The following is a 70,537-nucleotide window of genomic DNA, read 5'->3' as shown; positions in this document are numbered from 1 at the left end:
CTAATTTCTCTGAAATCATTTCTTTGCCCATTACGAAATGGATGCTCCAAGGAACGTACCGGACCAAAATAGTGAAGATCAGCAGCCGACTGGACTGCCAATTCAAGTTGATAAAGGCTACCCAAAGGACGCTTCTGATCCCAAACCACGACAGGTGAGTTAGGTGCATCCCATACAGTGTCAGATCTTGTGGCTGACTACTGACATTCCCCCTCCCGTAGCTGGAAACCAACCAGAAAGAAACCCTGACGATCGAGCACTTTCAACCCATCTTGGCGACACTAGCAAATCTCGATCGCGACGATCCGAAACTAGCATTTCAAGCGGCTCGGTCCGTGGGGCTCTATCGACGTCTATGCGCATCATGTACGCCTAGGCACCTCAGTGGCGAGGATGTCGACCAGAAGAGTCAATTCTCGAATGAGGCTAGCAATAACCCGAGCAAAGAGAGGAATGGACCTCAGCTTCCTCATGATGAGCAGCGATTACGACTGCTTTCCTTTGAGCAGGCTTTGGAATCATCGTGGGAACGAATGACTGTCGTGCTCAATGGCTGGAATCAATGCTCGAAAAGTAGTCTGGGCATGTTGGTGGATCTCAAAAGAACCGAATGAGAGGGTTGCCAATGGGAGTGTGCCATGTATTTCTTTACTGTCATGTAATGAACCAAACGGAGAACAAGACCCCGTACTCAAACGTAGTGTCAATCCTTTGACGAGGCTTTGTTTTATTTACAGAACGTCGTACAAAGCACATTGCCATTACGTGACTATTGACGACCTTGCGGACGTTCTTCAGAAAACAATGGAAACACAAATACAGTCACATGCGTACGTCACATTCATTTGTAGTTTTCCAGGAGATTATGTACAAAGAACGATGGATCCAGGGATGGCGTCGTGGGTAGTGTCGCTAGCGGGGACAGAGTAGAGTGACCGGAAAACGGTAGAGGTTCTGTGCGCGGCCACAAAGACAATCGGAAGGAAGGAGGTATCGCTCCTACAGTGACTAGTGATATGATGTCCAGGATCTGCCCACGCACCCGGCATAGATTCCCCATGGCCGTTTCAACACGGGGCAGGAAGAACAGATGCTCACCCACTGTCTCGCCGGTTAAGTGATCAAATCTTGCAAGCCTCAACTCCACCCAGTAGACCTCTTCAAAAAGAAAGAAAGCTGACATGTAAAGGAAAAGGTCATCAGCTTGAGTGGCGAACGACAGAGGATCTGGACCCGTCCACTTGAAGCCCGACTGGTTATCGTTGTTGGGGTGGAAGAAGCATTCCACCAAGGGGGATCCTTGTCCCTCGTGTGCTACAGACTTTAATCTATTCGGAAAGTCTAGCCCAATATCTCCGTGATCTGCGCAAAGACAAGGAGGCGGCGCCGGTATACAAGAGGATTCTCGCCAGATTGCGTGAAGGTCGAGATCGAAGTCGATATCTAGTCTGTTGTGAGCACAGGCACGCGGTGAAATAAAGTTATACGAACCATCTTGACCGAATTTGTCCATCTGTTTCAAAACTTTCCTGGTATAGTCGTCGTGGGGGAAGTGGCAGCAGCGTTTGAACTGGCAGTGAAGGGTTGCTGGAGGTTTAATATAATGGCAGAGGCCAATTATTCTTTCAATGTGGCAGACAGTGGACCAGTAAATCAGATGTCAACTTTTAAAGAAAATAGAAACGGCTAATTTACTAAGTCTTCGTGAAGCGTTGATCTTTCACCAGGATGAACGAAACGTCACCGTCGGCCGTATGGCCGCTTCACCGGGTATTCATCAACGTCGAGATATCCTCGGTGAGATATACCCGTCTACCGTCCCACAACACCGGCACTTATATGCACTGCAGGGAGAGATCTCTTTCATCTAACAGCCATCTCTTCACTCTTGAAGCTGTCGACACAGCGACGTGGTGTTGTACTGTAGAACTGGCCCTAGCTACATCAGAAGGAGACCAGCCGGGATGAAGGGGATCTACTCAGGCTACTTAGTTCGTTCGTTTGTTGTCTGAAAGAATCAGGCATTGATTTTCAATCTTGCGCAAAGTTATGGTTGCTGAGGCTTAGGCAAGTAGGTGCTGGAAATCCGAGTGGGCGCCCGTCAAACGACAGCTGGCCACGGAAATCTGGATCGTAGTCGGGGCTCGTCTCGTCGAGGGTGGCAACATAACGGTTGCGACCACCCGGTCTCGCATGTGTCTTCGTACAATGGACTTTGAGGTTGTCGCGGCGTGAAAAGGCACGGTGGCATCCAGGCACCCAGCAGACATAGGGCTTTTCCTTTGAGTGACTCCTTGTATGGCGCTCGAGGTGGTCCTGACGCTTGAACCCCATTCTGCAGCCAATGATGTTGCACTTGAATTTTCGCTTGTGCGTATCAAATTCCTGGTCCTTAACATCCGGCTTATGATCAGGCTGCTTGTCATAATCATGGCAGTCAGGCAGTGAAAGATCGTTTACGCACGCGCTCTTGTCATGGACTATCCGGGAATTCCCTGGTGGTTGATCAAGAAACCAAGGGGAGATACCGGTATCAGCGGGGATAGGACAGACTTCAGCAGCGGCGCCAAGATTTGCTGTAAATCTCAAGGGCTCAGGAGTAGTTGTCGAAGTACTTGGAAAAACCAGCGCAGGGTCGATATTCTGCATTGTCGAGAAATCAGCCCCCGGCAGCCGGTCAGCTACATTGGACATTGGGATCGAGTCAATCCGTCGCAAATGACAAAGCCTCAATGGCGGCGGGCAAAGTATGGAGGTCGGATCAAGGGAGTGGTCTGCTTCCTGAGGAAGATAGACGCTGGGAATGCCATGGTCCCCGAGCATGATTGGCGTATGATGATGAGAACCCGGGGAATAGTAGTAGACCTGGATGACTCCATGCTCTGCCCGATTGTCACATTGCAGCGAAGCAGCGTCAGTGCGGTTAGCCTTCCATATGCTATCATCGAGGTTGGACCAGTTTGGCAGGACCTGTGAGTCCAGATAATAGAAAGGATCGGTCGCTACGGTCGGCGGCTTGACGGTTGAGAATATTATATCATCATGCTGAACATGTAGCTCATGAAAAGGCTGAGCCGGCAACAATGGGGGAAGAGGTTTTCTATGTTTCCGAGACATATTACCGGCTGAGATTGGTTATGGTCGATGTATTTTCAAGGAGCTCGTAGAGAACCGGCGCTGCGTAGAAATTTATTGAGAACGACAGAATCTCCTAGGCTCAATTTGAACTGAAAGTAGACCATAATTAACCATGGACTACTAAATAAAGCCAATTGCGCATGTGTACTTTGGCATTGGCCATGATCTTGGCATGATCAAGATGCAAGTAAGACGCAGAAAGCTGCGTCAATACAGACTACCTTTATGATGCCTCTAACGCAAACGCTGTCAACAGCATCTCAGATATTCCTACAACAAGCGTTGGTTCCAAGATTTCTAGAGTCCCATACGCAGTAGATTCGAACTCTGTGATCATTATACTAGTGTGTGGTCTGATTTCACGTTTCCCTCCAGCTTCGTTAACTCCGGTGAATTACAATTGAGCCCTCCAATATCGTTAATTGACTCACCAGTACACTGTCAGTCCACCTCATAGGAGCGAAAAGTGCCGGCGCCAAATTGGAATTTGCATTCCTAATGTGCTCAATTTCATCATGCGTTGATATGTACCTGGAGCAGACTACGAACAAAGCCGCACCATCAGGTTAACACACCCACTTGCCAATATTGACTAAAGCGTCAGATATGTGGTGAGTTTTCGCTTTCAACCCACTCGTCTGTCCTACTCATGAGCTTCGAATAAGCCCTTATATGTGGCATCACTATTCTGAGCAAACCTTTAATTGGCTCACATCAGCTTTCTTTTCATATTGATTTCAATGAACTAACAGTGTTGGTGTTGTGTTTTGCTCTATATCTTTTATAAATCAATTGTCTCCCCGGCATCCATATTCTTAGACCTCTACAAGGGATTCAGTTCGTCAAGTGGTGCTCCAATATAGCGAAGATCAACCGAGCCTTCCACAATTATGATGCTCATTAGATATATGCTACTGTTGGAGGCAATCGTCTTACAGGCGGTCAGCGGACATCTGATCATGATGTCCCCTGAGCCCTACAGCAAGGAAACCCTCAACAACTCTCCTCTCGCTGAACATGGTAGCGATTTTCCCTGTAAACTACGCACAGATGCATTCTTGGCTCCTTCAACAGAAACTGTCTACCAGATCGGCATGGAAAACATAATCAAGTTCAAAGGAAGTGCGACACACGGTGGCGGCTCATGCCAATTGAGCCTGACCGAAGACCGTGAGCCAACCAAAGATTCTGAATGGAAGGTCATCAAGTCCTATGAAGGAGGCTGCCCCACAAAGGCAGAGAAACTCGCCGGAGACGCCACTGCCGACAATGCCCTTCACCTCGATTTCGCAATCCCCGAAGGCATTAACCCCGGAAAATATACGTTAGCCTGGACGTGGTTCAATCGTATTGGGAATCGTGAAATGTATATGAACTGTGCCCCAGTCACTGTGTCTGGTGCCTCGTCGCAACAGTGCCACAAGAGCATACAAAAGCAAACGCCTAATTTCCCACCCATGTTCATCGCCAACATAAATGGCTGCGTCACCAAAGAGAACGTGGACATTCGGTTTCCTCAGCCAGGAAGCATTGTGGAGCACAATGGCCAAATGGATCATCTTCTTCGCGAAGGTGAGCCACCATGCACTGGAACACCTACATTCAGTGCCTTGGCAGCCATCAAGTCAACTATTCCTGATCTTACCAAGGGTGTGCTTGGAGAGGCTGTTTCATCTACCACGTCTACCGCTCTTGCCCGCATTCCAACTTCGGTTTCCTCTTGTCGTGCTCCTAGCCGTAATTAGGACTATAGATGATACGTATCGAGCGCTCAGGGCGCATATGTATAGGCTGACGTAAAATCAAAGGAGGAAGACCATGGCAAGATGCCTAATCAAATTCAGTGAGAACTTCAGTGTCGTCGTTCTCTTATTCTAATTTGAAAGAATTTAGTCCGAGGTTGAAGATTTGTGATTCGCTCTATTATACAGTACTTAGAATGACTGGATGAGATTGAAAATCTGGGTATCATATATAAGATCGCTAATTCAACAGATCAAAAGAAAATCCCGTTGTCAAGAGATACGAAAACGTTTTGCGTCTCCTGCCTCGGTTTGACATAGTCGTCGTCGTTTGGCTGCCCCCGACCGTTGTAAAGCCGGTCGACATTTCAAAGTAGAGCGATGGAAGTCAATGATCAAAGCACGGCCAAGCTCTTCACTCCAAAGGACATTGTCTCGCCGCAGGTCGTCGTGTGTTATACCAAGGGCTCTAATTTCCTTGTTCGATTTGTGTATCTCGCGGCGAAGCCACTGCGTCAGCTCCATCGTCGCTGTGCATTCGCCTCCCCAACCCATTACGAGCATGTGACAAATTTCTCCAGCGCCATGAAGAAAATAGATTTTTGCCAAGTCAATCGTACCCAAGAATACAGGTACAGCGGATCCTTGGGCCTTGCGCAGCACTCGATAAACCTGCGCTTCGCGGGAAACTTCTTCCCATAATCCTGACGTGGTGCCTTTACCGATGACCGTGTAACCATATTCCATGCAGGTAAGTTTGAATGGGGCACCGTATGAGCCGCAACCCCCAGGGGGATGCAACGATCTATATTCTCGTCCAACTCATTTTTCAGTAAAAGTATCATGTCCCTGGCCGAGATTAAATGCTGAGCCGCGAGGTTCCTGCCCCGGCGATGATGGCCTACATTGGGACACGACTCATCAAGAACATCCCCGTTCTGCAAACCGAGCAGACATCGTTGCGTGCAGAATTGCGCGGCACGGCGTCGATGATGGTCGTCTTGGTTAGGCCCAGTCGTTTGCTGGCGACTTGATCGTCGAGCGGACGGTGAAGGCGTGACTTGGCTGATCCTCCGCTTATGGCCAGCTGCTTGATCGGCGTCAGAGCCGGACGAGTCCGGTGATTGCGAGCGCGGTCGAATCTCTGAGGGTGCACAAGTGGTTTGAGATCGTGTATGCACTCGACGGCCCTCCGAGGGAGACGGCAGCGGAGACGACGATGGTAGTCCATAGGATGTACCAGACTCCGGACTTGGAAAATCAGGGTTCGTGCTATCGGAGTGGGAGATTTGCTGTAGCTCGCTTCTCGGAATCTGCGAACGCGTGTGATCGAAGTTTGTCTTCCATTTGTGAAGATTTGGGCGCACTCGATTTCTCCATTCTTGCTCACGGATGGGGGAGCGAAATGCCATCAAACAAAGACACAACACCCTCGCAACAGAGGACTTCCATAGCTGGACAACCGTATCGCTTTCCGGGTTTACTTCGCTGTGAGGATCACAGAAAAAGTAATAGACCGTGCTAGGCTGGTCACGCGGAATACGGAGGAGAACACGCGTAAGCCCATTTGTCACATATGAATATTCGAGTCCTTCCTGAATCATCACATGGTATTCTTGCACAATGGCGGAGCAGACGAGCCGCTCTGCACTGTGCTTCAACTTTGCTTCCTGGTCGGTAGGTATTTTATTGGATCTGACCATATCATTCCATAGGTCCATTGGTCGCAGTCCCATGCGAAAGGTTGCAACAGACAACTTGTGAGGTGGCTTGTACTCCACCGTCGTCAGGACGGTGGTGGAGTTACCGTCGACACGATTTATGCAAAACTGGTCAGGTCGTGGGTGACTTGTACTCGGCAGTTGGCTTGCGTCAGCTTCAACGGGGTCGTTCTCGTTCAAGGAATTCGTATGATTGCTGAACTGGATTCCATCACCGAGCCCGAACTCCTCACGAGCAGCTGGCAGTTTGCACAGCTCGACGATTATATCGTGGACATGTTCCTCCACGCCAAACCGCTCGTAGGCCTCAAGTTCTTGCTCGCTACTAAGTGGTTTGCGAGCAAATCGACGACCGAGCCCTTCTATTTCAGCCACAGACGAAAATAGACGTGGTGCCTCTCCCGGCTCGGGCTGAAGATATTGACAGACGGACCTGTAGACCTCTGAGAGCTGTTCTGGGCAGTCGGTCCAATGTTCCAATCGAGTCGGGCAGTGTTTTCCGGTGGGAAGAGGTATTTTCCCAGTTGTTGAGCGGGATGGTGAATCGATTCTCAGCGATCGGGAGAGAAGGACATGGCAGTGCTGAATGAGCTCCGTGAAAGTGGTCGGTCGATTGTGTTCTTCTGCCTGCCGCCTCCCTTCTGCTTCTCGCTTCTCGCGCTCTTCCGCCTGCCGCCTCCTTTCTGCTTCTCGCTTCTCGCGCTCTTCTGCCTGCCGTCTCCCTTCTGCTTCTCGCTTCTCGCGCTCTTCCGCCTGCCGCCTTCTTTCTGCTTCCTGCCGCCTCCCTTCTGCTTCCTGACACCGTCTCTCTTCCGCCTGCAGATAAAGAGTTCTGTAATCTGGGAAGCTGGGGTCAGCCATTGATGTGTAGTAAAGAAGAGAGTGATATCCTGCGACAGGCGTGGATGGGTTACCTCAGTTACCTCAGCCGCCCCCAAAAAGGCGGTGAATTTGGCCATCCACCGCCTGCTGTTTCCAGCGATGCTGACACACCTTTTTTGGGGAACGTCTGAGCTGGGAATTTGGTGGTACCATACAAGTTTCCGGGGTTTTTGCCCGTGTTTATATGGCGAAGTTTCCAGGCGCGTCTTTCAATATTTCCAAGTTTCTCGCGCACCCACGCGAATATTAAGAATCGGGCGACGATGTCTTCTGCATCTTTCTGAGCTGAACCCATTGACACCAAAATTGTATGTATAACTGGAAAGGTGGGTGAGAAATATGTCCTTAAAATACCCGAAGGAACCCTTTCTTAAGCTGTCAAAGCCATTATATGCCCCAAGTATTCCGCCAAAACCTCCATGAAGCATATATTGACATATTTTAATGTATAGTGGCTACATCTGATCCACAATATTAACTCTATCGCGTGAGAATTGACTCCAAACCCGCCTCACGATGCCAGATCGACGCCCATCACGACGGAAGCCTCCTCGGAAATATAACGCGAAACTGAACGACCCCGGAAATGGACAGACACAGTTGGATAACTGGTTGGCCTCTGAGAATAATCGACCTTCTTCAAAGGCTGGAGAGCCTATTGAATTGGGAGTGGAGTACGAGAATGAGGGCGCAACTGTCTTGCTGGAGAAACAACAAGTTGAGAAGAATTCAGTTCTTCAAGCGCAGAAGCTGATTCGCGATGCGTCTGAGAAGCGTAAGGATGAACAGGACCAAGCCATCAGACAAGCAATTCGAGAGCTGTATCCCTATTATCCACGTGCGGGTCAGTTGCAAGCATTGAGACAATTGATCTACCTGAGAAAGGACCTTATCCTGATTGCGAAGACGTCATTTGGGAAGAGTATGATATTGCAAGCAGTGTCACTCTTGCTTGATAAGTCTATCACCCTTGTTGTGCTTCCATTGAATCAAATTGGCGTTGAGCAGACCAATTACATCGAGAACATTGGAGGGCGACCTTGTTTCCTAAACAGGGAAACATTCTCATCCGAACTTCTTGACAGGGTACAAGCGGGCAAGTTCACACATGTCCTCGTGAGTCCAGAGCTTGCAATCAGTGACAAGTTCCGTTCAACTGCTATGCATCCAGGTTTCCGAGACCGGCTGGCTCTGGTTGTTGTAGACGAAGCTCATCTTGTGGCTCAATGGGGCAAAGATTTTCGAACGGACTATGCGCGATTGCATCAATTGCGAAGTCTATTCGGCAGTGGCGTCCCCTGGTTTGCATGCTCTGCTACGCTTGATATGAATACATTGCGCGTTGTTATTGAGGGACTTGGGTTTCCAAAGGATGTTGAAATCTTGCGGACATCCGTCAATCGTCCAGAGTTGCTCATTCAAACAGCTTGGATCCCACAAGGCGCGCATAAGAAGGCAACGGCCTTGCGTTTCCTGTTTGACAATGGTCCTTGTCAGCCCATTTTACGACCGTCACGAATCCCAAAGACATTGGTATTCTTTGACTCGAAGAATGATGCATATACTGCCATGGAAAATTGTCGGTATTGGCTGCAGCATAACAAGCAACCAGATGGGGCAAGTGTTCAACATTGCAACTATACCCTCAAAGAGGCAATGGATACGGTGAAGGTCTACCATAGCGACACCGCAAAGGGAGACAAGGAAGCAATGATCAAAGAGCTTCAGAAACCCGGACCGCAATCCAAGCTTCGTGTCCTCATGACCACCGAGGCACTAGCGCTCGGAGTGGACCTCCAGGATATTGATCAAGTTGTCATGTATCGGTTCCCCAAAAACCTACAACCAGCAACGCTCTGGCAACGCGGTGGTCGGGCATCTCGCCTTGGACAGGATGGAAAGATCGTTATTCTCGTTGATCAGTGGATACAGGGGCGTATCAAGAAACGTGCCGTGAAACGCAAGATTCATACAGAAAATGATGATCTAGCGGAAGACAACCCACTGGCCGATTCAGATGATGAAGTCAAAGAAGCAAACCCTGAGAGACCACAGAAAGGTGGACGCTTAAGTCATGAAGAGCGACGTGCTGTGTTGCCTGAATTTTGGTATCTCCTTGCCAATGAGCCTACAGAATGCCTCCGGAAACGGTTCCTGGACTACTTCAATGAACCTGAAGAGTTCAGATGTAATCCTCGGCGTGACCGGTGCTGCAGCAACTGCAATCCTGAGTATCAGCTCAATGATCCAACTCGTTATCTGTATACTGAGCACGGTCCGAGGTCAGGACAGATGGACGAGATAATCATCAACCAGTTAAAATATTGGTCCAAGGAGGTCCTTTCAAGCGCTTTGAACGGAGTGAAGTTCATACCTGATTGCTCAAGCATACTGGCAGAAGAACAATATGTCCATCTTGCGATATATATTGAAAATGCCACCTATTCGGAGCGGGAATATTTCCAGGCAAAGGATCTTCAGACAATATTGGGAATATGGGCTTTGTCGAATCAGCTTGCTGAGGGTCTTGTGGATGTCTTGAAGAATGCATATCAAGCAGCCTTTATGGCCACTATTCAAACCCCTGCAAAGAGGAAGCGTGTGTCGAATGACTCTAGTCAAATGAGTGAATGCAGCAACCTCACATGGTCTTCTGCAGTCACGCCAGAAAGCACCAGTCAACCAACTCCATCTCGGAATATCTCTCCGTGGGTTGATATTAACACGCCATCCCAAGCTTTTATGGACATGCCTCCTCCTTCGGCAACTCCAGTTCCCAAACGCAAGGCCCTCGGTGTGGTATCAGGAAATGGGCGTCGCGTGATGAAGGGTGGAGAAGACCTAGGTTCTAAGGTCTGGTAGAGAATGATGAACAATCCATCTGATGCATTCCATCAATGTGTGTCAGTCACCTTATAATATAGCGTGGGAGTATTATCAATGGAATGAAGAGAAGTATAGCTAAAGCTGTCCCGGCAGCAACCTGCTATTCAGTGTCATGTGTCATTCTCTTCAATCTCATCTAGAACAGCAATAGGAGTCGATGTCATCTTGCTAAAATCAACTTCTTGTGCCCACTGTCCGTTGACGACGAGGCTATTGAAGTTCTGTACGGCTTTGAAGAGCTTTTCGCCAATTGTTTCTGTGAGTATATCACATGGTTGAAAGCCTCTTGTCCGACCATTTGGTTGCTTTTGGATGCACTTCGAGATCTGATAAGCTAGATGACGAACATCCTGGCTAGCATCCTTATTTTGGTGTCGCCCATTGCTATATTCTCCAAAGGTAGCCTCCAGAAGCTCCTTTAGATCAGTACAGTAGCTGGCTGTGAGAGCAGTTCGACGGAACATGGTAGTGATGTCCAGATTTGAGGTCCGTCGAGTCGACATGAGTGTCTTCATATGAAGATTGAAGAACTCATTCAGTCGATCAATTTCGAACCAACCGTCCTCCGCACCCCGTAGATTCACAAGTCCGTTGGCAAGAATGGCAGTCTGCAGCTCGGGATCAGCTGCTTTGGTTTGAGTGAGCCATGTCATATACAAGGAGAGGAAAGAATATCGGGTTTTCTTTGTGCCAGGGAAGAGGAGACAACATTGTGCAAAGATCCGCTGGATAATTCCAATGTCACCAAGTTTGATGGCAAGCTTCAAGGACTTGTAAGTCTCCATCTGCTGAAGGAATTTCGCATGTGCTGAGAACTCATAGTCGACTGGTTCTCCTTCTCGTTCACGAACCTTAGACTGCTGCTCTTTAAAATGGAACAGAGACTGGCGTATCTGATCCACAACGTCCAGGAATTGACCCCTTCCGAGGCTTTGAATCCAATCATCCACATCTTTAGCATCCGCGAAATTGACTGTTAATGGGACAAACTGATAGAACATGGCCGTGACGCGAGCGTCAAATGAGCGAGTAGCCACCTCTTCTTTATGGTGGAATGGACTTTTGTGTCCCTGTACGCAACCGAGACAGACCTTATTATGATGGATCGTCGATTCAACGGTAGGGTGGTCTGTCCCAGCATAGAGCTCAAAGATCATATCCAAGTAGTTCATACGCCAGTGGAACAGTCCGGGGATTGGCAATATCCAGCTGAAACGATCGAAAAGACGAGAAGCCTCCGCACGTTCTTTTTTGACGGCACGAAGGAGTGACACTGTTTTCTGATCTCCATAAACCAGTTGTAAAAGCCCATCAAGGTCTGTATCATCATCATCCCCCAGTTGCTCCAGAAAGACATTCTGAATGACCTTGTATGTCCCCTCTGTCGTGCCTTCGTTGTATAACATTGGCCCAAGGCTGTAGTGAATTGTCTTCTGCGCTTGCAGTCGTTTAACTGCTGGGAATTCAGGCCAGTCAATAAGATGGGCTCGCGGTTTCATCTGGCCTGGTTTGACGCACGCTTCCGCAGTAAATAGTTTCTCTACTGCCTCCCGATGAGTATAGCGAATGGCCTCTGCAATCCAATGGCGCTGACATTGATGGAAGATCTCATCATCCTGATTGCCTGGTGCCATGTAGATATCATGAGGACTCAGTGCAACCTCTGGATGGAACATAGATCGGAGAAGCCCTCCTGCAGGGATGGACTGACCGATACAAAGCTTGCCAGTGGTGGCGGAGATATGCTCTGATGGATCACGAATAGTTTGATGTCGAACAGTCTGGCTGTAGTCAAAGTTATCCCATGCCACAATGAGATTCCTGCGAGAAGCCTGGGCATTCTGTTTCAATTGTTTCTGTACACATCTTGGGGTAAGAAGTCAGCCAGAACATGTTATTCTCCGGTAAATGCGGTTATAGTACCTGTCCTAGTTCTGCAAGTTCCTTCCGTCTGTCCATGATAGTCTGGTATGCTGAGTTTATCCCCAGGCCAGCCAGAAAGCTAATCACACGTCGCTTGACACCCATTGCATGTAAATACAAGCCGATCAACATCGGGAAGTTGTTGCTTTTCCGTGGTGCAAAAGCGCAAGCCAGAATTGAACAGACCATCACAATGCTGCCCTGGTGGATCTTGGGTGTATCGCGATGGTTTCCTGGAGGTGTCATGATGCTAACGAGCAGTCCACAGAGCTCTGGAGCTTTCCTCTGCATCTGCGTAGCCAAGCTAGAGATGTCCATATCTTTAGGGTCCACATTGGACTGGAACTCGCCGAGTATATCTCCGTTAATCAGCCCTCGAATCTCGGTCTGTATCCGAGACACGAGATCGGATGCACCAGTGGCATATATGTCTTTTGAGACACTACCTAGCCGCTCAATAATTTCAGGTTGCCCATATATAGCGTCAGACAATTTCTGTGCTCGATACGATGTCGAATATCCATTTTTTTTGACTGGTTGTGCATGCACCATGTGGTAAAGAAGATCCTTGATTGTCCACCGGTGCTTATCATTAAGCTCAGCCAGTACCATATCGACACGTTCGCGTGGCTGCAATCCTGAGATATAACGAGATCGCTGAGTAGACGCAGGTGGTTCTTGTAATGGTGAACTGGAAGAAGGCCACTCGAGGGAGGATTGTCGAGCACGCTTTCGCGATCTAGAGATCATATTGGGCAAATCCGGTGATGCCATTCTTTCTAACAATGTCAGAAATACTCTCAGAGAGCTTGAGAAAACACACCTTGACCAAATGGTGGGGTTGCTGGCGAGAACCGGAAACTTGTATGTACGGAAGGGGTTCCCGGCTCAGACCACGGGCTGATGAAGCAACCCAATCGGGTTAGCGTGGCAGAATCGGCAGAATTCTGTCTCATCATTGGCTGTGGTCTGAGGGAACTGAGGTAATGGATGGGCTGTCTCCACTTCGCTGATGTCAGCTGATCCCGCCCCGGCAAAACTATTACCCGGAATCAAACACGACTTGCCGATTTTCGGAGAACGAGACGCGGTCCCAATAACGCTTCCTGTAGCCCACAAATGCTGACATGAATTAGTAGGAGATACCATTTCTTCCATTAAAAAAGCATTCCGTGTCAAGACTTTTTTGCTTTCACGTACTCGGTCGTTCGCTATGGATAGGACCAGCAAGTGTTTTTTATCTTGGTCGCTCGCCTCCAATTCGTGCCCAGACAGAGGCAGTCCCATTACTGCCTCCAGAAGTAAGTGGGAAACCATACTTATTAGGCCTGATTAATGATACCAGTTTTATTCGCGTAGTTTCTGTCGCTGTCCGTATGAATAGCAAAGAGGTATCGCAGTATCCAGATACAAAGATGCACATCTTCATCATCACTATTAAGGAACTGTTCACGCTCTGCAGACGGTTCCATCCGTACTAGGAACTAATCTCTGGGCCCTGGGAGTTCTCTTGCTCCTGGGAGCCTCTGAAACGTTTGTGGGAGCCAAGAAGCAGCTCTCAAGGAGCCCCTAGCCCTACGAAGCATACGGACGGAGATGTGGTCTGCGCGGGACCCACATGGGTGCATACGATGTTGGTGGGACACCTGAATGGTGCTGCACCTCACATTGCTGCTAACCGTGGCTATGACTCGGTGCGCCCCCAGTTTTGTTCCACATATGTGTCTCCCTAAACGCGAGGAAGCTTCTCTCTATTGCTTCCTTGAGCCACGACTTGTCTAGCGTCAGATATAGTTGTCCTTGATGTTGATTGCTGATCCGCGACCCTATCAACCTCTGTATCCGTGAGACCATCACATACAAGACCATTCCTCCTGGGAGCCCGATCGGCTGCTCCAGGAGGTAGCAACTCCTCGCATTAATGACCAGGCCGTACGCCGGGAAGTCTAGAGCATTGCCATCTATTGACGACTAAGAATCTTTCTTTCCACCCGAGATCCACCACATTTGATTGTGAGAAGAATACTTATATGGTAGATCCTGCCTCCCGGGAGCTTAAATCGTTCCTGATTCCCACCTATCAATTTCCTAAAGCGTACAACAAGTCATCCTGCATTCCGAGCTCAGACAGATTGCCACAAGATATATCTTATGATACATATAAGACAGTCGAGCGTTCTCTTCCATCTCTCAGCTTTCTATCCAAGTCACCCACAGGCCAATTCCACACGAACCAAGCCGTAATCAGCTCCTCTCAACCCAACATTTCAATGTGAGTATGCCCGCCTCCACTATTTACTACACGACTTGGTGTATGAGTTAACACTAACGTAACGGATAGATGTTTCTCCTCGACCTTCCCGTTGAAATGCTTCTTTGCATAGCGGAGAGCCTGGATCAAGCCAGAGATTTGTTTGCGCTGGCTTGTCTCAATCATGCAGCGAATGACCTTTTCCTCAACTATCTGTACACGTTCAACGTCCGACACCAACGCAGCTCTGCCTTATTTTGGGGAGTTCGCCGAGGCAAATCGAAATTTGTAAAAATGATGTTGGACGACTACGGAGCGGACGCCAACACTACAGACGATAAATCTCGCACACCAATTTTTCATGCAATGCGCACTAAGAACGAGACAATTATTCGCACGCTTCTTGTCGACAAGAGAGCGGATATCAATTGGCAAGATCAGCGCAGGCAGAGCCCACTGGTATATGCCATTGAAAGGAATCTTCTGTCTACTGCATCACTTTTACTGGATTTTAATCCATGGCTGAATATAACGGACGTCGAGAACCGGTCTGCTATTTGGTACGCTGTCGCGTCCTGCGATGAGAATCTGGTGCAAGTCCTTCTGGAACGGGGCAGCGATATACGAACGCCAGATTACAAACAATTTTCACCATTCAGCCTTGCCATTGCCCGGAAGACCCCGAGAATTACCCGGCTGTTTCTCCTTCATTCAGATTCCAATTCAAGAAAGACCCTACTGGAGGATGTCACTATCAGAAACCGTCTGCTCCGTCAGGCTGTACAGGCAAGCCTTCATGATGTCATCGCCCTACTCCTTGCCCATGGCGCAGATCCCAATTCTAGAAATAGAGATGGTCAGAGATTGTTGCATCAAGCAACGAAAAAAGGCGACAGGGAGGTAGTCCAACAATTGCTCGCCTATGAAGACGTTTCCATCAATGCAACGGACAGACAGTCCTGCACTGCTCTTCACGTCGCAGCAGAGTATGGATGCACGTCGGTAGCCAAGTGTCTGCTAGCCAAATGCGGTATAGATTCCAACGCAAGAGACAGTTACGGTCGCACCGCATTCCACATCGCAGCAGAGTATGGCAATAAGTCGATCACAGGGCTTCTTTTAGCATATGGTGCTGTGGATATCAACGCCCGAGATGTTAATGGGGCAACAGCACTCTGCTTAGCTGCAGATGCAAAAAACACAGCTATAGCCCTACAGATTCTCGCAGAAGACCATGTAGACGTCAACGTGGCCGGTCAAACTGGCAGGACAGCTCTTCACAACGCGGCGAGCACAGGAAACATACCGATCGCATGTGTCCTTCTCGCCAAGGAGGATCTAGATCCCAACGTTCGCGACGACCAGGGATGGCCCCCCTGACCTACGCTGCTTTTAATGGTAATTTACGCATGGTGGAACTCTTCCTCGCAAGGGGAGACATACAAGTGAACGTGCAACAGGCCCCTCCACTGTTCCATGCCGCCAAAAAGGGTCATGTGGAAGTTGTACGCCGATTACTTCAATTTGATACCATCGACATCAATCAGCAATTTTGGAACAGCACACCTCTCTGTGTTGCCTCCGAGATGGGCCACCCGGAAGTTGTAAGGTTACTCCTTGAACACAACACACCCCCCGACATCAATCTCAAAACTTATATGGGAGACACTGCACTTTCCTTGGCCGCTTACGATGGTAATTTGGCTATTATAAATCTCTTGCTGGAGGAAAATGGGCTGGATGTTACCGCTACTGACAAATTCGGGGACACGGCGTTATGCAAAGCAGCTCGGAATGGACACGAGCAGGTTGTCAAGCGTCTCTACAGGGACACTCGTGCAAAATGTGCTAGTGATGTGAAAAGGGCCATTGAAGCAGCTTCCAACTGTAGAATTGCGCTCTACCTCGAAGGTCACTTGGATGAGGAGGGCAACTTTCGCACCTGGCCTTGAACTAAAGGTAGGCTGTGATTACTTTGTTGGATTCATCTTTCAGCATCTGGGCTCCAACAAATCATGTAATTCCCGAGCATGTGCGGTCCCCGAAATTTATTTTTCAGGCAACAAGCGCATCTTTGCCATGACTAGCGATAGCGTATTTCTATTACACTTGTAGTCTTTTAAGTATTCTCAATTTCAACAGCCCTCCTGCAAGGGGTACATGAATAGTACTTAAGAATTATATCGGAGGTGACTGAGCGCGGTGACGCCAGTCACGACATGTAAAAACGAATCAAAGAACGTTTCGTTTCTGCCCAGGGACCATCAGGAACCATGTCATGAGGAAACTTTCCATCATCAGCTATGGCGTATCGATCAGCCCCGGCCTTCAACAACTCCCCCGCTGCTTCCCACGTCTCTTCTTTGGCGACAATTCGATGCAATGGCGTGAATCCAAGCATATCCCGAGAGTTCACATGAGCCCCGTATTGAATGAGAAGTTTGACAATCTTGTGAACATTCCGTGCTTCGGCAGCATAATGCAGAGGGGATTTGCCATATTTGTCTCTCGAATTAGCACAGCTTCCATGTTCGAGCAGAATCTTTGTTGACTCAATAGATCCCATGCGCACAGCAAGGGAAAGAGGCGTCAGCCCATTGTTGTTTTGAAATTGAACATCAGCTCCAAGCATCAGAAGCGTTCGAACACATTCCATGCCTTGTCGGTTAAAAGCGTTCCGGATAGCGTAGAAAATTGGGGTTTCACTATGTGCACCCCCGACCCAATTTACATCAGCGCCGTTTTCAACAAGCCAGCCCACCATACTGGGACACCAGCTCGATGAGGAAGCAGCCACATGGAGGACCGTTTCTCCATTGGCGTCTGTAACCATAATACTGGCACCACATTCGACAAGAGCTTGCGCCTGTTTTATGGCGCTCTTAGAGATTGCATGGAGTAGAGGCGTCTTCTGAGCGTGATTTCTAGCATCGAGCTCAGCCCCATGTAGAAATAACGCTCGAATGATGCTTTTTCTGCCATTCCCTGGAATGCTTGGATTTCTTGCAGCGTAGAAAAGTGCGCTCCACCCTTTCCAATACTGATTATTGTTTTTGAAGTTTGGATTGGCGCCAAGGTTTAATAGCAGGCGCACAGCGCGGGTGCATGAATGGTCAACTGCTACTTGAAGTGGCGTTCTGCCCATGTTGTCTTGAGACTCCAATTGAACACCGGAGCCGATGAGGATGTTGATAATTCCGGGGGTAGCGTTCTTGGAAGCCGCGAGGTGCACGAGGCTCATCCCAGTTCGGCGGTCCAAGATATGTGTATCAGCCCCATGCTTCAAAAGCAATGCCACTTTGGACTCCTGGTTTGAACGGACAGCCTCCCGTAATGGAGCATGTTTGTCAAACGCAACGGAACTGGCTATGGCGCCGTGATCTAGGAGCAACTTGGTGATCGCCACGTCGCTACGACCATTTGTCGCCAAAACCAAGGGTCGTCTAGATCGGGCATCGGCCACATCTGGTAAAGCCCCATTCTCTAGAAGGGCTTGTACAACATTGGTATGCTTGGTAGAAGCCGCTTCCAGAAGAGCTGTCGACTGTGCGCGAGTTGGTGATCGGATGTTAACATCCGCACCCGCACGAAGCATATTCCGGACTCCAAGTTCGTCCCCACGACTTGCGTACCATAAAAGGGCCGATCCACCGTTCAAGCGTATATCATGTTGGTAGAGCTCATTGATCAAGAGATGGTAGAACTTTTGGCTTGTTCGGAGGAAACTGAGGAGGTCTTTTGGCGAGTCCAAATTTTCTGAAATGAGCAAAATAATTTCCAGTGGGAGAGAGAGAAGAGACATCGCGAGATGCTTGGATAGATGGCTGACCTGTCACTCAATAGAATGGATGAAGGGATTTCTCCAATTTGCTTGGGCTAAACGGACCAAAAGCTGTTGGTCGTTATGTATCAGGCGATAGACAACCTGAAGCAGAATAAAAGGCACTTGAGAATTTAGTCGACCATGTTATATATGTAATAAGGGTCGCAGAATCTGGTTCAGCTAGGTGGTGTTGAGCTGTTGAGGTGTTGAAAAGGTGGCCGTAATAATCATTATCCAAATTGAACGCTTCTAATAACCCTTTCCATCATAGTCAAGATTCGATGTTCTATGACACCTTAGTGTTATGAAGCCCGTTAGCATCTTGCTTTCTTATACAATATCGAAGTACAATCAAATTTTTCTGGATGTCTTTGAGTATTTGCAGGCAAAAGTGACACCTTTTTTCCGAATAGCGAGGCTGCCCGAAGACAAAGAATAACGATTTTTTAAATCGATATGATGACCTTTGATGTGAGTAACTGCTGTGCTTCTTAGGTGGCGGCGTTGAACTGTTAATAAGGTCAACGTTGATCAGAGGCAAATTTCGGCTGTGTTCAAACTTCTAATATATCGACGAGTGAAGAAGTCAAGATCTGCCTAGGCTGCTTTAATTCAAGCTTCTTCTTTCTGCTGGGCTGGCCAGAGATTGTATTTAACTGCGGCCACAGAAAGTCCCACCTTCTCGATAATGGAGGTTGAAGTGCTTCAACGGAAGCTCAAGTTACAGTTTGGGAGATTTTGAGGCCGGCAGTCACTCTCAATTATATCCGTGGTTGGCTTCTTTTTCAGAGCACCACTTGAATCAGCTATTTCCATGCTACAGCACCGCACTTTATGAGGGAAATTTATCTCCTATGGCTGCTTGCAGCCAACTCATTTTGCCATCAACGTGATTTATGTTACCTGGCGGCACAGATACGACGAAAATAGCCCCAAATCCCAGATTATGATTGTCTTCCTTAGACAGAAAGTAGACTAAAGTTTGCACCTTGTTGCAAAGCCAACGATAGGAACCCCAGCCCAGTTCTCAGGACAACCATGTGAACCAGTTGAGTTACCAAGGGCTAGGATCTGGTTCCTCGTCGATCGCCACCCACCTCGCGAGACTGCAACGATACTACCACATTCTGCTGGTACCCTGGTCGCACGCAGACAATGATTCCATGGATCCCGTAATTAATAACCCTTAAATTCACTCAGGCACATGGCAATTTGTTTGTAAAACTCAGTCCCATTAATATTCCAGTTGCTCTCCCACCAAGGAGACCAATCGTCTTCTCAATTTTCCCAGGATGGCACGCCCAAGGCGTCAAAGTCGGCACCAGCGACAAGGAACGTTCCATGTACAGGTGCCAAAACTGCCGGAAGACCAAGCTTTGACAGCCAAGGATGTTCCGCGCGGCGGCCAATCGTATGAAGTGCGATCGCATCCAAGTGCCTCTATGCAGTGGAACCAGAATGATACAGCGACCAACAAACAAGGCCAGTCCGAGACTAGCACTGTTCCTTTCACAGTAAGTCGGTATGTGGCCGGAGGCACTTCGACCAGATCTTCTTGGCTATTTCATCCTGTGAGTAAGCGGTAAGAACTCACGACAAATCTTCTCAATTTGGAAGTTGTTACTAACGCACTGCTCTCAGATTGGTAAAACAATTGATTGAATGTTGCCGAGGGAAGATCGATACCATCTTCAGTAAGTTCAAGTTACAAATTTAGGAGCGCGCCAACTAATCTATGGGCTCGAACAACAGTCCTACAAGGTCTATACTCACTTCTTGGAGTTCCAATAACAAGCATCCCTTTCCGTGCACAAAATCTTATTCTCCAAGCCATACAGCGACATCTTGAATTCGATGCATTTCAATTCGTTCACAAATGGCTTTTAGAGGAGTCTCTCATGGTTGGGTGGACATGCCCAGAGGAACTGGAGCTACACGGTCTTTTCAAATTCTTGGTCAAACATCGGGACAAGATACAGTGTAGCTCTTGCCGTCAAGCCGCTAACACCATACAAAAATGGCAAAGATTGGTTTCTGGCATCCGCCACGCTGCTGTCCACCGTCTTTCACAGGATCGCGAATCTCTCCTCCAAATGAACCGCGTCGCCATTGAATTCTCTCTCTGTATCGGCGGACTTCCAAGTGCGGAGAAGCTTCGCCGTCTCTTGAAGTTCCTGGAAGATAGACTCCCAAAGTCAGAGCGCCGTCGAGCGCAGCCAAGACGAAATTTCAAAAACCAAGCTTCTTCGTCAAGAATGCGCCTCGAAGGTCTCAAAGACCGATTTCTGTCGCTGCCGAAACACACACAGAGAGTTCTTCACCGGATTGAGGCTATGTACAATTTGGAAGTGGAACGGTTCCTGCAATGTGAATTCAGATGACACTGGTTCGAATTCTTGATGTTGAAATACGACGTTCTGTTGACGTGTATCTAGGGAGAGACGGATGTGAAATGATTCGTTAAGGGGTCGAAAGTACTGCGCTTGAATGCGGACCGACGATTGGAATCTCATCGTCGGCCCAAGGGACAGTGGATCAAGGAGGTTTGAATTTTAGCCTGGAGGAGAAATCAGAATGATCTGTTAGGGTCCAGCACAGCCAGCACCGCTTCCGTGCCGGCCTAAAAGAACACGGTCGTCATCCTGGAGGTGGGACTATGTGCATCGTGTCTGTGCTGCTAGGAAGCTGAGATACCGGCGAACAGAGCGTGCACTTTAGCAGCATTCATCGGCTGGATCGCTACATAGCGATGTCCAAGGAACAGTGGCCAACTACCACGATACACGAGTCCAAGTAAATGTTACTATAATAAAGGCGGTGATCAGCAACGAAGCCTCAGCATGAGGAATATAAGCGTAGTTGTATATCGTTCCATGTATTCCGTAGAGGTAGTAGCAATCGCCCTTCTTTGGAATGACAATAATATAGAGGATGTCCCAAAGTCAAAGGACTCGAGCACGATGGTGGTGCCCTTGGAACAGACCCGCCTACACATTTTCATCCTTGTCATGCAAAACCAGGAGGATTTCATCGGAGTGTTATGTGGCCCGGTAAATACTGCGGACAGCATATAAGGATTTACGATACTATGAGTGTTCCCGTAGGGAGACAGGACATGGTAGCAAGGGGGCCCTAGGAAAATGGAAATACGGCATTCTTGTTGGCTCAAGGTAATACGACTGCTTGGATTTGATAGGGTCGATGGTCGAAAGCAGGGTAATCTTTGGGGTGAAGCGTACGATTTGTTTTAAACTACACCCAAGTCAGGAGGAAATTAGTTAGACAGAGACCGTGGAATCACGAGCGCAGCTGACGATCATCAGCGGAACCGCAAATCATTTCCACCACTTAGTCTGGAAGACCCATGGAATCGCCTGCTCGGTGAGAGAATGCGGTGGTCATGAAGGATTCAGGCCCGGGCTACTGCCTCACTTGCTTTCTAGGTTGCTCGTGATTAAGCCCTACAGCCCAAAAGAGAAGCCCAGAGAATTGGGGCAGAATCACGAGAGTTTCGACCTGTTCATGTATGGGGTATTGGAACAGACCAGCAGTGTACTAGAAAGATTCTCTCTCGCTACAGTCGTAATCAAGATGTGGAGGGTAATTGAGATAAAGTTTAGGGGCCGCCGGCCCACAACTGTCAATTCTTGTATTGTGCCCAACCCATTGGAGATCTCAATGACTCTGTATTTCAATTACCCCTAGTTCACGCTATTTATGCTTCAATTTAGTTACATAATCAGATGCATCGGATCAATACTAGATCCGGTCACTTGCAGTATTCGTAAGGTAATGCCGACACACCCCCTCAGTGGCCTCAGTCCTTACTGAGCCGCTGAACTTGACAATCCTTCGAATCTGCATCCTTCCACCCAAACAGCTTCCAATTGCCTATGATGGACTAGCTTTGCATGATCAGATGTTGAATACTGACCATGCGGAGTAGCTTGACGAATTTCTCATGCTGCTGTCTCGATAGCAATTTCGTGAGACCGTCCGCGACCATGTTGGCCGTCGGCACCCATTGTACAGCGATACGCCGAGCTCTTATTTCCTGTCTTAGCCAGAGATGATGAATGTCCACGTGTCGGAGTTTGGTGTCATAACTCGCGTCTTCAGTTGTGATCAGTCCAATTGCTCTCTCGTTGTCGCATTGAATGGTGATAACGTGAGAGGGATCAAAACCAACTTGTCCTAATAGCCTCCTCCACCATTGGAGGTGCTTTCCTGCTTCTGACAGTCCTAAGAGCTCTGCTTCTGTAGTGGAGGTAGTCACCGTTCGCTGCTTCGTGGCTTTCCAGTCTACCGGGCCTCCATAGACCTGGCAGATATAGCCTGCAGAGCTCTTCCTATCTTCGTGATCTCCATATGACGCGTCACTCGCTAGCTGCACCGAGTCAATCTCGCTGTCCAATTGAGCACTGTACTCAATGGCGAGATATCTTGTCGTGTAAAGGTAGCTGATTACTCGGTCTGCTGCCTTTTGATGCTGTGGTCCTGGATTGGTCAGGAATTGAGCAAGCTTCGCAGTTGCTTTTGCTGCATCTGGCCGAGTGATAGTGGTGGCGTATCCCATTGATCCGACCTTTTGCTGGTATAGGTGGATCTCCTTTGCACTTGCTAAGCCTTCATAAGACTTCAATTCTTCAATTGGCAATGGGGTAGACACTGGTGGTCTATCAGTGAGGTTATACCTAGCTGCCACGCTGGTAATGTAGCTATCCTGGCAAAGCCATAGCTTCTTCATACTCCGATCCCGAATAATGCGTATATTCAGGAACCACTCTGCTTCTCCATGGTTAGTAAGTTCCCAATGTGCTTCGAGATCCCTTTCCAGTTGATTAGCTCTCTCTCTCGCGAGTCGATGGCTTGCTATCAGTATATCATCGACATAGAAGAAGACAATAATGCTGTCTGCTATAAAGACGCATGGATCCTCTGGGACCTGTCGGAACCCTAATTTCATAAGAACTCTTGCCGCTTCCTGCTGCCACAGGCGCGGTGAGATTCTTAGTCCATATAGGGCTTTCTGAAGTTTCCAGCATTTTCCTATTGTCACAAATCCTTGGAATGAATGATTCATGACGTCCTTCCAGTGCTTCGGAAGCTCAGGGAGATCATCCCGATGATGTCGTATTGGTTTCTCAGCGTATAGGCCTGCTGCGAATGCATGGAGGTAAGCTGGTGGTTCTATTGTGCTGTATGCGTTGTCGTATCTTGCTGTCCTTCTTCTCGAGCCAGTCACTATATTTGCCTCATTCACGTCACTGTTGATGTCTCTCGGGGCGAGCTCTCGCGGTATAAGAAGCTCCGCTTGTAGCTGCAATTCAGCGTCTCCGTCCGAATCGGTGACGATGTCGATAGACGTCTCCTGGGTCTCCTGTGACTGGTCATTTGCGAGCATTTCCGATGCTGTCTCCACCCCCTGACCAGTTACAGGATCTTCATAAGGTGGAGTCGGAGGTAGCGGTATCTCTTGCGGAAAAGCTCCGGGAATTTCGGTAATAGCTTCAGTAGCTTCAATTTGCCGATCGGGTGTGCTATACACCCCCTGATGTCTAGATAGAGACTGTTTTTCAGCTGAAAAAACCTCTCTGTTGGTTTTCGGGGTTTCTGCTTCATCTAAGTCTTCATTGTTGGTGCTTCCTATCTCGAATTCTGGCATCGACCCAGTTGATATCGATGCTTGGAAGGCTCTTTCAGCTTCCGATTGATCCAGTTCCTTGGGTTCTTTAGCCAATGGCATTGGAATAGGTTGGAAGTGCTGAAAATCAAGCATATAGCGGCGCGATTCATCAAAAACTGCGTCTCTAATAAGCTTCACCTTCCCACTCTGTGGGAACCATATTCTCCACACATTTGAAGCCATATAGCCGACCAGGAATCCTACCTCAGCGCGAGGATTCATCTTATCTGATTGAACTTGCTTGTCGATACGACAGTAGGCAAGACTCCCGTACAACCTGACGTTCGATAGGTTGATTCTTGGTACCGTTTTATCAGTGCTTGCGAACTCCTTCATCACTTCTCCCCATGGGATAATCCAGCGTTTCTCGTTTGCCAGGTACGTTGGAGTCCGATTCAATAGCCATACTGCTGCCCTTGCAGCTTCTGGCCATAGTTCCTTAGGGAGCTTTCCCTCTATCATCAGCATTCGCATGCGGAGCACGATGACACCCCCTGACCGTTCAGCATGGCCATTCATTTCAGGGTGTCGAGGTGGGCTATGATAGACCACTATACCGTCTGACGTCAAACTCCGTTCCGCCGGCCGTCCAGCTGCCGCTTCATTGTCGTAGTTGAAAGCCTTGATAGGTAGGTTCCACCAATTCTTGGCCAATTGCACGAATTGATTGATTGCAAGCTGACATTCGGGCTTATATTCGTGCGTTAGGATCCAGTGAAACCTAATACCTTCAATATAGAAATGAGAGATCCAATGATGCTTATTGTAAGCCTTTTGGAGCTGGATTAGGTCAAAGTGCACTCTCCCAAGACGTCCGAAAACCCGTCCAATTGGTCTTCTTGACACTTGGCGATTTGACCTTCCGAGTTGACATGTCTCGCACATCTTATAGGCGTCTTCTTTGCCTTCAATGATCACTCCGTCGACCATAGTCTGGATTTGATGCACCGTTTTGTGCTGAATGTGAGCTAGGCGCCGGTGCCATAGATCAGCCGATGCCTTTTCTTGCAGTGGTGTCGAGGAAGATCTCACAGCATTCGCAGAGTTGCGAATGTCTTCATTTGGTTGGTCAAAGACCCATAATCCGTCATGATGCCATAGTCTCAGGCTGACTATAGGGATTCCTTGGTGATCTTGTATATAGCCTCTAGATTCAGACCAAAAGCCTCCTTTTTCTCGCAACCTTGCGTACGACACTAAGTTAACGTGAAAACCAGGTGCATAGCAGGCATTGCTTAGCGTGATTGTCTTTTCTTGCTTCGATATCGGGTCCACGCCAGTCAGTCTGACTGTCCCGCGTCCGAGGACAGCAGTGGTACCGTCTCCAGTCGCTAAAGTCTCCTTACATGGTTGGAGATTCACAAATCGACTCTTTTTTGAGAAGACGTGTACACCTGATCCAGTGTCAAGAATCCACCGCTCTTTAAATGAAGAATCAGCGAAGTGAGATCCGAATGCTCTGCTAGCAAAGGACATATTCTCTGCTATCTTCGTTGGCTGTGGAGTGTCAATGCTCCTCAATTGGACCGCATTCGATGGCGTTTTAGCGTTTTCAATGGCTTCAAATATCCATTTCTTCCATTCTGGGTCGGCTGAGAGCGTTTTCTCGACCTTTTGCAAGTTTTCCTTGTTTGGAATGAACCAGTCGGGTCTAATTGCTTCATTCACGATAAAGCAATTAACGGCATTGTGTTTTTGGTTCTTTCGTCCGCAAGGGCATGGCCTTTTGTCGAATGGCGTCTCATTCTTGCCATTCTTCCCACCCCTTACGTCTTTGGTGCCACTCCTTGCTTCTTGGTGACCTTGCCAAGTAGAAAAAGAGCCCTTCATTGCCGACGGAGAGGGTGTCGCTCTATTAGGTCCCGCATCCTGGTATGACGCTCGAAAAGATTCAATCAGGTCCGGTGTATCGATTGATTTGCCTTTCACGATGATCTTCTCGTGATACGCCTGCCACCAAACCGGTGAGACATCCTTGATTGCATAGAGGAAGTCCTTGTTTGCACTCTTCACCTCGTCAAGTTCGAGGTTAATAGCTTGTTCTCGTAGGTCATTCCAGTCGAACAGCCATTTCTCGACGTCTCCAGTAGGCCTTTGAGAAGAGAAAGCCTTCCATTTCATACGCACTTCCTCCTCATACACGTAAGATCGGGCAAAGCGCTTCTTGAGGTATGCTAAGCGTCCGATAGGCGTATCATATATGAGGACACTGAGACGTAGGGAGTTGTCCAGGTAAGTGATGATATAATCATTCACTTCATTCAGACCCTTTTGCTGCTTTTCCCAGCGCTTCGCTTTGATCTTGTAGATCTCCAAGCGATCTCTCCAGGCCTTCAGGGTCTTTTCGTTTCCTTCCTCAGGGTATTCAGGCTCAATTGGCTCTTCCAGAGCCTTTGGACGATGCAATTCGTCGGTGTCTGGGTTACAGAGATCCCAGACTGTTCTTTGTGCTGCAAAAGCCTTTATTTGCATATACCATGCTCGCCATTGTGACGAGTCTTTCAATTTGTCGCTTCTCACAGCGGAGGGCATCGATCTCGCCTCCATTGCTGCTTCTGGTGCTTCGAAACAGGCGTTCAAGGAGGTAGGTGGCTCGTTGGGATGAGGGTATTCAGGGTTTTGGGGTCGATCAGAGCTGCTTTCGGTGTCTATGTCGTTGTGAATAGCTTCAAGTGATAGCAGTGGTCCTAATGACGGCGAACCGGGCTCATAACTGTCAATTCTTGTATTGTGCCCAACCCATTGGAGATCTCAATGACTCTGTATTTCAATTACCCCTAGTTCACGCTATTTTACCTCAGTTCCCTCAGACCACAGCCAATGATGAGACAGAATTCTGCCGATTCTGCCACGCTGACCCACTTCATCAGCCTGTGGTCTGAGCCGGGAACCCCTTCCGTACATACAAGTTTCCGGTTCTCGCCAGCAACCCCACCATTTGGTCAAGGTGTGTTTTCTCAAGCTCTCTGAGAGTATTTCTGACATTGTTAGAAAGAATGGCATCACCGGATTTGCCCAATATGATCTCTAGATCGCGAAAGCGTGCTCGACAATCCTCCCTCGAGTGGCCTTCTTCCAGTTCACCATTACAAGAACCACCTGCGTCTACTCAGCGATCTCGTTATATCTCAGGATTGCAGCCACGCGAACGTGTCGATATGGTACTGGCTGAGCTTAATGATAAGCACCGGTGGACAATCAAGGATCTTCTTTACCACATGGTGCATGCACAACCAGTCAAAAAAAATGGATATTCGACATCGTATCGAGCACAGAAATTGTCTGACGCTATATATGGGCAACCTGAAATTATTGAGCGGCTAGGTAGTGTCTCAAAAGACATATATGCCACTGGTGCATCCGATCTCGTGTCTCGGATACAGACCGAGATTCGAGGGCTGATTAACGGAGATATACTCGGCGAGTTCCAGTCCAATGTGGACCCTAAAGATATGGACATCTCTAGCTTGGCTACGCAGATGCAGAGGAAAGCTCCAGAGCTCTGTGGACTGCTCGTTAGCATCATGACACCTCCAGGAAACCATCGCGATACACCCAAGATCCACCAGGGCAGCATTGTGATGGTCTGTTCAATTCTGGCTTGCGCTTTTGCACCACGGAAAAGCAACAACTTCCCGATGTTGATCGGCTTGTATTTACATGCAATGGGTGTCAAGCGACGTGTGATTAGCTTTCTGGCTGGCCTGGGGATAAACTCAGCATACCAGACTATCATGGACAGACGGAAGGAACTTGCAGAACTAGGACAGGTACTATAACCGCATTTACCGGAGAATAACATGTTCTGGCTGACTTCTTACCCCAAGATGTGTACAGAAACAATTGAAACAGAATGCCCAGGCTTCTCGCAGGAATCTCATTGTGGCATGGGATAACTTTGACTACAGCCAGACTGTTCGACATCAAACTATTCGTGATCCATCAGAGCATATCTCCGCCACCACTGGCAAGCTTTGTATCGGTCAGTCCATCCCTGCAGGAGGGCTTCTCCGATCTATGTTCCATCCAGAGGTTGCACTGAGTCCTCATGATATCTACATGGCACCAGGCAATCAGGATGATGAGATCTTCCATCAATGTCAGCGCCATTGGATTGCAGAGGCCATTCGCTATACTCATCGGGAGGCAGTAGAGAAACTATTTACTGCGGAAGCGTGCGTCAAACCAGGCCAGATGAAACCGCGAGCCCATCTTATTGACTGGCCTGAATTCCCAGCAGTTAAACGACTGCAAGCGCAGAAGACAATTCACTACAGCCTTGGGCCAATGTTATACAACGAAGGCACGACAGAGGGGACATACAAGGTCATTCAGAATGTCTTTCTGGAGCAACTGGGGGATGATGATGATACAGACCTTGATGGGCTTTTACAACTGGTTTATGGAGATCAGAAAACAGTGTCACTCCTTCGTGCCGTCAAAAAAGAACGTGCGGAGGCTTCTCGTCTTTTCGATCGTTTCAGCTGGATATTGCCAATCCCCGGACTGTTCCACTGGCGTATGAACTACTTGGATATGATCTTTGAGCTCTATGCTGGGACAGACCACCCTACCGTTGAATCGACGATCCATCATAATAAGGTCTGTCTCGGTTGCGTACAGGGACACAAAAGTCCATTCCACCATAAAGAAGAGGTGGCTACTCGCTCATTTGACGCTCGCGTCACGGCCATGTTCTATCAGTTTGTCCCATTAACAGTCAATTTCGCGGATGCTAAAGATGTGGATGATTGGATTCAAAGCCTCGGAAGGGGTCAATTCCTGGACGTTGTGGATCAGATACGCCAGTCTCTGTTCCATTTTAAAGAGCAGCAGTCTAAGGTTCGTGAACGAGAAGGAGAACCAGTCGACTATGAGTTCTCAGCACATGCGAAATTCCTTCAGCAGATGGAGACTTACAAGTCCTTGAAGCTTGCCATCAAACTTGGTGACATTGGAATTATCCAGCGGATCTTTGCACAATGTTGTCTCCTCTTCCCTGGCACAAAGAAAACCCGATATTCTTTCCTCTCCTTGTATATGACATGGCTCACTCAAACCAAAGCAGCTGATCCCGAGCTGCAGACTGCCATTCTTGCCAACGGACTTGTGAATCTACGGGGTGCGGAGGACGGTTGGTTCGAAATTGATCGACTGAATGAGTTCTTCAATCTTCATATGAAGACACTCATGTCGACTCGACGGACCTCAAATCTGGACATCACTACCATGTTCCGTCGAACTGCTCTCACAGCCAGCTACTGTACTGATCTAAAGGAGCTTCTGGAGGCTACCTTTGGAGAATATAGCAATGGGCGACACCAAAATAAGGATGCTAGCCAGGATGTTCGTCATCTAGCTTATCAGATCTCGAAGTGCATCCAAAAGCAACCAAATGGTCGGACAAGAGGCTTTCAACCATGTGATATACTCACAGAAACAATTGGCGAAAAGCTCTTCAAAGCCGTACAGAACTTCAATAGCCTCGTCGTCAACGGACAGTGGGCACAAGAAGTTGATTTTAGCAAGATGACATCGACTCCTATTGCTGTTCTAGATGAGATTGAAGAGAATGACACATGACACTGAATAGCAGGTTGCTGCCGGGACAGCTTTAGCTATACTTCTCTTCATTCCATTGATAATACTCCCACGCTATATTATAAGGTGACTGACACACATTGATGGAATGCATCAGATGGATTGTTCATCATTCTCTACCAGACCTTAGAACCTAGGTCTTCTCCACCCTTCATCACGCGACGCCCATTTCCTGATACCACACCGAGGGCCTTGCGTTTGGGAACTGGAGTTGCCGAAGGAGGAGGCATGTCCATAAAAGCTTGGGATGGCGTGTTAATATCAACCCACGGAGAGATATTCCGAGATGGAGTTGGTTGACTGGTGCTTTCTGGCGTGACTGCAGAAGACCATGTGAGGTTGCTGCATTCACTCATTTGACTAGAGTCATTCGACACACGCTTCCTCTTTGCAGGGGTTTGAATAGTGGCCATAAAGGCTGCTTGATATGCATTCTTCAAGACATCCACAAGACCCTCAGCAAGCTGATTCGACAAAGCCCATATTCCCAATATTGTCTGAAGATCCTTTGCCTGGAAATATTCCCGCTCCGAATAGGTGGCATTTTCAATATATATCGCAAGATGGACATATTGTTCTTCTGCCAGTATGCTTGAGCAATCAGGTATGAACTTCACTCCGTTCAAAGCGCTTGAAAGGACCTCCTTGGACCAATATTTTAACTGGTTGATGATTATCTCGTCCATCTGTCCTGACCTCGGACCGTGCTCAGTATACAGATAACGAGTTGGATCATTGAGCTGATACTCAGGATTGCAGTTGCTGCAGCACCGGTCACGCCGAGGATTACATCTGAACTCTTCAGGTTCATTGAAGTAGTCCAGGAACCGTTTCCGGAGGCATTCTGTAGGCTCATTGGCAAGGAGATACCAAAATTCAGGCAACACAGCACGTCGCTCTTCATGACTTAAGCGTCCACCTTTCTGTGGTCTCTCAGGGTTTGCTTCTTTGACTTCATCATCTGAATCGGCCAGTGGGTTGTCTTCCGCTAGATCATCATTTTCTGTATGAATCTTGCGTTTCACGGCACGTTTCTTGATACGCCCCTGTATCCACTGATCAACGAGAATAACGATCTTTCCATCCTGTCCAAGGCGAGATGCCCGACCACCGCGTTGCCAGAGCGTTGCTGGTTGTAGGTTTTTGGGGAACCGATACATGACAACTTGATCAATATCCTGGAGGTCCACTCCGAGCGCTAGTGCCTCGGTGGTCATGAGGACACGAAGCTTGGATTGCGGTCCGGGTTTCTGAAGCTCTTTGATCATTGCTTCCTTGTCTCCCTTTGCGGTGTCGCTATGGTAGACCTTCACCGTATCCATTGCCTCTTTGAGGGTATAGTTGCAATGTTGAACACTTGCCCCATCTGGTTGCTTGTTATGCTGCAGCCAATACCGACAATTTTCCATGGCAGTATATGCATCATTCTTCGAGTCAAAGAATACCAATGTCTTTGGGATTCGTGACGGTCGTAAAATGGGCTGACAAGGACCATTGTCAAACAGGAAACGCAAGGCCGTTGCCTTCTTATGCGCGCCTTGTGGGATCCAAGCTGTTTGAATGAGCAACTCTGGACGATTGACGGATGTCCGCAAGATTTCAACATCCTTTGGAAACCCAAGTCCCTCAATAACAACGCGCAATGTATTCATATCAAGCGTAGCAGAGCATGCAAACCAGGGGACGCCACTGCCGAATAGACTTCGCAATTGATGCAATCGCGCATAGTCCGTTCGAAAATCTTTGCCCCATTGAGCCACAAGATGAGCTTCGTCTACAACAACCAGAGCCAGCCGGTCTCGGAAACCTGGATGCATAGCAGTTGAACGGAACTTGTCACTGATTGCAAGCTCTGGACTCACGAGGACATGTGTGAACTTGCCCGCTTGTACCCTGTCAAGAAGTTCGGATGAGAATGTTTCCCTGTTTAGGAAACAAGGTCGCCCTCCAATGTTCTCGATGTAATTGGTCTGCTCAACGCCAATTTGATTCAATGGAAGCACAACAAGGGTGATAGACTTATCAAGCAAGAGTGACACTGCTTGCAATATCATACTCTTCCCAAATGACGTCTTCGCAATCAGGATAAGGTCCTTTCTCAGGTAGATCAATTGTCTCAATGCTTGCAACTGACCCGCACGTGGATAATAGGGATACAGCTCTCGAATTGCTTGTCTGATGGCTTGGTCCTGTTCATCCTTACGCTTCTCAGACGCATCGCGAATCAGCTTCTGCGCTTGAAGAACTGAATTCTTCTCAACTTGTTGTTTCTCCAGCAAGACAGTTGCGCCCTCATTCTCGTACTCCACTCCCAATTCAATAGGCTCTCCAGCCTTTGAAGAAGGTCGATTATTCTCAGAGGCCAACCAGTTATCCAACTGTGTCTGTCCATTTCCGGGGTCGTTCAGTTTCGCGTTATATTTCCGAGGAGGCTTCCGTCGTGATGGGCGTCGATCTGGCATCGTGAGGCGGGTTTGGAGTCAATTCTCACGCGATAGAGTTAATATTGTGGATCAGATGTAGCCACTATACATTAAAATATGTCAATATATGCTTCATGGAGGTTTTGGCGGAATACTTGGGGCATATAATGGCTTTGACAGCTTAAGAAAGGGTTCCTTCGGGTATTTTAAGGACATATTTCTCACCCACCTTTCCAGTTATACATACAATTTTGGTGTCAATGGGTTCAGCTCAGAAAGATGCAGAAGACATCGTCGCCCGATTCTTAATATTCGCGTGGGTGCGCGAGAAACTTGGAAATATTGAAAGACGCGCCTGGAAACTTCGCCATATAAACACGGGCAAAAACCCCGGAAACTTGTATGGTACCACCAAATTCCCAGCTCAGACGTTCCCCAAAAAAGGTGTGTCAGCATCGCTGGAAACAGCAGGCGGTGGATGGCCAAATTCACCGCCTTTTTGGGGGCGGCTGAGGTAACTGAGGTAAGATCTTGGCGCTCATAAAACCGCTGATTAATGCCTGTTTTTTACGCATGTTCCAGTCTGTAAGCCTTTACAAGGCATACATCGGCCCGACGTTTTACCAGGCCTGATCTAGTATTTCAACTCCCAATCCGGGGGTTCAACTCCCCCAAGAATCAAGATCTCAAGATCCAACGGCGACGACATAGTAATTAAGGTCGTAGATGAAGCCAGCTACAGTAGGCACTATAGTTTACCGGCGTCATCCAAAAAACAATCCAATTTCACCAAGTTTTCGTAGTATTCTGGTACTTAGAGAGTTCCAAAGTGTCAACATGTAGAGATATATATCTCATATAATTAGAAGTAGGTGCATGTTTCTGTTGAACTGTAGATTCAAGGGTCAAATCTATGAATTATAGGTTTATAGAGTTAAAATTTATACCGAAAGATAGCCAATCTCTCAAACTTAACGTCTGTCTTCACAGAAACGTAATATTCTGGGGATTACAGAGATGAGAGAGGTTTGAAGATATCTCATGAGCCATGGGGTGAAATGTTTTGGGCGAACAAATTGTAAAATGGGCGGGGAGATGGGTTATCCATGGACTTTTCTTGGGCTTTGGATGGGCTGAATTCACTGCATATGCATGATCTAGCCAATCAGATGCTAGAATCAAGATATTCCGTTTTAATGTCGACTGCTACGGTGATCTCTGTTTACAATATCTGTTTGCTACGGCGTCGATACGTCGACAGTTCTCTCACTAAGAAGGTATGTCGATTTCTTCCTCCTGAAGCTATTCCCCTGAAGCCCTTCATCCAATTTTGAACCTACTATCAAGTTGTCATCCTGATCATGTCGCAAAGCCAGGAGTTTAGATCCTCCCAGTTGGGCCTGTTCGACACTGAGCCCGACAATTCGTCAATTGCTACGCCTTCTCTTTGCCCAGCTACTCCGTCCACCTCTCGGCAGGTTGATAGCTTCTCGTTCGTTGAGCCGTCTGTTCCTTCGTCTATCGCCCTAGATCCCCTTGAACGCTTCCAACGTGTCGGTCCTGGTAGGAGAGGAGGCCAGTTTTTCCTTTACGACGCGATGAATCACACTGATTGGGTCAACTGGTGGTTGGAGACTGACTATGGATCTAAAAACAAGATCGCTTGGGAGTCACAGCATGGCTCCGCTTCGGAGACCGGGAAACAGTTTGAGCAAGTGGCCCATACGGCGACTGGAAACCCAAAGGTCTTGTGTAAGCGTTGCGATGCAATTCTTGAGCACCCTTATACTACTAAGAAGGATGCCAATGGGAGGGTTGGTCGTCATGGCACGACAACAATTACCCGTCATCTTCAGACCTCAGCCTGCCAAAAGGCTACAAGTGGACGCCGGCAGAGGGCTGAATTGACGAGGTTCCTTCAAACGGTATACTATCATACCTAGCTCTACTAGACCCTACTAACTAGCATCATGATCAGGGTAGTCATAGCCAGACATTCTCGCAAGAAGGTTTTGAGAGTAAAATCTTGGAGTTTATTACTACTAACCGGCTTCCATTCCAAATCGTTGAAAATCCAGCATTTCGTGAGCTCATCGCAGAGGTAAGTCCGTCAGACGCCAGTCCGTAGGCGTCAAATCGCCCAAATCCTCCAAATCCGCCGTCTTTACCAATCAGCCTCTATTTGCCTCGTCACCTAACTAAATCTTAAGTCTTGAATCTAGGCACAATCCGCCCTAAGCCCTCCGATCGTGCCCTCCGCTGATACAATTCGACGTCGCCTGTCTGGCCGTGTTAAAGAACGACAGCATGATACACTCAGAATGCTTCCAGAACATGCAAAGATCTCGATTGCGTTAGACTGTTGGACATCTCCATTTCAGCAGGCATTTATGGCTATTACTGGCTATTTCATCGATGCCGAATGGGTCTACCGTGAGGTGCTACTCGGCTTTAAACCCCTTCATAGTTCGCATACAGGTGCAAACCTAAGTGCTATTCTGATGGAGACGCTTACCGAACATGGCATTAAGGACCGAGTCTTTGGAATAACCACCGATAACGCATCGAATAATGAGACTCTGGTTAAGGCACTACAACAGTCTTTACAACAAGAGCCTTCGGCTTCGGCTACTGGTTTTAACGTCATCCGGGTCCCCTGTCTCGCTCATGTCATCCAATTAAGTCTGAACCAACTACTTCACCGACTTAAAGCACGCCCAAAGAATGAACAAGCCGAGACTGTCTGGACAGAGGAACAACAGATTAGCCTTGCTAAGGCGAATGCGGAGGCCAGGTCTAAGAAACGGGACATTGCGCATACCTTAAAGAGGATACGATCTCTTGCTGTTTATATCCGCGGGAGCCCTCGGCGTCGAGATCACTTCCTCAAAGTCCAACACGACCTCGACAAAGGCCAAGGCAAAGTTCCAGGGCAAGGACTTATGCCGATCCAGGACGTCAAAACTCGATGGAATTCAACGTTTCTGATGCTACGCCGGGCGAAGAGACTCCGTACTGCTATCAATGAATACTGTCGTCAGTTCAACTGTACAGAATTCGAACTTGATGATGAACAATGGCGCCAAATTGACTATCTGATCTATCTCACAAAGCCATTCTTTGACTTTACGCTCGCCCTTTCGAAGACACGAGAGGCGACGTCGTTTCTTGTCTTCAGGATCTATAACCAGCTCTTTGAACACCTTGAGAAGTGCAAGTCGCAGCTACAACGAAAACGTGTTCCATGGAAACAGCAGATGCTTACCTCCCTCGGAGCAAGCCATTCAAAACTGTCGGAGTACTATAAGAAGACGGATCATATGCGCGGGCATATCTATGCGGTTTGTACGATGCTATCGCCGGATAGTAGATTCCAGTTCTTTTTATCTGATGACTGGGAGGATGCCAAAGAGATCCGTGAGCAGTATCGAGTGGCTTTCCGTGAGGCACTTACTCCTATCCAGGAGCGTCTTACTACTTTAAATAGCCCGCAAGTGTCTTCCTCTGGATCGATGCCAAGATCCTTCCTTCTTGGCCTGATGGCTCCCCCGAAGTCTCTCTCCAAAGGCAAAGGCAAAGCTGGTAAAGCAACGCTAGGCCCGACTAAAGATGATGAGATGACGCAGTATCTCGACGGCAGTAAGTTAATCTCTATGTTTATTCTTTCTTGAGAGATGGTTTTTCGGCCGAAAAACCATCCCTATCTTCATGATACTAATTTCTTACAGGTTTAACTATATCTGATGAGCCGCTCTCCTTTTGGAGAGAGAATCAATATCGCTTCCCTGCTATTGCCGCACTTGCAAGAGATTACCTTGCAATTCCAGCCACAGGTGCTGGAGTTGAACGTCTGTTTAACACTGCACGCGATATCTGCCACTATCGCCGGGGCTCTTTGAAGGCGCAAACTATCGAAGAGCTGATGTTGTACCTCTGTACGTCAAGGTTTGATCTTGAAGTGCAAGAGGCGAAGGAATTTGAGCAGTTCTTTGGCTCTGATGAGATTCAGATCCTGGTGGAGGAGGCTCAGGCGGCTCAAAAGCCATGTGATGATGCCGAGGAGCCAGCTGAGGTGCTAGCTGTCGTCGACGTTGATGCGATCAGTGATGCTGAAGAGCAGGGTGATAGATCCGGTGATCTGATAGATGTTGACGATGACGATGACGATGCTACTATCGCTGCGGCACCGTCTCATGCGGCACCGTCTCAAGTGCGGACATCAGGGAGGAAGAGGAGGCATGTTGAGGATGATTTGTATGAGCATTATTAGCATGTAGATAGTTTTACCTCTTGGGATCTAATCAATCGATCTCATCAGTCGATCTCATCAGTTAATCTCATCAATCTCATAAATCAGTGAATTGCGTCGATTTCCATGAGATCTCAGTCAATTAGGGGCCTCAGGTGGTAATTGTAATACTCAAAATTACTAGGAAGGTCTACATAACTTATGCAAATGCCAAGAATTGGCATGTTTGCAATGTTTGGGGCCCATTTGGGGGCCCATTAAACCATATTGGGCTTCTACCTTAGGCCCATAGCCTACCAGTGGGCCTAATGCCAGGCCCAAAACCCGCCCCATTTATGGGCTGGGGTGGGTTGGGCTATGGGCTTTGTGGGCCGGTGCGGAGGTCTAGTTGGAACCATGGATCGTCGATCATACTACGGAAATTTGAAAGTAAAGAGCTCCCTGCCCCTTGCCTTGAGCAGCTCCCTATGTTCGTAGAAAGTATTTCCAAAATGGCTCACATTCTTGGTTTCCCACCTAGATACTTTTGAGTAGTCAAGCTACTCGGCCATACCCATGGCATGCTTCCATCTGCGCGGTGTTGCCTTTAACGTCCCCAGCTCAATGAAGGCAAATGGGGTCGAAAACAGAGCCACTGAATCTCAGGGGTTCCACCGTACACGGATCAAGGCCCGGCCAATCTGGATCAACGTCAATACCCATGCCCTATCGCCATTCGCACTTCTGTTAGTCTTGACTCCTTCGGGTCTCTGAGGCAAAGAAGATTGCCGATACTTCCGATGCGGATAGCCGCGTCACATTTCCCGAGCCGGAAGTCTCGTATCAAACTAGCTTCAATGTGCTTGCATTAGTGGAAGAGCTAACCAAGCCTCTTGCGCGCTAATCAAATCCATCACTAACGGCGCTCCCTACAACCAACAAACACCACATATCATTGGCTTTGCTCCCTCGCAAGCGAACGGTCGTTCCAACCCGGTCTAGGACAAATCAAGATGACAATGAAGATTTGCCCTCATCCTCCACGAGGTCAATCTGGACATCTGTTCAACAATATTTATCGGGCGTCTTGAACCTTTTGATGGCAAACGTAGGATTCTGACCGTCGAAACATGGAAGAAAGCCCCGACGCCCCGGAACCTCCTCTATCGGTTCAAGACCAGCGTGGTTCCGAATTGGACTTGTTTGTCCGTCATAACCCTGGTCAATTGCAAAAAATTCCTGATTTACGCGCCAAAATCGAGTCAATTCTTGCGTCCGTGGACTCATACTCTACCGCTATCGATGAAGGAAAGGTTATCGAGAGGCACCTGAACTTACCTCTACTCGGCAGCAGATTGGAAGACATCGTTAGCAACTCCTTCGGCAGCCCTTGCCCGCGTATCGTTGAGACAAATGGTCCGATGAATGACTATGGAGTTACTCCGGGCTGGGTAGATCTCATTCGGGACGCAACACCTGGCTAGTTCGAACCCCATGGCAATGAGATGTTTCATTACCGTACGCAAGGCCTGACAATAGAAATGAACAAACATGACCAGGAAGCAGTTTGCTCTCCTGTTTTTCGGAAGATATTCTGCTCGGGGCTCCTCCCTGAGGACCTGAAAGCAGAGCAGGAGACTATTACTGCCCTGCTAGGCGACATGTCTGAGCTGGGTAAAGATATGATACAAGGTGAGATGCCACAGCTATTGTGAAAGATTATGTACCAAGCGGCTAAACCCCATTAGCATTTGCGAAGATCCAACACGTCGTGAAACAACTCAAAGATTATAGCAGCAATCTCTCGGCTTCGACGGGAATCGCACCCTCCTCCCCTGAGCCTGTTGGCCAGGGGCCGACCATGTCTTCACGGCTTTCATCTCTCGGATCTTCAGTTGGGAATTCGGGGGGTGAAGAGAATTGCACCTTGCCAGTTGATGGACCACAAACTCCCCCACCTGATACCCGACTAGTGCAAACTCAGCAAATCACGCCGCACGGAGCCCCTGCTGCATCTGAAAGAGTAATTATTTGCACAAACACCGGGGGGAAGGCGTGCTTCATTCACCGCCTCGCCACCGCTGGACCAGGGCAGGAAAAAAAGGCATATGCGGACTTTATGCGTGGCCGATGTCATATGTCCTGGCCAAGGATAGCAGACGATTACTGGAGGACCACGGGGAATCGGGTTAGTGTCAATTCTCTAAGGCAGCAGGCTAAGCGAATGGGGATCCAAGTAGAGTGTGGAAAGCCGGAAAGACCTTCGAAATCGAGCCGGTCGAGCCGATCGAGCCCCTTGGTGCTGAAGGTCAACTTCCCTCCGCACTCAGGGAAGTCGGCCAAGAATGATCAACAACCAAATTCCATCGGAATTATGCAAGATGGAGACCATGGGGTGGGCGACAGACTAGAAGCCTCCAAAACGCATGGGCATAACACTGAGCCCAAATACTCCACGCCGAATTCACCTTACTCACCGCAAGATATACCCATGTCCAACGATAAGCGCAACCTTCAAACTCAAGGCTCCGGCCAGGATTCTGCCGGCCAGCTGAACTGGATGTTAAACTGACTTTGCAAATCCGTATTTTCCGCATGGTGTCTACTTGGCTATCTTTGTGTAAATAGTGTTTCGCGTCTAAGTGCGGTTGGCATACAACAAACGCAACGGAATTTGTGAGAAGTAAACCCCAGATATATATAATAATTGGTATGATTTGAAAATTCAAACATGAACATAGCGAACATGGCAATCTACGACCCAAACAAGCCATTCGCGCTCGCAGCCTTCTCTTAATAAGAAACTTATATTAAGAAACTTATATAGATTGTTGGACCCCATGTGACCCCCTGCAGTGTTCGCCTCACGTGAGGACGTGCCACCTCCGTCGCGTGTTCGCGTGGGCGTGTTGCGCTGCTCCATGGGTGATTCATGCCACTGCCGCCGTCTCGCATTGCTGGTGGGCGTAGAGCGGCGGTCTGTGGTCGTGCCTAGGGATCCCTCTCCTGCCCTGCGGCCCGACGAGCCGCATGTGCCGTTGGGCCTCACCCGCCAGCATTTCACCGTTTCTACAGAGAACATGCCGCGCCTGGCTTCAACGACCCTTTTGCTGCCCGTCCGGGAAGGTCCTCTACGCCTTCGACCCGCCATGCTTCTGACTGCGGATGGCGTCCGCATCAGGGGAGCGGGTGTTATGTTCTCGCTGCGCCCGTCCTTGGCAGCCCAGTCGATATAAAACTTGCTCTCGCTGTCGGGAGCTGCAACGATACCGGCTGTCCACGTCCAAAATCCAAGCTCCCACCGCGGTGCCGTCTTCTCTTCCTGCTGCTCCTACTGTTCGTCCGTCGTTTACAGACGCCACCCTTTCTGAACAGCGTGTGCTCTGTTCGGGCTGTGCGCGACCTTGGCAATCTGCTCGGTATAGGGTCTGTGATGACTGCCGCCATAAAGCTCGAATGCGGCGGCGGCGGCATCGTCCGCTGCCTGTACGTGCTTCGGTTAACCCTGACGCGCAAGGGGAGCCCTGCTTCCTTATATCCGTCAACCGCCTATTATTCCAGTGCAACCTGTATGGTGGAAACTCCTTGCCCAGGCTGCAGTCCGGCCCTTCTCTCAGGACTGGTCAAGGGACTGCTCCTTCTGCGGTGTGCTCCTTCTTTCCACTGAGGCTGATGGCTGGTGCTGTCGGCGAGGCCGCAGACGCCTACCTCACCTACCACCATTCACGCCAGCTGTGCAGTCTCTCCTGGACCGGTATCAAGGCCGTGTGTCTGCCATGAGCCGTCGGCTCCATGACCTGTTTGTCTTCTCCGCCATCGGCACCACTGGCCAATTCGTTCGATTCCAAGGTCAGGCGAACGTGGTCCTAGAAGGCCGGATCTACCACCGTTTGCTGGATGTCGCGGATACGGGTCACAGCATGCACTGGTTTCTTTATGACGAGTCCGAACGAGGTCTACGGGCAAGGCATCATGACATCCCTAATGACATTCTACATGGGATACGCGATTTTCTCAGTCTGGTTAATCCCTATGTGCGGACCTTGCGGCACGCCGTCAGTCAGGTCCCGGACCAAACAGTCGCCCTCGCTGTTGAGCTCTCTATCCCGCCTGCGGGTGGTGAGCTCGCTGCAGTTATCACTGCGGAAAATCTCCGCCGCGTAGCCCCGCGACAGGTCGTCTTTTACAGAAAAGGTGGCCTGCAGCCACGGTTCGTTCCGACCCTGTCTTGCCAGTACGAGCCGCTACAATATCCACTTCTCTTTCCACATGGCACGCGAGGTTGGGGCATTCTCGACGAGTCCCGGAAAAACATACCTTGCACGCTGATCCAATGGTACCGCCACCTGTTCCTGGGCGAGCCACGCATGCGGATCTATGGCCGTTTGGCGTGTGAATATGCTGTGGACATGTTCTCGCGGACGGAGGAGGAGCGCCTGCACTATCTCAAACGGGGCCGACGCATGCAAGCTGCTGCCATGGATGAGGCTCCAAGTCCTGACATCCCCGATCTCTTCGAGAACAAAATCCCTGCCGGTTTCATGGGGTCCCGGGCCTGGGCTTCGGACCAGGTGGCTGACTCCCTCGCGATCGCGCGACAGCTGGCCAAGCCGTCACTGTTCCTCACCATGACGACCAACCCTAACTGGCCCGAGATTCAGTCCCAGTTGCTCGCAGGCCAACATTTCACAGACATCCCTGCGGTGGTGTGCCGTGCGTTCCACGGACGACTCTGTGGGCTGAAGGCCTTTATGAGGGAGAAATTTGGAGGCCTCCTGTACGAGATATGCGTTACAGAGTTCCAGAAACGGGGTCTACCACACGCGCATCTGGTCGTTAAGCTCCAACATGAATTACCTTTGAGCCAACTAGATGGCTTCATCTGCGCCGAGTTACCAGATCCGGACGAGGACCCTGCCCTACATGCAGCGATCGGCAGATTCCATATGCACTCACAGAACCACTTGGACCGGTCCACGTCACGCTGTAACCGAGACGGCCGCTGCATTTACGAGTACCCTCAACCTATCAACAACCAGACATGGATGATCTTGGTCGTGTCCATTACCGCCGACGCAAGCAGGAAGATCGATGGGTGACTCCTCCTGTACCCGCCCTAGTGCACCTGCTCGACTGCCATATCTATGCGGACGTGTGCTCTACAGCGACGATCTTCCTTTACCTGTTTAAGTACCTCTTCAAAGGACCCGATCGGGCGCGCTTTGGTATTCGGGCCCTCCACGATGCCCGGGCAGACAATGAGGACGACCAAATAGATGAGTTCAGAGACGATATGAACGCCCGTTACCTCTCTTCGTCCGAGGCTGTCTACCGCATCCTCAACTTCCATACTGTCTCCAAACGTCCTGGTGTCCGCTGCCTCTCTGTCCATCTGGAAGGCAAGAACTTAGGGAGGATGCACGATCGAAACCAACCGGGTTACTTCGAGATGAGCGACCTGTTGTGGTACTTCAAACGCCCATCCACAGAAACCTTCTCAGGCTTGAAGTATACCGAGTTCTTCAGCCTTTTCTACCTAGAGACGGTGCCCCTGGATGTTCCACTACACAGAGGTCAGACCCTCATTGCTACTGTCACCACCGAAAAGGGACCATGCCAAAAGGTGTTGCGCCGTCGAGTCAGCCAGCCTATTGTCACCCGACTTCAGACCGTCCCACTTCGTCTGAAGGAAACGTTTTACCTACGCGCACTGCTCCAGGTGCGGCCAGCGAACAGCTTCGAAGATGTCCGCACTATCCGGGGGCACTGCTATCCCACATACCAGGAGGCTGCCACTGAGTTAGGACTCTTCCAGGATAACCACGAGGCCGTGTACGCGATGAATGAAGCGATCACAGCCTACAGCCGCCCGTCCCAGCTCCGCTTTCTCTTTGCCCAGCTTCTGTCTAACCTTCCATTTCCAGCTGTGGAACTATGGTCCCGCTTCCACGGCGATCTCAATGCTGACTATAGACTACGTCACCCTACGGCCCACGCCACAGACCTTGCCTTGCAGGACCTGGCACGCTATCTCTCAGCACAGGGATCGTCCTTGGCACAGTGTGGCCTACCGGAGCCCGTTCAACGTTGTGCGGAGGTGGATTTGGAACTTGCCTTCTTCCAGACCCAACTGGTATCTATCCGCGGGAGGCATAAGGAGGCCTACAGTAGGATGAATTCGGATCAAAAAGGCATCTTCGATCATCTCCTAGACCAATCGGACATTGGCGGCTGCTACTTCATCGACGGCCGTGCGGGTCGCGGGAAGACATTTTTGATGAGCGCCATGTGTGATCGCGTTAGGGCAGACGAGCGCATCGTATGCGTGACTGGAACCACCGCCCTCAGTGTGATCCATTACGAGCGGGGTCGGCCGGCCCACTCGGCCTTTGGCATTCCTGTTCAGGAGTCTGACATGGGCTTGGTGTCTAAGGTCAGCCCCCAGTCAGGTCGTGCAGAGCTCCTACGCCAGGCCTCGCTCCTGATCTGGGAGGAGCTGCCGATGGCGAAGAAGGCGGTCGTGGAGTGTGCAGACCAGCTCCTTCAAGATATCATGAGGAATGACCTGCCATTTGGAGGAAAACTCTTCATTGGACTAGGCGACTTTCGTCAGGTGGCACCAGTCGTCCGCAGAAGTTCTGGGCCTACAGCAACTGTCAACAGCTCTATCCGCACCTCCACGCTCTGGAACCACTTTAAGGTCCTGCGGCTGACTACCCCGGTCCGACAGGCCGGGGATCTGGTATACGCAAGATGGGTGGACCAGGTAGGAGATGGTGTACACCCCTATGAGACAAGTGTGCCACTGCATCACTTGCAGCATCTTGACGACCTTGACGCTGCGGCAGACTTCCTCTTCCCACAAGATTCCGTCTCTACCTCCGCCGCTGCTGTCCAGCACGCATTCCTTAGCCCGTTTAATGCGCGCGTTGATCTGTTTAATAAGCTCATCTTAGAACGGTTACCGGGGCGTGCAGGTATTCCGATTTTTGCTAATGACTATTCCCTGTAACATGATTCTAATCGCTTGACGCAACTCACCCTTCATGCTCCTCTGGCTAACCTTCCACTGCGCCAGAGACCTATTACAGTCATGATACGATTAAAGAACTAGACGATTCCACCTTCAATCTCCCCACGGGTTCAGAGGCGGATCTTCTCTCGGTATTGAACGAGCCCGGAATACCCCCGCATGAGCTCTCACTCAAAATTGGCTCCGTTGCTAGCGTGATGCGGAATCTCTCCATCGAGAAAAACTTGGTCAAAAACGTGAGGGTCCAGGTGGTTAACCTGCTACCGAATGTCGTGCAGGTACGGTTACTGCAACGAGCATGCACGCCTGACACCGAGTCGCCGACGTTCTACCTGCCACGGATCACATTCGAGTTTCGGCCTCACCGCGCGAATTGGACGGTGCAACGGCGGCAATTTCCGCTGCGTCTAGCTTATGCCACCACCTTCAACAGCTGCCAGGGTCTCACTCTGGACTGGGTTGTGCTAGATCTCACCCTGCCGGTCTTCGCCCATGGCCAACTTTACACTAGCTTATCCCGCGTCCGCTCTGCCGTAGACATCCGTATTCTCCGAGACCCAAATGACATAGAGCAAGACACCATTAATGTCGTTTATCACGAATTGCTACTGCCTCTGTGACAGCAGATAATGGGGCGAGATTCGACCTTTATGCAGCCACCATGCCGACGTTCGAGATTCACATATATAGAACCTACGTTGAGAACTTTTATTTAGTCCCATAACATCGATATTTCAAGAATGAAACTCCCTAGCATCCTACTCGCCGCGCCCGGTAGCAGCGGCCGAAGGCCGCTGCCAACGCGACTCGTATGTCATAAGATCAATACCTGCATTCTCACACGTGAAAGCGCGTCTCTTGCACGGTTGAAGCCCGCGTTGCGATGGGCGCAAAGTGATATTTCCCAAAAGGGGGTTCAACTTAGGACCCACTCAACAGCACCCACTGGCCGAAGCGCTAGCGTTCCCCTCTGTCGCGGTAGCGGACTATGCTGTCTATGCTATCACCATATTAACGTTGTCTGCCTCCATGAATGAAGTCCATCGATCAATCCATCCATTCCTGTAATAGTCGGGGGAAACAGCACGCAATGGACACTTAAGTTCACCGCCCTTCTGGGTGGTCGGCTATTGCCTCTGGTTAGACCTCCGCAGAGCCCATAAAGCCCAAAGCCCAGCCCAACCCAACCCGCAAATGGGTTGGGTTTTGGGCCCGGTCCTTAGGCCCATCGATGGGCTATGGGCTTGTACCTCGAGCCCACTGTGCGTTAATGGGGGCCCAAATGGGCCCCAAACAATACAAACATGCCGAGAATTTGGATGCCAAGATAAGTTGAACCCCCTTTTTGGTATTAATTAAATTACTTCTGTTTTACGTCCGTTTCTTACCCTGATGCCTAAGGTAATATTTTATTAGATTTAATGATTTAGAATCAATTACTAGCATTCTCTCTATGTCACGTAAAAGAACACGAGAAAACGCGGTATTAAGAAATTTTCAAAATTACAGAGGTTCACCAGAAAGTGGTGGTGCTTCCCTATAAAACCTAGATATATATCTAACATCAAAACATCAACATTCACCTTTTGGGTTATATCTCGACCCCCACCGATCGGATTTTTGTTCAAAATCAGCATGCGTACTCATAGTATTCCCTTTATTTTAAAATTTAAAATTGAACTTCATACGATTGGTGGAAGGTCGTAATACAACGATTACAGAGTCCGCTTTGTCAGCGCTTGCATGGGTTTTTTTGGGGGCCCACGGCCCAACCCACTGTGGGCTGTGGGTTGGGTTGGGCTTTGAAGGTTGAGCCCATAGCCCACCGTGGGTTGGGCCGTGGGCCTAGGGTCTGGGCCCATTTATGGGCTTTGCGGAGGTCTACCTCTGGTTACTTATCAATTCTCCTATTGGCCTGACTGGGATCCCGAACGCAACTGATCCGCTGATATATTTTTCCGCCCCGAATCAAGAGTTCCTTCGAAGATGGGTATTTAAGATTACTGGTCCCACTCGTATCTGTCACAGATCTCTTATATGCTTGTGTATTCTACATTCTATACAACCCATGATACGTCTTAAACGCGAAGGTATTCCTTGCCACTTCACTGATTTGTGTTTTTGATTAGTCCAATCCCATGTTTCGCAGTGCCCTTCGGCCCCTCTCTTTTCTGCACTGCACTAGAAGGGCTTTTACCGCGCGATATTTTCATCGGGTCACGACAGATTTCGTTACCCATGATGCGAGAGGAAACCTGGTTAGCAGCAAGGTGCCTATTATTATTGGCAACCCTGGAGAAGCTTATGTTTTGATTGAGCAAGTGGTTGGTAGTGCACTCCGTGCTGCCAGTCCCTATATATCAGCCTCTGCAGCTAGTGCTGAGGAAAGGTGTAAACTTACGTTTTTCCATGACTCGCAATACTTTGGGTTTGGTAAGTTATCAGTGTGCGAGAGTTTTCTACCGCCAATGCTAACACTTTGTTTTCATTGCTAGGATCGTCGAGTTATCCCCGGCTCTATGTCCCAAACCAAATTCCCCGCCAAACAGAGTCAGATTCAAGCCCCGCAACTTTGTTCCTGGGTGGAAAGATGCACGAGATAGCTCTAGATGGAACACCTGATGGTACAATCCAGCCACAAATCTTTCACGCCTTACGCATACTGATCCATAATGCCTAGCAAATTTTGCGGAGAATGCAAGCGCGACTGGACGGAACCTGGACAGCGTACTCTACCAGCTGAGGGATATGTGATGCCAACCTTGTTTCCTTGCAGCCATGTCGGGAATCGTTCGATACAAGACCGTGGAGACAGCTTGGCAGTTTACGACTAGAACACGGGAGAATATTTATTAGCAAAGGAGAAATCCCAATGTCGTCGAGACTACGGGATGCTTTGGTAGATACTCGAAATTCACTATTCAATGTAATAATTTCTAAATTGTTTGCAAAGTATGCATGAGTCAATTGATGCACAATTTGATTTATTCAGTTATCAATGCTAAACTAACAGATTTGAATCTTGAGGGTCTCCTTCCCTTCCCCAAAACAGGGGCGAATGGAATGCAAAGACACCGAAACAATGCGCAAGACGACACTAAATTGTGACTATGAGTCCCACCTGGAGCTCGCGAACAAAAGAATTGGATGCTGTGATCAGAACACCACCCACACGCCATTCAAACGTCCATGATGTTGACGGACAGTATCAGACTAGTACACGAGAGCCGAGCTTCTATACTCCATGACTTCTGCAGTAACAGGACCAAGAGGCGCTGCCACAGACTTGTAATAAATTCCCAATTGTTGAGCGGTCCACTGCTTGGTAACGACGGCGACGTGAGCATTTGCTAGCGCCTTGTTGTGTAGATCCTCCGCGAATGGTACCTTCTGAAGATAGAAGCCGTTGATTTTCAAGAACATATCGGCGGCCAGTAAGGCGGTGCGTTTGTTCCCGTCTTGAAAGGCATGGTTTAACATTATTTTCTCAGCAAGGTTCGCAGCAAGCTGGAAAACATCTTCCTCCTTTGCGTAGTGTTTCATGTTCATCGGCGAATGGATTGCCGACTCTAGCATGTTTGGTTGGGCTGGAACAGCATTGGGGACGACGAATCTCGCATGAAGTCGCTGAACTTGGGAGACTGTTAGAAATCGAAGCGTCTTTGTAGCCATTTGAAAGAAAACAGATATGGCAAGAAAAGGAGTTGTATGATGAAATCCAATTTGTAATTTTCAATAAGCAACCCTCTGTTGAACTCTCAGGAAGATCAAAAGGAAAAGTACAGTAAGGGAGCAATATATTCGACTGGCTCCTGACTTCAAGGAAAGTAAGAACGAGTATTTATAATACTTTCAGTTGCTCTGCTACACAAGGCTGTTGGGTTTGCAGCAACAGGCAACTCGTCCAGGCGCCTCCCGGGCGCTAACATTGCACTCCGTATTGGTTCGCTAACACTGCTCGATGTAGCGAGGTCCCTGCATTAGAATGTCGTAGTCCAGTGGAGAGCCGTACTGGGGCGAAAGCTGATCTCAGGAATCCGTGTGCACGGCCACGCTTGCGGATGCGCACGAGCGCAAATGGGAGAAATAACGCAGTGATCGATAACGTGGCTTGCAGATGTTGAAACTAAAGCTGGGAAGGACCAGCGGCTACACACAAGCCACACAAACACCTCATTTGGCGTGGAGGCCCATGTATCTAGCGAAGTCACAAGTATCGCAAATAACAATTTAACGCTTAGAGAGCTTATTGGTCTTAATCTGAAACATCTATCGCACTCATGCACGCTTTTTGATCCACTTTAAAGGGACGGCCATTTGGCCCTAGAAGTTCTTTTGCTCCTAGAGCCATTGGTGCGGTTTCTGGGAGCAAAGAAGCTGCTTCTAGGAGCCACATAGCCCCCAGGAAACCCGACATAGCTTCTGGGGTCTAGTACCGTCACTTCGAGGAATAAAAGCCACGTTCCTGTTGACAACTTGTTGATTCCTGGAGGCGTAGGTGTGCCTTCTGGGAGTGGTCCAATGACGCAAATTTGTGAGCAGGGTTGGTGAAGGGTGTTTTGTGAGAGCTTTCCGCGGTCTCGGAAGGCAGGTTATTGACTCCAGGACCCTAAAGTAAGCTCCCAGGGGCTCCACAGCTCCCAGATCTGGTCAATGTATTCCCAGAGCCAGTTTCGTTTGCAGTCAGGAACGTAGTGAAGATCCCAGGGCTAGATCTCATTTTCCTAGAAATAGAAATAGCCCCAGGATCTCAAGAGTATTTCCTAGGGGATAAACAGCTCCTAGAAATGCTTTTGAGGTTCCCAGGGCCAACATATTGGTTCTCAGAGTAAGTTAACAAGCACGAGAGTTTGTCAGTCTCTTGCCTGTGGCTTTTCTGCCAATAATCCCCGCCTTCACGCGACACGGCTCCACTGAGATGAATCCTCTGTTTCTTTGGTCACCGCCGTTAGGTATCATGAAAACAGAACTCTTATCTACCACTACAGTTTCGAGCTCAGACATTTTCGGAATCAGCGAAGCAGTCAATAGCTACTGGCTATGGTGTATTGGTGTGCAGCACTTACGAGATGAAACGGTCGCGTTGTACTTGGGAGTTTAACCATCGATATTTCATTTCTTGCTAATTTGCTTCAAAATTCTATATCACGGCTATAACGGCTATAACCTCTGTTGCCGATCACGATGCCGAGTGTTTGGTCACGTGTACTCGCGTGTGATTCACTCGCTTTTCGCATTTTCCGTCATACTCGGCTGTAACTTGTGATCACCTACGCTGAATGGAATTCAGTCGTGCCGACCGGCGAAGCGGTGCAGAAGTGGAAGGTCCTCGCGGTAGATGAGTTCCTGCTAGTCTGGCTGAGCGACGGGGGCCACTCTCTTCGACTGAAACACCTGGGGATCCCACTGACCGCTGACGCGGCTGACTTTGAGGATCGTTTGATGATAAGATCCCGAGGGTGGCAGGTTCTCCATCGGGAGACGATCCACTTGCTGTCAAAACGGAATGTGTTTCGGCATCCGATGAGGGGATTCGTAAGGGGCGAATGATGGCATCTAGGGCTCCTTCGTTTCGGCTGCGGTCATCAGTATCTTGGTCGTCTCAGAAATAAGGTCATCCACACTTACCACACACAGCATGACGTGCCAAACCCTGTATCTCGCTTTTCCAACCATTCTTCGGCGCATGACAGATGACAGAGCGATGTGCACTGACCGCAGTGCAAGATCACGCTCTCGTCCGCATGGTCTTCATCCTCAGTCTGGCAGAACACACAGTAGATGCTGTCGATGTGGATGCTGTCGACGGCTTGGCTCGGCCTGAGACTCTGCAGCGTCAAGTCTTGGACACCCGCCCGGATATTAGTTGCCGATGAGAGGATGGCTGGTCGGGTCGGCGAAACGCGCCATGGAACACTGTTCGTCCGCAGCATTGCAGAAGTCACAAATGGATTGAATGGCTGCACTGGCTCGGGGTTGGTTGACAGGGGCACCGGTGGTGGTGATGACCGCGTGTTGTCTGATGCAGGGCGTCGCCTGGAGGCTGACGATGTCTGACGCTGGCCTGGATGTACAACAACTGATGGAGAGGCCATTCTGGAGCCATGTGGTACTCGCGCCTGGTTGCGGACGGCGGCTTCATACCACTGCTGGCCAACTTGGTCGGCCTGCCGTTGCCGGTGCCATCTTGCGCAGAGGAAGTCTCTGGCCACATCACAGAGCTTCGACTGCAACGTTGACAAGTCAAACGGCTCTCTAGCGAGAGTGGTCAACTTTTGATGGCCGGTCTTGTTGTCTTCAACTTTGATCGAGTTCTTGCATGGCTCGCCTTTTTTCGTCATCCCGCAACAGGAGCCAGGACCGCCATTGGGGCTGACCTCTATCTCACAAACCAGAAGCGGATTCCAAGGCAGCATGGTAGTCATTGAGGTGGTCGTCAAAGGCAGAAAATGCTTCGGATTGTGGTGGTGTTGGGCAATCACTGCGGCGTTCCCTCGCCAGCTTTATATGCCATCGCGTGGGCTCCTTACCTACATGGCTGCGTGGCTGGCATGGAACACTTCCTTGAAACAGTACGTCGAAGAATGCATTCACACGCAGTATGCGCCGTATACAGCCGATCAGTGGCCTGCATGAAGGGATATCATTCCAGACCACTGCTGCAATCAGCTGCACATTTGACTATCCATCGCGGGGACCATACATTGGCGAACAGATTGGCTACTGCGGTAGGCAGCGAAGTCGACAAATGCTGCGTTAGATTCTGGGTTGCCTATGAATTTCGAAGTGCGTGATAGGTTGTGATTTGTTCTTATGGCGCTAGGTGCAAGATGTGGATACGTAGAGATAGATTCGGTTCCCAGGCCATCGACACACTACCAGGAACAGTTTTGGCGTTCCCAGGAGCTAGACTCCAGAGATTCTCCAACTCCGCCTTAACGTGTTTGTCAAGGCTTTGATGCTGCCGTGTGATTGCTACGCACCTCTCAGCGGAGTGACAGACTACACTCCTAGCTGACCACGGAATTTAGCTGAGGTGAGTATATAAAGGCCTCCCATATCCTACTTTCACATCTCTCACCTCACCCCTATCTACATTTCGTTTGCTCCATCCGCTGTCCAATCATGGTCCGTTCAATTCGTTCTTACGGGGTTTACCGATGAGCTAATACGTTACAGCCAAATATCAGAGACCTGCCCAACGAGCTTTTGCTGTGGATTGTGTCGTATTTGGACGGTAGTGCATTATTTGCCCTCGCAAAATCATGCAAAGACCTCGATTTTAGACTGCAGCCCAGCATCTGGAAATACAACATCAAATTTCAGAACAGCAATCTTTTGCACTTGGCCGTCAAATACGACAACATTGGTCTTGCGGAGGCTTTGCTCCAGCACAACGCCAACGTCAATGCATTTTACCGAGGCAAAACTCCTTTAATGAGGGCACTCAAATACTCTTCCGCTGCTGTGCGGGACCTCTTGCTCAGTCGTGGAGACCTAGACATCAACATTCAAAATCAAGCGCGGGAGAGCGCCCTGTGGTATGCTATCCACTACGGAACCTTTTCCGCCGTCAAAAGTGTCTTAAATCAACCCAACGTCCAGGTGGACGTCAAGCACAAACACGGCCGAACGGCGCTCCACCTAGCAGTCCTCGCAGGCAGAATAGGGTTCGTGCATCTGCTACTTTCTAGTGGCAGCGACCCTGATCTACAGGACGATTCGGGCCACTCGCCATGGGACTGGGCATGTCGCTTCAATAGACCCGTGATGGAAATGATTTTTTCAAACGATCCGATGGCCAAGGTGTTTCTTGGTACCAAATCATCACAAGAGGCTGAGCTACCTCTTCACCAAGCAGTGGCCTATGGGTCAGTAGATGTTGTCAAACGGCTTCTCGGACAAAAGGGCCCGAGTTTGGACATCCAGAACCGGAATGGTTGTACGCCGCTCCATCTCGCCATTCAAAGCGATCGCCTAGAAATGGTCAATTTGCTCCTAAGTCACCCCCGTGCCAACGTGAACTGCAAAGACAAAAATGGCAATACGCCACTTTGGCTGTCGACTTACTCGTCATGCGACGAGATAACCGAAAGGCTGTTGGCCGAGAAAGACATCAACGTCAATTTTGTTGGAGGCCGCGGGAGTTTCGAGACGCTGTCTACATCTCTCCACCACGCCGCGGCCAGGTTGGATACCGTGCTCCTACGACGGCTGCTTGCGGTGCCAGGGATCAGTCTGAATCTCTGTGTTGGAGGCCACTCTCCATTCTCCGTGGCCGCATATCACGGACGCATGAACACGCTTGCTTGTCTGTTAAGTGTGCAGGGCGTGGAGATCAATGGAATGGATGTAATAGATCCGCCCATTTGTCGAGCGGTTGCACATGGCCATCGCGATGTAGTAAGACTCTTGGTGCAGCAAGACGCACGTCTTAACATCAATGAAAGCACGATCGCAACTCACGACACTGCTCTCTGCATTGCCGCCGCTTGTGGTGAATTGGAGATGGTCCAGGCACTACTAAGCCATAATCGGATTGATGTGAACCTCAGGAATCAATGTTCTGAGGATCCATTGATGTTGGCGGTCAGGGGCGGGCATTCCTCGATTGTTAATGCACTTGTGGTCAATCCGAGACTGACATACTTCAGTTTGGCAAAATCCCTGCGTCTAACAAGGAACGATTGCATCCAGAGGGCCATTCGAAGCAGAATGGAAGATGCCAACACTCCGCAAAGATTGCTGAAGCGGTCTCCGGGGAGAAGGTTTGGTGGTCTGGAAGAGCTGGCGACATCTACTTCGGGTAGCTGTCGTGATGCAATGCGGGACGGCCGAGTTAATCGACACTTTCTCCGCTAGCTACACTGCCCACATTGTCACTGGATCCGTAGTTTTTTGTTTATAATATATTGGGGTAATAAAAGCGATACTAGAACATGAGGGATTATTCGCAGAGCATTCCACGAAGGCTATGCTATTCCAGATGTAAGCTACTTTCCATGCGGTAATTCTCTCTCAATTACAATGTTGTCATATTATTGCCAATTTGGAAAAGTAAGACCTAGGACAATCATGAATACATATGCAACCCTTCACCCTTCTCTTGCGTTGTCCAAGAACCCTGGTACATGTAGATTGAGTCTGGACGGGTGGTTCCAGTCATCGAGTACGCGAGTCAGTCGACCCCGAGATGATTCCAGTGCCTGCTCGAAAAAGCGCAGCCGAGACAGCTGCTTGTCGTGGCGCAGCTGAAGTCCATCCCTCTCTTTAGTCAGGTGTCTGCTAGCCTCCTTCAAGATCCAATTGCTCTGCTCTAGGTTCTGGCCATCGATGTGTTTGGACACGCACGACTCCCATAGGCGTCGATACAGTCCGACAAGTCGAGCCGCGGGAAAGGCGGACTTGGGATCGTTGCGTTCGAGGTCTGCTAGTACCTTCAGAATAGGTTGGAATGGCTCGGTCGCCAAGGTATGTCTTGTTTCTGCTTCCTGTGGCGAAAGAGAGAGCTGCGATAGTCAGCAAGAGCATTGGAAGCTGAGCCGCTTTACTTACCAGTGGAGGGACATGATCAGAAGCCTCCTGCGAATTCTCTTTTTCAGAAATGATTGGCAATGCACTGGGCTGTTGTTCTCCTTCTTTTTCCTGGTCTGGCGTGCTGTTAGGGGCATCCATCTTGATCGCAGAGGAACGAGTATCTGGGCAATAGCATGTCCACTAATTCTTGGAGGCTTTTATAGACTAGAGGACATCGGTGGCTAGGTACTCAGTCTCGTTTTCACCATAAAAGTCAATCAGCGTAGTCAGCTTTTCAATCTCAGCACTCTGTTAGCAGTCAGTTTAATGATGGTGCTGGTGATCAGTCTCGTGGTGTTGATGGTTGGTGAATGTGCCTCATATTAGTGGCTTCCGGTGATGAACGGTCCACGAGATATATATTCAATCACAACGCATTTTCCACATTCGTTTGAGAGCTCAGAAATCCCAAACGTAAATAGAGTAAAATCTAGAGGACAGAAAAAGAAAATCGAAAAAAATATATCTATCTCAACCAAGATCACAGGTTCAAAACCCCGTCAACAAGGACGGCCAAGCTTCAACGGGTGACGGGTTGAGTACCCGTGCCCGCGCGACCACGGCCTGACGCTTTCCGCAGCCTAGACGGGCAGAACCACACACAGCTCAGACAATCAACACTCAAGCAAGGCCAGAAAATTTTCATGTTCCTAGGATGAAAATGTGAGCGCTCTTGGTGAAATCAAAGAACGAACAGCTTCCATTGCCTCAGTATTAGGACCGTAGATTCAACAGTGAGCCAACGTTTCTTAACCGACTCACTTTGACTAATTCTCAACATGACCCTAGCATTTTTAGTCGGTGGGCATCTAACATGACACCAAAAATTCGGCTGCAAATAGTTGCGGTAGAACGAAGGCATGAATTGCAACAGACCTCACTTAGGATAGCGTCGTGTCCTTGAACGTTTGCTCTGTAAGAGAGCACGTACGCGACGGGAGCCGAGAAACCTATAAATTCGCCCTCTCCCCCCGGCAATTTGTTCTACAACACTGTCACTTGCTGCGCAAAGTCGAGCAGGCCTTCGGTTCGAGGCACCTGATAAGTTCTTCCCTTCAACCCTACTGGAATTTCCACCATACTGACACCTATGGATACGTCGTGGGCCGACAAGCTTGAAAGGGCTTGTGAGAAAGTGATTCCCACCAGATCCAGTATGCCACATATACCAGCCGATGAAAGAAGCAGATTTGGGTTAGCTGGTCAAAGTATGCGAATATCTGTCCATCATAGCAGTGGACTACTGTCCCGCCCCTGAATATATCGATGCAAAAGGGGATTTCTATTCAGGTATGTAGATCTCAGAGCGACCCTTTCCTAGACTGGACTGACTTCAAAGACGATGCGAAATAACCGGATCCTTGCATTCCATCCAATGCACGCGCAAAGCCACGGAGCCCTTTTCCGTGTCTTCTTTCAGAACATGTGAGTTCTACATGTCTCGCCGGTCGACAAGCTAATGATGGACAGGAGACCGTTGACAGCGCCCTAATGTGAGTCCGAACCAGCGGTGCCGTCAGTGCTCCGGGCAAGGTCATGGCTTACACACCATTTCTAGCCCTGCCACATCAAACCATGCAGCATGTCCTATGTGAAATACTGCAAATCAAAGGCGAGGGCCAACAACAGGACGCATAAGCTCAAGAACCTTGTTCTCTATGGTAAGGTGAGTGGATGTCGCGGCTCTTGATGCGCCGGGTCCGATGATTTGTGCCAAGTCTGTGCCCCAGACACGAACACTACTGACATCTTCATGCCGTTGCAGGAGCAGCCCATCGCCAACCGCGACAATTCTTGTGGCGAGTAACCTATTCCCGCCGAGTCAGATAAGACCCAGGGCCCGACGCGCCATCGCGTCTTCCCCTTCCTCACCGCCTTCACACCATGAACAGTGGAGTGCCTCAACCTCTCGCTGTTTGCACGAAGCTGTCTCCTAATACAACTGTACAAATTTTTGTCACACGTGAGTTCGTCATGCGCCTTTGCCGTGTTGTGAACTTGTCGGTTCATCCAGCGCGACTTCTCGAAGCGACAGCCGGAGAGTGTGACGAACCTGGATACAACATGGTATATTGGTGACTGCATCGCAGAACTGAGTTGGTAGTGATCTAGTTGGTAAGCAGGTATGATCACGAATCTTGTTGATTATCTGTCTCAAGCATACACTCGGATTTTTCATGAACGGCGTAAAGTACAGCACCTTGTCCAACTGAATCAACACTTGCTGACTCGGGTCTCACCACAGGAAGACGCCGTCAGATTCCCATCACCCTAATGCAAAGCGAGCAAATCTCTTATCTGCTCGACCTCCCCTACACCAATACCATCTATGCTTTGTTTCTTCCACATGACTACTGGTGGCATCGACGAGTCGCTACCTCGACCTTCTCCCAGTCGATTTGGTTCATCAGATCATGCGTTGGTATGCCTACCTGATGCAGACTCAATGGAGCGCGCATAGCAGTGTCTGTCTCCCGGCATTTGAACCCTCTCATAGAATGGCCTACTTGCGGCTTGGATCCCTGGCGTCCAGTGGGTGACCATCGTTGTCCTCAGATGGCATCTAGCGTCTTTCGAGCCTGAAACCCCTAAGAAACCGGGAGAAGCCAATGCTTTGTCTAGCTAGAGCCATATTTTCGTACTGGCGAGGTTGTTAGTCGGGACTGCTTGCATGGAGAAGGTGAGGCAAAAGTCCCGTCATTTCTACCCGAATCAACTAACAATAGCCAGTCAGCTTCAAATCGATGGACAAGACCGAGGATGGCCAAACGATTGAGAGGACCCATGACCCAAGAACCACGCCTGATAGAGTCCCCTTGATTCCTCTTCCTCTCCTTGTTGCTCAGCTTATCGACATATTCGAGCGAGCGGGAACCACTCGGACATACACGAAGCTGCATGCTATCAGGATTGTTTGTCTTCTCCCCGTTAGACAGAAGCTTGGTGATTTGATTCCTAAGCCTGTGTTTTTCTATCCAAGCCCGAGCACTATGTGCAAAGCCCATATACGTTGAAGGTCACTGCAGCTGCAGTCAAGCCATCCAGTATCCTTCGTCCATTGAGGACGTCGTCTAACATATCGCAATTGGCGGCGAAAGCGCTCTTGCCAGCATATCACCGACTTCTCTAGCTCCCGAGTTCACTGTCCTTTGAGCATTGATGATGTTTCCGCAAACGATCGCGTCCGGACGATATCTGGCATATCACTGTTCGAGCAACTTACCGTGAAGCTGGGTTTGATGTCTGTAACAGCACCACTAGAGCCATTGGGTTGTAGGACCTCTTGGACTCTCCGTACAGCCTATACTTTATTTTCTACCCGTAATAATCCCTTATGCCATATTTGCTTGAGGACGAATTTCAGCGGACGCCCTAGGGCCGGATGTGGATTAGAGCACCCCTGTGCGAATACCACCCGGTCCTGAGCGGCGATCGTGTGTCTTCACCAGTTCTGGTTCTACATGGCTAGTTGGACTCCGATCGCACTTAAACTATATCAGCAGCAGAGCATGCTGTATCGCATGACTCAGAAATAAGTCCACAAATAGTAATGCCCGTCGCTTTAATCGCCGGACTGGACTTCTTCGAGAGATTGGTTGGACTATGAATCGTAGTTACTGACGGGATATTCTTCACAAAGATGCGACGGCTCTTACATGGAGAAGGAGCGGATCACATATTCCCGAGCGAAAGCTCCCAATGACATGTTGACCTCGAGCGAAAGCAACTCTCACTCTAGAATGTAGGCGTTTTATCATAAGGTACGTTCGAGCGACACGCAATATTCATGCGGAGAAACAGCTCTGACTATACAAGGAATAGAGCCTATCGTACCATAATGTTTGCCCGCGATTCGTGTTTTCGAGCGAGACCTCATCACATGGCTCTACACTCCGTAGTTCTGTTGAGCGTACAGTATATTGCGTGATCATAGTTGAGCAACTTGTGAAGTAGATCATCTCAATGAGTTGGAGGCTGTACGTCAAGTCGTGACCAAGGGATCAAAATTGCCTTGCGGAATCAAAAAGATGCAATTGAAGTTTCTAGGTGCCATGGGCAAGAAACCGCGCTGCCTCCATAGGAAGATCATCTCCTTGTGCCGAAGGCCTATTTTCGGTTCGGTCTAACTGCCGTCTATCAGGCCAAAGCTCGTAAGAAGTATGAATCAACCTTCCGTTGCCATTCGCTGGTCATAGAATAAACTCATTCGCTGTTGAGCAACCCGAGGCTTTTCAATCTCGCTAACCCTGCAATATGACAGCACAATGCGTCAACCACGTCGCCTCTATTTCCTGGGTCTGGTGACAACATTGCAGAGATTAACTTAATTTGGTCTCAAGGCTGCTGTGCCCAAGGTGGGTTCCGACAGCTTTCTGGACACAAAAAGCCGACCACGCTTGGACATGAGGATACGCCACGCCATCCAGCAAGTGGGTTCAGTCATCGACCCGATTACATTCGGAGAAACCCTGTAAAAACCCCGGATTTCAAGCGAAGTCTGCAAGATGGGGCTTGCCCCATCTCGGATTACAGCTCATTCGTTCCGTGTCTGCAAGTTACTAGTCGACCCAAGAGGAAGTCTGATATGTTATAAAGACCATTGATCGTCCTTTATCTATCATCATTTGTCTGCGCCTTGAAAAGGCAATTTTGTTGAACTCATACGCATCTTTCTTCTTTCCGCGTCTCAATCTCAGGCAAGGTTGTTCCTACAGAACTGTAATCTCATTCCCAAGATGCCGCTTGGCATTCTAGACGATGGCAAGCTGGAGCATGTCCCCGGGACAGCTCCATTAAACGATCTCCAAGGCTCCACAAATTACCCAGGCATTGATCCCAGTCTCCTCAAACATGACCCAACTGGCCAAATTGTACTTGTGCCTCAACCCTCCGACTCGTCAAAAAACCCATACAACTGGCCTCGGAAAAAGAAAGAGCTGTTCACAATTACCTATGGCTGGGGTTGTGGTCGTGTTGGATGTAGGACACAGGGACCATTTACTTTGTTTACTATGCATTCAAAACTAATACTTCCACTATGTAGCCGTTAAGCCCCTTCTGGAATTTGCATTTGTTCCTCTTGCTGAAGAATTTGATGTCCCATTGACAACATTCGTATCTGGTAACCAGGGCGGAACGATCACCGCTATCGCAATCGGCAGTCTTTTGTTCAAATCGCTCGCCGTCAAATATCGCAAGCGACCAGTCTACCCCAGTACTACAGTCGGCCTTATGGTTTCGTGTTTCTGGGCTGCTGAGGCGAAGAGCTTGCCGTCTCTTGTTGCAGCTCGGGTTGTTTGTGGTTTATTTATGGCATCAATGGAGGCATTGATTCCGGCTTCAATTGCAGACATCTGGTAAGGGTACACCGAATATGATCTGGCGCGTGGTACCTAATGGCTTGTTAGGTTTGTGCACGGACGAGGCTTCCGAACAGCCATCTTTAACCTAGGTGTTCTGGGTGAAATCAATCTTGCTATTCCGATCGGTGAGGGATCTCATGGTGCAATATTGCTTCTATGTTGACTGATATGGAACCGAAAAGCTGGAGGTGTTATCGAGGACGGCTCATATCGCATTTCTCTACATCCCATGGGCGGTGCTTTCGGGCTGGCGTTTATCATGATCTTTTTCTGGATGACGGAGTCTGCATATGCAGGAAGAAATGCTTTGGATATTGACACTGGCAATGAGACTGTAAGTTCCCAATTTTCAGGCATTGCATCTCATTTTTTTGGGAGTTTGAGGTTACAATTGAGGGCAAGGAGAACATTGAACAACTTGAGCACGCATCCGGAACCGACCTTACCACGCAAGAATCGGAGGCCGAGGCATCCCCTGGTCTAGAGAGCTTCTGCCCTATAACGGCTACTTAAACCCAATTTCATTTTGGAATACCCTTGTCATCAAATTCTCTAAGAGGTAGTAGCACAGTTCACATCCAATAAGCTGTCATCGACCTGTAAGAAGGAGATTGTCAACAAGCTTTTATGGGCAGTTATAGATTAATGGAAAACATACATTTATGCAAGTAAACTCGTCATCCCCATTAGGGCTAGTAACATCGATCTTGGTTGCCTTGATATCCGAGCAAACCTGTAGGAAGTCAGATACTGGAATATATATCTGGGGATTGAAGATGCTCACATTCTGGCTCGAGCAGACAATAGTTCCTACTTTAGGGTCATATTTACCCGAGGTCTCGCCATTGAAGTTAGTGAAAAGGATATCTTCGATGATGAGGCTGCTCTATATGGAGTAGTCATTCGTCAGTTACTACAGCGTAGAAAGGCATGATGTAGGAAATACTTACGGGGAACTCATTGCAAAGAGTGAGGTTCTTCTGGCCATAGCATTGAGTCACCTCAATCGCATAGTCCACGTTATCGATGATCATTCCGTCGTAGGTAATGTTCCTTACAATGCCTGATCCACCGCCGCCTTGGAGATCGGTTGAGAGCGCAGACGCAGTTCCAGGCCAGACTTTGATGCGAGCACCATCCTACGCAAGGAAATCAGACATATTACTCTTTCGCTGATGGCGGTCTCGGGGTTTGAACTTACGGATGCATTGAACATGGAAATGTTGTAGACGAGCACATTCTGCACAATATCAATCTCGCCTTCGTATTGACCGAGAGATCCGACGGAAATGCCGTGAGAACCGTTGCAATGAAGGTTCTGAACTAGGATCTCGGTACTGTTGGGCTTGAAGGAGACGCAGTCTTCGAAATGGTTAGTTAGTCTAAGTTGGCTATGAATAGTGCGAAAGGCTCAACATACCATCTCCATTGTTAATAAAAGAGTTCTGAATGACAATATTCGACGAGCGGTAAAGATCCCTAATGACAGCCATTAATAAAACCCCAGGGATTAGAATTTCCAACTTGACATACCATCCATCTGTATTCTTAGCCACATTCTTACTGCTGCTAAATCCCGTGATATCAATTCCATTAAACAGCAAATCAGTGGAATTGGCCACGAAGTGGTACCACTGTGGGGAATAGCGAAGCTTGAGAGGACCAATGGTGCCACCCTTCAATCCGATGATACCCATCAGAATGGGACGCAGGATGAGAGCATCCTTTGCATACAGATCATACCATACCTGACCGTTTCCATCGAGGGTACCATCACCATACATATTGACATCCTCGCCGCCGAGTTGGAAGAAGGTCGTGGCATTCTGGTAGATCTGCTTGAAAGCATTTGCTTGCCAGTAATCCGTGTCATTGGTGAACTGAACATGGCCCTGGATTTCTATCTGGCTTTCTATCAGTCGAGGCTCATCAAATATAAGCCTTGAGGGTCCGTGTGTAGTACGTACCCAGATCAACATGCTTGAGGAACGTCATGTCAAGCGCTTTCCCAATGGTATAAGTCTTGTCGGCGTCAAAAATAACCTTTCCGCCATTGTTGCATTTCTTCAATGCGGCAAGAACATTGGTTGAGTCGTCCTTTCCATGTCCATGGTTGGCTACATGACAGGTCTTATTTCTGGCATTGCTAGCGGGCAGAGGCTTGAATGGGTGATTTGGGTGGCATGCATCAGTTCGAGAGTGACCATGGTCCTTTGCATCTACTATGGAACCGAGAGAGCTGAGCACGCCAATGGCCTGTACCAAGGCATTTGTGACCTTCATATTGATGAAATGAAAGTCAGGTATAGTATGGGATAGATAAGCGTATCAATTGCGTACCAGGAGCTACCAGGGGGTTGGTCCCCAAGGCATATTAATACTACCTCAACCACCAAAATATTTTCTGGCGTCCTCTGCCCTAGCTCGACGGGGTAACGCTAAACAACCCCCCTTTGCGGGGTTGTGGTGGGGTAAATTCATATCGGATGCTTTCGTCCGGGTAAACAAGCCAGCGAGTTGATTATATGTGGGGAAAATGGAGATTGAAGCTAGCATGTGTGTCACTTAGCGTCTCTTTAAGGTATGGAATTATGGGACTGTGCATTGCGTGAATGCGGCGACTATGCAGATCCGATAGGAGGAACATTTGACGCCATTTCCCCTATCGGGAGGAAAATCCCGGCGCATTTTGCGTTGTGTCTTGGGGTTCTCACTCTTCCGTGTCTCACCCTCCCATGTCTCACTCCCTCCTCTGGATTGGTACTGTTGTATTTCAAAGGAAGATTGATTCTTCTATTATTCAGTGGGAAACTTGAGACTATATATACAACGAGAAGAACAAGTTGATTGGAAATCAACTTGTTTCTTCGTATACATATCTCGGGATTAATTCCGATGGTTCGGCTTGATTCCTGATCTGCACCAGCCTCATATCACAACAGGTACGATATTTTAGAGGGCAAATGCGCCTCCAATCCACTGCACTAACCGAAGATTAACGCCCGCTAGATATAACCAAAGCCAAAGAAAGCAACGTGGGTCTGTGTAGGTTCTGTCGGAAATTGTAGAATAGGTATAATTCAACGGTTCCACCTATATACAGTGACGCAGCAAAGGTTTTAACACCCCTATAGAACCACTCCTATACCGCCTTTCATTATGGCCTACACCGCTTAACCAAAACACGCTAATATAGTCTCTCATATAGCGTGTAAGTCTCGCGTTTTCAGCGTCTTTTCGCCTCCTTTTACAGTATGGATGGATGGATGATTTCATTTACGCTGACCCCTCGCGAGTTGATTTCCCAACTAGACTAAAATACGAATCCGCACTCAGCCTAGTGGGTTATGGTTTAGAATCCAACTAAAAGAAAAAAAAGAGTTGGATTCTAAACCATAACCCACTAGGCTGAGTGCGGATTCGTATTTTAGTCTAGTTGGGAAATCAACTCTTTTGGCGATATACAGGATACAACAACTATATATATCCTTGTATGTACATGTGTAATGTCCCACTTCCTGAAAACGAACTTGGAGCTTCGTCAAGGCCTATCATGGCCCAGGTGCCGTTCAAGTTATTAGGCTGCCCTCATGGCGCGCGACTTTTGAATCTTTGTGACGCCTCAGCGAAGTCTAGTACGGCTTTGACCGTCCTAGCCCGCGACACGATGTCTGGCTTACCTCTCTTACCTTCGGTTGAGCCTCCCAGCAGACTCGACACGTCGTTGAACGCGTCCCCAGCTTCACGTCTTAGCTCCCATCGGATTTCCCTCAAATTTGGGCAGTCCACCAGCACGTGGGTGACTGTTTATTGCGCACCGCACACGCACCGATCATCGTCGCGGAAGCCGAAGGTCTTGGCATACTGGATGTACAGTGGATTTCGAAACAGTTTACCCCCAGAAACGCACGTTCACTCTCCCAGAGACCCACTTTGGCGCCTTGTCCGGATCGCCCGGGTTCCAGATTCTCCCGCAGCCAATGATATGGCGTCAGCCCTCGGGGAAGGGGCTTCATCTAGCCAGAATCAGCTTAGCGCAGACTTAGTGGGGCGCTGGGAAAGAAAGCGTGCGTGTCTGGGGGGGTAATCTGTTTTCGAAATCCTCTGTATATTAATGCTATCTTTTCCCCTTATTATTCATTGTTCTTTGGTTATACTCTTTCAGCGCTTGAGATCCAGGAGCTTTAAATTTCCTCACCATGGTGTTGAAAAGCGCCAACTTGGGGGATCTCAATGGCCTTTGGGCCTCCTTATCGCCAATTTCATCTCAACTCACCTCACCTATGGCTGTGCTGGTTCTAGTGCTATTACTGACGAAGTATCTCCGACGCCTATTCTTTCACCCACTCAGCAAGTTCCCGGGCCCCCCAATCGCCGCCGCATCGCACCTGTGGGAGTTCTGGCAGGACATGGTCTGTAACGGGACATTTCTGCAAGCGATACCCAAGCTACACAAAGTTTACAGTAAGGGAAAAAGCAGTATTTCCAGCCTGAACCTGGCTAACTGATATATTAAGACTCCCCCGTTATTCGGATCTCCCCGAATCATCTTCACATCAATGATCCTGAATTCTACCACAAGTGTGTCATATTCTAATGTTTCTGACCAATCAGCCGGCTCACGAACTACTAGGGTGTTTAAAGTGAGCACAGACTTCTACAAGGCGCCATACTTCTACGAGGCCTTCGGCTTCGCGACGTCGCTGGCCACTATCACGGATCCGCACAGACACAAGCCTCTGCGCACTGTGATTGCTCCCATGTTCACCGGATCCTCGGTGGATGGGATGGCAGAGCAAGTCTATGAGATGGTTCACAAGGCTACCGGTATAATGGCTGTTCAGTCGCAGCAGGGCGCCCAGAGATTGAACGTCATGCACTTTCTTCGATGTATTACCGTAAGTCGCGCCAGGGGTAACCATAATTTATCGAAAGCGCATACAATAGGATAGGCTAACATTGAAGCTATGGCATATGTTCTGCAGACGGACATCAGTTGTGACCTGATTTTCGGCCAAAGCCTAAATTTGGTTGAGTCTGGGTATTATTCGGACAAGTTCCTGAGCAACCTAGACATGTTCGTGGAAAATGTCTGGATTAGTAAGGAAATTCCTACCGTGCCGCTCCCAACTAGATGCTCATCTGTTTGCTTGCTGCAGTGGTTCACGCTCCCTGGATAGCCCAGTTTGCTTTGTTGCTCCCCAATAGCCTGACAAATAAGATCGTTCCGGGCTATGCATACTTTCGAGAGGTTCGGATCTCGCTCGCTTTTATTACCCGGTAGGATACTATTTCGGAATAGAGAGATGCTGACCCCTTGGTTTAAAATATAGCAATGCATCGCCTGGATCGAACGCGTCCGACAACGGCGCGCGCAGGGGATAACAACGATGACGAATGGCCGCCCCACACTATTTGACGTGCTCCTCGCTGAAAATCCGGACAAGAATTACAAAGTTCCTGCAAATAGTGAACTGATCGACCAAGCGTTTCTGTTCGCGATTGCGGGCACCGATACCACGAGCATGGCCACGACCTTTGCCATTTTCCACATCCTATCCAACCCGGAGGTACTGCATACTCTGCGTGAGGAGCTACGCAGCGCTTCTGCCATCATAAAGGATGAGTTCAGCTACCGAGATGTCCGCAAACTGCCCTATCTGTCTGCCGTGATCAAGGAGTCTCTGCGAATGTCGAGTCCGTTTCCGGGACGCTTGCCCCGAGTAGTCCCTCCCCAAGGCACTGAGATCAACAAGAAATTTATTCCCGGAGGTGTATGCTTTCCCCTTCCAGCCCCATTCATCACTTAATGAAGCATTCGCTTATAATAGCTTGTTCGGTTTGTAGACTATCGTCTCTATCAGCTCCCGCTGTATCCTGGACAACGGCGGTCTCTTCCCTGAGCCAGAGAAGTTCTTGCCCGAACGCTGGATGGGCGAGAATTCCCGTAGTATGGACCGATGGATGATTGCATTTGGCAAAGGCAGTCGGAGCTGCCTGGGCATGAAGTATGTGCGATCCCAGAGAAAGTCAATCCTTATTCCCTGCTGTGACTTTCCTTCCCTAACTCGAAGAACATAGCCTTGCCTACCTCAAAATGTACACTATGATCTCCGTCATCTTCAGTCGGTTCGACCTGCGCTTGGTCTCCCCGACCGGTCCCAAACTCCATTATCTCGACCACGCCCTGATCGAGATGAAGTCTTCCGTGGAAGTCGAGGTTCTGGCCGATAATTGGGTGAAATAAGTGACAGTCACATGCAGAAAGGCCACTAGGTCATCTTTGTGGGCTTGGAAGCCAGTTTGGATAAGGAAGCAGATATGCGTGGGGTGCGGGTCCTGACGAATCCTCGTCGCTCCGCTGCCACTTTTGCTGCCATCGATCGGGGAGTAGAGGCCGCAACCCAAATAATCTGGTGCGTAACGCATAGCATGCGAACGAAGAAATTGGGTACTATATACATCGATATGGTTTCGATCACTACCATAATATTTATCGAGCCAGGAATCTGTTTTGTGCAAAGGAAACCCGAAATTAGTTAGGGCAGCATTAGATGGACCCTCAGGTTGAGCGTTTGGACAATCGGCGGCCCGAATAGGCTGACTGCAGTAATCATGTTTCCAATGCATAATTTGGTAAAAACGCATTAATTCTTGGCAACGCGTATCGTCCAACCGGCTTAGGACGTATCGGACGTGTCCTTATATAGAGAATATGCGATTGTTCTTTGCTTTTTCATGCTTTTTTATGGAAAATTTACCAGGGAGAAAAACAACTCTTTCTTGGCAAAAATGTTTTCTTGAAATATCTAGCCAATCAGAGGTCTCACGGCCTCTTGAATTAGTTCATCGTAATCGTAACCTCAAGCGCTACGGCCTGATACCCTTTTCATAGGGGAGATGGCAGCGATGGTGGGGACGGGTGCGAACGCAAAGATTTTGCCCCCTGACAGGAGAGGAACGCCAAAAACCACGGCCCTCGCGGATCCGCCCCGATCCATGGACGACATCGCGGAAGGGGCCCGCAGGGTGCTCAACCACATCGAAAACAATGGCACGGAGGACCGATATGTCACTGGGTATATTCGCGCCGTCCGCCAGTACGCACTCAACGCCCAACGGGGAGACGGCCAGGGGATGGCCAAGGTGCTCGAGGCGTTGACCAAAATCAACATCGACACCGAACGTCTGAACCAGCGAATGGATACCATTGAAAAATCAACGAGCACATTATCGACGGCATTATCTACCCCCGCGGCGAACTCTGCGGCAGCGTGGCGCAACTTCCGGGCCAAAGAATGGCAGCGCGACTTGGCTACGGCTGCGACTCCCATCACCCGGAGCGACGGCACATCGTCTCCAGGAGTACCGGAAATCGAACTTCGCGAGGACCGAGAGGTCATCGTCAAGGTCGGAAAGAACCGCGAGCAAATCCGTGGATTGACACCAAAAGATTTGGTCGAGAGGGCTGAACGACAGAGGGTATCAAATGCCCGTCAGAAGAATTCAGGGGTACTGGCCGGACAGGCTTTCTTTGTCGCTGCTCGAAAATTGCCGTCGGGGGATGTGGCAATGATCGCCAACAGTGCGGCAGGGGCAGAGGTCCTCCGCAAACATGCTGCGTGGCTGAGAGCCTTTGGACCAGGCTCGGTGGTCCAAGAACCGTCATGGGGAGTGGTGGCGTACCATATTCCCGTGAGGTCGATGAAGGTTACTCCGGAGACGATGGCTGACGTTGCGGCTGAGCTGCTCAGGCAGAACAACTGGGGCGAAGGCGCTAAGATTCAGTATCTAGGATGGATGACCCGTCCGGGTGAGAGGGCGGAGGGCTCCATCCTGATCGAGTTCACCAGCCCAGTCGTGGCTAATCGCGCGATCATCTCGGGAGTCGTGTGGGGGAAGCAAATTCACAATGCATCACGATTCTGTCGTGAGGGGCGGATAAAGCTATGCAGAAAATGCCAAAGGCCGGGGCATATCCAGTCACACTGTTCCAACTTATTCAAATGCGGTCACTGCGCCAACGGACACCCGACCTGGGAGTGTCCGTCGACGAAGGGGCAAGCGATACCAGTCAAGTGCGCCAACTGTGGTGAAGGGCATCGCCCTACAAGTCGGGAATGTCCGGTGAAGGTTGCAGCGATGAACGAAGCCAAACAAGCGCTGGCCAACTGCCCTGCATATCACCGCGTTCCTCTGCACCTCCGAGTGACGGCAAGCACCGGCAAAGAAGCAACTTCGACCAGGGCAGACCCCATGGCCACGAATGGACTCGAAGCGTCGATACACGCTCCAGAGGAGCAACGGGGGAAGAGCCCCGGCGGAACCCCCAGGATGCTGTAATCGACGTGGAGGCTGCAGCAATAGAAGTAGAAACATCACCAGAGGAAAACACTGAGCCTATTCAGCCTACTCAGCTCAAAAGAGGTCCTGGTCGCCCAAAAGGCTCAAGAACGAGGCCAAAGAATCCGAAACCAGCAATGATACCACTAGCATGCCAAGGGTCAACAAGGCTCCAAGCGGCCTCGAAAAGGCGCCGCACAGGCGAGCCGGACGACACCATGGACGAGCAACCAGACGACAATGAATGGCTCAGCATTCAACCCACTCCGGCCGATCTCCCTCAACCTGACACTCCGCAGGATAGCCGGGAACACCGACTTACCCAATTCATTAACGAGGTCACCTCTGTCAACATGGCCGGTAACACGTCCGAGCCTGATGACGAGGACGAACTGGACCCGGAGAGCCCCGAATACCGCAAATTGGTGGTTCTGAAATACAAGCAGCGACAAGCGATACCAATCGGATCTTCTCCGCCGATTTTTACGACGGATGCACCAACAATCGAAGACCCAAATGATGAAGTATGGCACGAGGCCAGCGAACGAAGCGATGACGAACAAACTCATCAATGAAATCGTTTGAGATTCTTCAATACAACGTACACAAATCGTGGCCAGTGATGGCAACGTTCCTCAGAGACAGAAATGTCCTCGCGGCGGACGTCGTCGCGGTACAGGAGCCATGGAAGAACGAAATGCAACACACAACGCACCAACCAGCGACGGCAACTTTCCAGCTAATTTACCCACCAAAAACAGCTGCTGACGGATCAACCCAAGGCCAGGATGATCAAGTCCAAGCCTCGGATCTCTCCCAACCGGGAGTATGCCTGTTTGTGTCTAAAAGGCTTGACCCGAGCCATTGGTCGTGTCAACTCGTCTCACAGGACTACCAGTTACTGAAACTTAGAAAGGCTCATCAGGGCAGAGACTGGACAGATCTCTTCATACACAACATATACAATAGGCCGGGCAGCAATACCCTTAGACATCTAAGAAATGAGCTGTCAAAACGACCTCATGGAGAACACATCATCCTTGGAGATATGAACGCGCATCACCCGAGATGGGGAGGAACAGGGACCAGGGCCGATCAGGAGGCCGAGCAACTCCTAGAAATCGCCAATGAATGGGGACTCGAGTTGACGACCCAACAAGGCAGACCTACCTGGTCTCGAAACGATCAGTCGTCGGTGATTGACCTCACCTTCATCACATTCAACCTGGTCAACAGGCTTATCAATTGCGAGAGGGCGGATGACATCGAGCACGCATCCGACCATTTCCCGATCAGGACTGTGCTTGATATTATTACACCCATTGCTGTACAACAGAAGAGAAGAAACTGGAACGCAACTGATGACCAGAAACTCATCCAGAAGATAGAAGGAGGTCTACAGGCAGGAGGCCTATACCAGACAGATCCGCAGAGGATAGAAGCCAAATGCCAGGAGCTAATGGGTGTGATACAGTCAGCAATCGAGGAATCAACCCCATGGGCAAAACCATCCGCGTGGTCGAACCCCGACTTTGACGACGAGTGTAAAGTTGCGGTCAAAGAAGTTCGTCGCCTCCGTCGCAGACATACGAGAACCAAAGACCCCTACGACTGGATGTGCTACTCGGAAGCACGCAACAAGAAAACGCGACTCGTCAAGAAAACATTGTCAAGAGCGCACCGGCGCCGAGTCCAGCAAGTCGTTGAAGATGGCCCACAGGGTATGTGGCGATTGGCTAAATGGGCAAGAAACCGAGACGGGGCATATGAGAAGGGTATCACCCCTTCGCTGAAAATTCAGGATCCCCAAATGCCTGGAACTCTCGCAGAAACAGTTGAGCAAAAGGCAGAGGCATTCCGGACTGCCTTCTTTCCAAAACCACCGCCGGCCGATCTATCCGACACAGACTCATTCCTGTACCCACAGCAAATCGAGTTTCCAGCAGTCACCGCTCAAGAGATACAGGAGGCGGTGCGAGGAGCGAAAGCAGGGAAAGCACCCGGAGAAGACGGTATACCAAACTCTCTCTGGCACAAGCTTATCGAGATACCGGCGGTTCTAGCAACAGTGGTACAGTTATTCAACGCATGCATAAACACGGGATACAACCCGTCACATTTCCAGCGCTCAATCACGGTGGTGCTCCGGAAGCAAGGAAAGAGTGGCTACCAGCTCGCAAAATCCTACAGACCCGTCGCGTTGCTGAACACGCTCGGAAAGTTTCTGGAGGCAGTTGTCGCGCGACGGATCAGCTACGCAGCAGAAACCAACGGTTTACTCCCACGAACCCATCTAGGCGGGCGAAAGGGCATATCCACCGATCATGCTATCCACATTATCATCGACCGAATCAAAACCGCATGGGGAAAAGGCAAGCCAGTGGTATCTCTGCTAATGCTGGACGTGTCTGGAGCGTACGACAATGTCTCCCATGAACGTCTACTACACAACCTCAAGAAACGACGTCTGGGACACTTCGTTCCCTGGGTGAGGGCCTTCCTGAGCAACCGAAGCACACGGATCCGCATGCCCGAGGGCACATCTGATCGAATCCCGACACCTACAGGCATCCCTCAAGGATCACCGATCTCACCCATTCTATATCTCATCTACAACGCAGACCTCGTTGAGAACTGCGGTAACGGTGTGACTAACAACGGGTGGGTCGACGATGTTTGCTTCATGACAAAGGGAGACAGCGAACGCGAAACCATCAAGAAACTCAGAGCGGCATGCCGCAAAGCCGACCAATGGGCCGAGAAACATGCATCAGTTTTTGACCCGAAGAAGTATGCACTCGTGCATTTTGTAAACACCAGGGAAGTCGACCCACAATACACATCGCTTTCTCTACGAGGACACACGGTGACAGCGACGAGGACGGCTGAGCGGTACCTAGGCTATTGGCTGGATCCGGGTCTGGAATTCCACCATCACCGCGAGAAAGCGGTGGCCAAGGCCGGTGTCTCTCTCCACGCACTACGAAGCCTGGCAGGGTCAACGTGGGGAGCCTCACTCTATGCAATGCGAAAGATCAACCAAGCGGTGATCATCCCGCAGATGCTCTTTGGGGTTTCCGCGTGGTATCAACCTATGCTCATCAGTCATTCCAAAGCACGCATAATCAGTCGGCCTTTCGTGGCAATCCAGAAGCAGGCAGCATGCCTCATCAGTGGAGCTTTCAGAACTACGGCAGCAGAGGCACTGAATGCAGAGCTTCACCTACCGCCTATTTCTGTTCACATGAATCGACTGGTGAAAGAAACGGCCCTTCGACTACGGACAGGACCAGAGTTCGCTGTCCCGCCAACGATGTTACGTCGCGGACCGGCAGATGAGAGAGACTGGGCTGGATGGTCACCGATGGAGGCGCAAGCTTGGAAGGCGGGCGGATGTCTTATGGCTCCCCCGGATACTTTGACGAGAAAATGGGAGAGTCGAAAGGCATTCGTCCTGGCACCATGGCAAGCGCCACCAGAGGTAATCATCGAGGACAGAGAAACTGCGGTCAACAATCACAACCAGATCCTGATGAAAGACCCAGAAGAAAGACCCTTGATTCTGTACACCGACGGGAGCGGAATTGATGGAAGGATCGGAGCGGCAGCGGTCGTGGACCTTGAGGATCAACATGCTCATAGCCAGATGGGAGATGATGATACGTCCACCGTATATGCGGCGGAACTTCGAGCCATTGAGATGGCACTTGAAATGGTTCTGGAAAGCACAGAGCCATGGGCTAAGCAGGCGAAGAACGGGGTAGTCATCTTTGTAGATAGCCAAGCAGCGCTGAAGGCGCTGAGGCGACCGCGGATGCCGTCAGGACAGGTCTATCTAGCAGGATGCCTCAACCTGATCCTACAACTTGCGGGCAGAAGTATTCGGACAGAACTCAGATGGATTCCTGCGCACCAAGG

At 49.4% G+C, this 70,537-nt stretch overlaps 9 protein-coding genes across 9 annotated transcripts; 6 read left to right on the top strand and 3 right to left on the bottom strand.

Annotated features, from left to right (window-relative positions):
- Positions 1-22,267: 22,267 nt before the first annotated feature.
- On the bottom strand, positions 22,268-27,037 carry N7446_012090 (uncharacterized protein; the record flags this gene model as incomplete). The annotated part of the gene is made up of 2 exons (XM_058520832.1): positions 22,268-26,700; positions 26,959-27,037. The coding sequence occupies 2 exons, from the start codon at positions 27,035-27,037 to the stop codon at positions 22,268-22,270; spliced, it is 4,512 nt and encodes a 1,503-aa protein (XP_058367118.1).
- A 10,397-nt stretch (positions 27,038-37,434) lies between these two features.
- On the top strand, positions 37,435-38,876 carry N7446_012089 (uncharacterized protein; the record flags this gene model as incomplete). Its single annotated transcript, XM_058520831.1, has 3 exons — positions 37,435-37,755; positions 37,864-37,996; positions 38,053-38,876. The coding sequence occupies 3 exons, from the start codon at positions 37,435-37,437 to the stop codon at positions 38,874-38,876; spliced, it is 1,278 nt and encodes a 425-aa protein (XP_058367117.1).
- A 349-nt stretch (positions 38,877-39,225) lies between these two features.
- On the top strand, positions 39,226-39,540 carry N7446_012088 (uncharacterized protein; the record flags this gene model as incomplete). The annotated part of the gene is made up of 1 exon (XM_058520830.1): positions 39,226-39,540. One exon carries the CDS (start codon positions 39,226-39,228, stop codon positions 39,538-39,540), a length of 315 nt encoding a protein of 104 aa, XP_058367116.1.
- A 540-nt stretch (positions 39,541-40,080) lies between these two features.
- On the top strand, positions 40,081-43,957 carry N7446_012087 (uncharacterized protein; the record flags this gene model as incomplete). Its single annotated transcript, XM_058520829.1, has 3 exons — positions 40,081-41,290; positions 41,344-43,281; positions 43,383-43,957. The coding sequence occupies 3 exons, from the start codon at positions 40,081-40,083 to the stop codon at positions 43,955-43,957; spliced, it is 3,723 nt and encodes a 1,240-aa protein (XP_058367115.1).
- A 1,392-nt stretch (positions 43,958-45,349) lies between these two features.
- On the top strand, positions 45,350-46,247 carry N7446_012086 (uncharacterized protein). Its single transcript, XM_058520828.1, has 3 exons — positions 45,350-45,770; positions 45,833-45,961; positions 46,018-46,247. The coding sequence occupies exons 1-3, from the start codon at positions 45,476-45,478 to the stop codon at positions 46,089-46,091; spliced, it is 498 nt and encodes a 165-aa protein (XP_058367114.1). The 5' UTR covers positions 45,350-45,475; the 3' UTR covers positions 46,092-46,247.
- A 303-nt stretch (positions 46,248-46,550) lies between these two features.
- N7446_012085 (type II toxin-antitoxin system death-on-curing family toxin) lies at positions 46,551-47,009 on the bottom strand (the record flags this gene model as incomplete). The annotated part of the gene is made up of 1 exon (XM_058520827.1): positions 46,551-47,009. One exon carries the CDS (start codon positions 47,007-47,009, stop codon positions 46,551-46,553), a length of 459 nt encoding a protein of 152 aa, XP_058367113.1.
- Positions 47,010-57,649: 10,640 nt separating this feature from the next.
- N7446_012084 (uncharacterized protein) lies at positions 57,650-58,789 on the top strand (the record flags this gene model as incomplete). Its single annotated transcript, XM_058520826.1, has 5 exons — positions 57,650-57,893; positions 57,958-58,270; positions 58,322-58,401; positions 58,459-58,610; positions 58,661-58,789. The coding sequence occupies 5 exons, from the start codon at positions 57,650-57,652 to the stop codon at positions 58,787-58,789; spliced, it is 918 nt and encodes a 305-aa protein (XP_058367112.1).
- Positions 58,790-58,828: 39 nt separating this feature from the next.
- N7446_012083 (uncharacterized protein) lies at positions 58,829-60,559 on the bottom strand (the record flags this gene model as incomplete). Its single annotated transcript, XM_058520825.1, has 8 exons — positions 58,829-58,873; positions 58,935-59,009; positions 59,061-59,162; positions 59,227-59,415; positions 59,478-59,638; positions 59,697-59,755; positions 59,810-60,188; positions 60,244-60,559. 8 exons carry the CDS (start codon positions 60,557-60,559, stop codon positions 58,829-58,831), a joined length of 1,326 nt encoding a protein of 441 aa, XP_058367111.1.
- Positions 60,560-62,475: 1,916 nt separating this feature from the next.
- N7446_012082 (cytochrome P450) lies at positions 62,476-64,523 on the top strand (the record flags this gene model as incomplete). Its single annotated transcript, XM_058520824.1, has 8 exons — positions 62,476-62,740; positions 62,794-62,857; positions 62,910-63,174; positions 63,229-63,376; positions 63,436-63,527; positions 63,610-64,050; positions 64,124-64,284; positions 64,358-64,523. The coding sequence occupies 8 exons, from the start codon at positions 62,476-62,478 to the stop codon at positions 64,521-64,523; spliced, it is 1,602 nt and encodes a 533-aa protein (XP_058367110.1).
- Between the last annotated feature and the right edge of the window lie 6,014 nt (positions 64,524-70,537).

Source organism: Penicillium canescens, assembly GCF_028828765.1.
Source record: "Penicillium canescens strain IBT 15451 chromosome Unknown utg000009l_segment0_segment0, whole genome shotgun sequence".
NCBI lineage: Eukaryota > Fungi > Ascomycota > Eurotiomycetes > Eurotiales > Aspergillaceae > Penicillium > Penicillium canescens.
Note: the sequence above shows the minus strand (reverse complement) of the source record. Positions and strands in the feature narration are given on the sequence as shown.

Coding starts and splice junctions, on each gene's coding strand:
- N7446_012086 (XM_058520828.1), top strand. CDS start 45,476: ATGTTTCGCAGTGCCCTTCGGCCCCTCTCTTTTCTGCACTGCACTAGA. Junction 45,771..45,832: donor CTCGCAATACTTTGGGTTTG/GTAAGTTATCAG, acceptor TTTCATTGCTAG/GATCGTCGAGTTATCCCCGG. Junction 45,962..46,017: donor TCTAGATGGAACACCTGATG/GTACAATCCAGC, acceptor CATAATGCCTAG/CAAATTTTGCGGAGAATGCA.